General features: G+C 46.9%; 10 protein-coding genes, 1 long non-coding RNA gene and 2 pseudogenes across 20 annotated transcripts; 7 read left to right on the top strand and 6 right to left on the bottom strand.

Annotated features, from left to right (window-relative positions):
• The first annotated feature begins 3,606 nt into the window (after window positions 1-3,606).
• LOC136494049 (EH domain-containing protein 1-like) lies at window positions 3,607-14,136 on the top strand. 6 transcript variants are annotated; one of them, XM_066490185.1, is made up of 11 exons: window positions 3,607-3,892; window positions 3,995-4,074; window positions 4,537-4,605; window positions 4,713-4,770; window positions 4,856-4,905; window positions 4,966-5,041; window positions 5,135-5,196; window positions 5,281-5,394; window positions 5,968-6,069; window positions 6,156-6,205; window positions 13,851-14,136. In XM_066490185.1, exons 1-9 carry the CDS (start codon window positions 3,610-3,612, stop codon window positions 6,040-6,042), a joined length of 867 nt encoding a protein of 288 aa, XP_066346282.1. In that variant the 5' UTR covers window positions 3,607-3,609; the 3' UTR covers window positions 6,043-6,069; window positions 6,156-6,205; window positions 13,851-14,136. The 6 variants fall into 6 exon arrangements, with proteins under 6 accessions (XP_066346282.1, XP_066346285.1, XP_066346286.1 ...); XM_066490188.1 differs by having other exon boundaries at window positions 5,008-5,041; XM_066490189.1 differs by having other exon boundaries at window positions 4,856-4,888; window positions 5,003-5,041.
• A 1,850-nt stretch (window positions 14,137-15,986) lies between these two features.
• On the top strand, window positions 15,987-18,200 carry LOC136492493 (zinc finger BED domain-containing protein RICESLEEPER 2-like). The gene is made up of 3 exons (XM_066488493.1): window positions 15,987-16,733; window positions 17,022-17,434; window positions 17,516-18,200. Exons 1-3 carry the CDS (start codon window positions 15,987-15,989, stop codon window positions 18,198-18,200), a joined length of 1,845 nt encoding a protein of 614 aa, XP_066344590.1.
• A 1,213-nt stretch (window positions 18,201-19,413) lies between these two features.
• Window positions 19,414-21,886, top strand: LOC136492728 (uncharacterized). Of its 3 annotated transcripts, XM_066488729.1 has the most exons (3): window positions 19,414-20,630; window positions 21,472-21,590; window positions 21,693-21,886. In XM_066488729.1, the coding sequence occupies exon 1, from the start codon at window positions 19,818-19,820 to the stop codon at window positions 20,526-20,528; it is 711 nt and encodes a 236-aa protein (XP_066344826.1). In that variant the 5' UTR covers window positions 19,414-19,817; the 3' UTR covers window positions 20,529-20,630; window positions 21,472-21,590; window positions 21,693-21,886. The 3 variants fall into 3 exon arrangements, with proteins under 3 accessions (XP_066344826.1, XP_066344827.1, XP_066344825.1); XM_066488730.1 differs by lacking the exon at window positions 21,472-21,590 and having other exon boundaries at window positions 21,693-21,884; XM_066488728.1 differs by lacking the exon at window positions 21,693-21,886 and having other exon boundaries at window positions 21,472-21,675.
• A 5,260-nt stretch (window positions 21,887-27,146) lies between these two features.
• Window positions 27,147-32,258, top strand: LOC136492724 (palmitoyl-acyl carrier protein thioesterase, chloroplastic-like). The gene is made up of 5 exons (XM_066488722.1): window positions 27,147-28,125; window positions 28,263-28,376; window positions 28,451-28,619; window positions 30,747-30,815; window positions 31,622-32,258. The coding sequence occupies exons 1-5, from the start codon at window positions 27,551-27,553 to the stop codon at window positions 31,940-31,942; spliced, it is 1,248 nt and encodes a 415-aa protein (XP_066344819.1). The 5' UTR covers window positions 27,147-27,550; the 3' UTR covers window positions 31,943-32,258.
• LOC136492732 (uncharacterized) lies at window positions 30,018-32,924 on the bottom strand. 2 transcript variants are annotated; one of them, XR_010768172.1, is made up of 4 exons: window positions 32,796-32,924; window positions 32,025-32,078; window positions 31,776-31,864; window positions 30,018-31,669 (listed from the first exon to the last, which is right to left on the bottom strand). It is a non-coding gene; the product is annotated as an uncharacterized lncRNA (long non-coding RNA). The 2 variants fall into 2 exon arrangements; XR_010768173.1 differs by lacking the exon at window positions 32,796-32,924 and adding an exon at window positions 32,167-32,272.
• On the top strand, window positions 32,811-34,797 carry LOC136492731 (zinc-finger homeodomain protein 9-like; annotated as a pseudogene).
• An 831-nt stretch (window positions 34,798-35,628) lies between these two features.
• On the bottom strand, window positions 35,629-38,195 carry LOC136492726 (probable carboxylesterase Os04g0669500). Its single transcript, XM_066488725.1, has 6 exons — window positions 37,850-38,195; window positions 37,679-37,731; window positions 37,472-37,595; window positions 37,255-37,376; window positions 36,051-36,158; window positions 35,629-35,939 (listed from the first exon to the last, which is right to left on the bottom strand). Exons 1-6 carry the CDS (start codon window positions 38,133-38,135, stop codon window positions 35,838-35,840), a joined length of 795 nt encoding a protein of 264 aa, XP_066344822.1. The 5' UTR covers window positions 38,136-38,195; the 3' UTR covers window positions 35,629-35,837.
• A 290-nt stretch (window positions 38,196-38,485) lies between these two features.
• Window positions 38,486-40,741, bottom strand: LOC136492727 (probable carboxylesterase Os04g0669600). 2 transcript variants are annotated; one of them, XM_066488726.1, is made up of 7 exons: window positions 40,426-40,741; window positions 40,238-40,285; window positions 40,111-40,163; window positions 39,454-39,577; window positions 39,248-39,369; window positions 39,062-39,169; window positions 38,486-38,900 (listed from the first exon to the last, which is right to left on the bottom strand). In XM_066488726.1, exons 1-7 carry the CDS (start codon window positions 40,601-40,603, stop codon window positions 38,754-38,756), a joined length of 780 nt encoding a protein of 259 aa, XP_066344823.1. In that variant the 5' UTR covers window positions 40,604-40,741; the 3' UTR covers window positions 38,486-38,753. The 2 variants fall into 2 exon arrangements, with proteins under 2 accessions (XP_066344823.1, XP_066344824.1); XM_066488727.1 differs by lacking the exon at window positions 40,238-40,285.
• A 321-nt stretch (window positions 40,742-41,062) lies between these two features.
• On the bottom strand, window positions 41,063-42,649 carry LOC136492725 (probable inactive carboxylesterase Os04g0669700). The gene is made up of 6 exons (XM_066488724.1): window positions 42,335-42,649; window positions 42,181-42,233; window positions 41,969-42,092; window positions 41,719-41,852; window positions 41,502-41,609; window positions 41,063-41,425 (listed from the first exon to the last, which is right to left on the bottom strand). The coding sequence occupies exons 1-6, from the start codon at window positions 42,507-42,509 to the stop codon at window positions 41,207-41,209; spliced, it is 813 nt and encodes a 270-aa protein (XP_066344821.1). The 5' UTR covers window positions 42,510-42,649; the 3' UTR covers window positions 41,063-41,206.
• A 1,326-nt stretch (window positions 42,650-43,975) lies between these two features.
• On the top strand, window positions 43,976-46,212 carry LOC136492730 (uncharacterized). Its single transcript, XM_066488732.1, has 2 exons — window positions 43,976-45,288; window positions 45,410-46,212. Exons 1-2 carry the CDS (start codon window positions 44,751-44,753, stop codon window positions 45,427-45,429), a joined length of 558 nt encoding a protein of 185 aa, XP_066344829.1. The 5' UTR covers window positions 43,976-44,750; the 3' UTR covers window positions 45,430-46,212.
• A 3,677-nt stretch (window positions 46,213-49,889) lies between these two features.
• Window positions 49,890-51,817, bottom strand: LOC136492729 (methylthioribose kinase 1-like; annotated as a pseudogene).
• A 1,408-nt stretch (window positions 51,818-53,225) lies between these two features.
• On the bottom strand, window positions 53,226-56,425 carry LOC136494051 (methylthioribose kinase 1-like). Its single transcript, XM_066490191.1, has 6 exons — window positions 56,121-56,425; window positions 55,719-56,028; window positions 55,412-55,586; window positions 55,118-55,319; window positions 54,219-54,433; window positions 53,226-53,720 (listed from the first exon to the last, which is right to left on the bottom strand). The coding sequence occupies exons 1-6, from the start codon at window positions 56,316-56,318 to the stop codon at window positions 53,546-53,548; spliced, it is 1,275 nt and encodes a 424-aa protein (XP_066346288.1). The 5' UTR covers window positions 56,319-56,425; the 3' UTR covers window positions 53,226-53,545.
• A 4,434-nt stretch (window positions 56,426-60,859) lies between these two features.
• Window positions 60,860-63,920, top strand: LOC136494052 (reticulon-like protein B11). Its single transcript, XM_066490192.1, has 6 exons — window positions 60,860-61,034; window positions 61,144-61,324; window positions 62,219-62,360; window positions 62,467-62,536; window positions 62,638-62,815; window positions 63,679-63,920. The coding sequence occupies exons 1-5, from the start codon at window positions 60,986-60,988 to the stop codon at window positions 62,790-62,792; spliced, it is 597 nt and encodes a 198-aa protein (XP_066346289.1). The 5' UTR covers window positions 60,860-60,985; the 3' UTR covers window positions 62,793-62,815; window positions 63,679-63,920.
• The last annotated feature ends 1,886 nt before the right edge of the window (window positions 63,921-65,806 follow it).

A 65,806-nucleotide genomic window follows, 5' to 3' on the forward strand; every position in this document is an offset into this window, starting at 1 on the left:
GGCATTCCCCATCTGAAAATTCAAGTAAACTGCTCATAGATCCACTCCAAACACAACTAGAAAAAACTACCGACAAAAGCAGATTACATCAGAGTGAGATGAAGATTGTTCCTACTTGTTCTCTTCGTTGCCTCCATCCTAAGATTTTCCCGACTTGTAGCTTTCAATTGGCTTCTCCATTACTTGACTCCACTCAATATGTACCAATGGCTTGGTAGCCACAGCATTGTCTTTAGCATCTTCCTAACCTCATCTATTCTCTGTTTCATAAAAAAGAAATCTCCTCCTGCAACACAACTAGCCAATTCCGAGTCATAGAAGCCACTTTGCACGTACTTATATATCCACATCTCCATTAGTCTATCATCAATTGTTCTTCCAAACGTACACTTTAGTTGGCCACATAAAGCCTCCGAAGAAAGTTAGAAGTCCCACTTGTTCTAGCTAAGATGTTTGGCCTATTTGTATTATGCTTGAGATCAATTAAATCCTTCCACATCGTGTCTCTGTCATTTGTATATACTATCCTGTAATCCAAGACGTATAAGCTTTGCAGATTTAGATTGAGAAATGAAACTGGCTCTCTTAGTGAAGGATTTCATTGTACTGTTTCCAAGACAAGTTGCAGCAGTTAATATATACATGATATTGGGATCTAATGTGCCATTTGGACTACGTAGCCATTTAAATTTGATAGCCGATAAGAGCAAGGCTAATAATATAGCCGGCTCGCTGGCTGTAAGGTTCTTTGTAACCTTCTCTCAGCCCACTCATATAGTAGTTAGCTCTTTACAGTTAATACATGGCCCACTTGTCTCTCTCACAGACTTTCTTGGTTCTTGTGCCCAAGCCGGCTGTAAGCTTACAGCCCGCTTCTCCTCTCTCTCCTCCTCTTTCTCCTCCACCTCAGCATTTAGTCGCCTTACAGCCTGCTATTATACTTGCTCTAAGTAGGAACTACGTGAAAACACGCAGCGACGAAGCGAACTAACTTCTTGGGATTTGCATGTCAGACAATTGATATTTTCATCTAGATGTGCTAGTGGGTTCAATATTCTATTTGCGGCCAACACCACAATACACAATACAAGAATTTGCCTAAAATAACATTGTAACTTTTTCAGATACATGATTCTTCCTTTTTCAGAGCTTAAAACTTCAATATTTGAGATCCGTAGCCATCAGTTGACTGCTGCTTGTAGATCCCGTCGATGATCAGCTTGTTCTTTTCTGTAGTTGTTTCAGGCAAGGTCTTTGCCTTGTTTGCATGCTCCTCATGCTCTTCCTGTGAGCTTTGTTGGAATCAAAAATACCATATCTATCACAAGGCTATAGTAGTAGATAATTGAATCGGACAGCAAATAGGAACTATATGAAAACATGAAGTGAACTTGGAATCAAAATGGAGACAGTTTAACTGCAGCCGAGTATTGGCATATCACATTTGCACCTATACACTCTTGGGTCAGACTATATCGAATATACTTTCAGTCAAAATAGACACAGCTTGACTGCAGCCGAGTTCAATCTTTCAGTTCAGTGACATATACCATCAAATGAATGCAAATGCAGCTTGACATACTTTCAGTTTCAGTGCACTGGTAAGGTCATATGAATGCAAATGCAGATAACATTCAGGCAAATGCAGATAGATTTTCATTTCAGAAAAAAAAAATTCAGATAGCATCTCTTTCGGTTCACTTCTTAGGCCCCCTTTGGAACGCGGGATTCTTTTCCCGTTCCTGCGTTTTTTCTGCGAAAAATAAACTGAATCCTATGAAATTCCTATGGAATTCCTGTGAAATTCCTGCGTTCCAAAAGGGCCCTTAAACATTAAGGAATAAGGGCACCTAAATCATGACAATGGTGATTTTCTCCAACTCTGCATCCTGGCTTGACATCGACACTCCCCTAACAATTTACTGGCTTTATAGGCCAGCAGGCCAGCAGCAGCAACCATCACTGAAACGAACGATGCTCCCAACCAGCTAGCGCTCATACACATCATCTGTACTACCATCTAATAGGAGAGGAGACGACAACAGAACTTGATGCGAAGATGAGCTTACCACATATTCGCTGATTGTTCTTGTAGGGAGTGGACTGCACCACCACTGCCGCCAGATCTGGACCAAAATCCTTCAATTGGGAAGGGGAATCCTGGCTGAGGCAGCGCAGCAGCCGGTGGCCGTGGAACACGACGCCCACAAGCAGCAGCCGGCATGGAAGGAGGCGTGAGTATAGGATTGGGGAGGGAAAGATTTGGCGTGAACCAGGGAGGCGGGGGGCGGCGCCGGGAAGGAGAATCTCGCGCTTCGCAGGAAATCCGCCCGAGCGCGTTGGAATGAAACTCTCCGTGCTCAGTGGGCGTTTCATCGGATTTCATTGCCTGGGTAACGGTGCCGACTGGGTTCCATCCGCATGAAACTCTATTCTGGTCTGTCTTCATCGATACCTTGCCAACTCATTAGTTTTGCTGAGGTGTTATATCATTAAATAGAAATGAAACTTCTATAAAACTGTCATTGAGACCGGCCTCAGGACATTCTTAATGACAACTTTCAAATAACCAGCTAGATTAGACTTAGAAATAATAAAAAAAGAACATCGTAGAGGAGAGCTATTTAAGCCGTGAAAGAGTTGTTCGTAAGAGATCGTAGTTGACTAGCTGTTTAAAAATCGCTAGCTATTTGATCTTTCATAATAGAATTCTCTTACACTAGCTAGGTATTTAGGAACCCTCGCGATGACGGCGCAATGCAGTCTGCGCTCCGCAGCCGCCTGCCGTGGCCCCGACTCCGAGTCCAGTTGCCTGCAACTGGCGCCTGGCGGCGGGCACCGTGGCCACACACCTCACCCGATAGGCCGGCCGATACGATGCCTGCCTGCCTGCCCGCTGACCCATCGCCATCCGAGACGCGGACGATGGCGGCCCCGCAGATCGGCGCGAGTTCAGGGCCGCCCGCCGGCTCCCACCCACGCGCGGGGCGCGGGGCCAGAGGGACGGCGCCGCGTGGTCTTGGTCACGCACGCACTCGCAAGTCCCGCCGCCCCAGACGCGCAGGGCACCGCCTTTTGATGCGACCCGACGCGACGCGAGATCCTGCGGCTCGTGGTGGGTGAGGCCGAGGCGAGCCCCGCGGGCTCCGCCTCCCCAAACGCGCCCGCGGGACCGGGCCCTTGTTTAGATGCCACCAAAATTGTTTTTTCACTCTCTCTATCACATCAATTTTTAGCCGCTTGTATAGAGTATTAAATGTAGGTAAAAAAAATAACTAATTACACAGTTTAGTTGGAAATCACGAGATGAATCTTTTGAGCCTAGTTGGTCCACGATTGGACAATATTTATCAAATAAGACAAAAGTGGTACTATTCATCGGATTGAAATTTTTTCATCGTCTAAATGAGGCCCGGGTCTCGCGCGCGCGCCATCCGCGTGGGGCGTGGCGGCGCGAGCGGCTGCGCGGGAACCGGGTACAGGGACTGTTTTGGGCCGATCCTGCCCGCCCGGGCCGGATTTCCTTGGGCCAATCTTTCAAAAGTCGGGCGAGCTATGGAGGCCCAGGACGAGAGCGTGGCTGCCGGGTCAAGGCGCCACGCGGGGTCGATGGGAGGCGCCGCGTTTGCCGCGGGCTGGAGGCGCCGATCCCCGTACGTTAACCCGCGGGAAGACGCTGCCCGCGCGCGCTTCTGCGGTGGTGGCATTCCTCGAGGCGCGAGTTGCCTGCCCCTCCCCGTCGTCCTCCCTCTCCTCGTCTCCTCCCCGGACTCCGGCAGGGAGGGAGGTGAACGGGCCGGGAGAGAGATGGGGCCGGACTCGTCGCCCAAGAAGTGGAGGCTCAAGGAGCAGAGCACCACCTACCTTCAGTGGTTCGCCCTCGCCGACGAAGGTTTGCTTCCACGGCGACTCATCCTTTTCCATCTCGCGGATGAATGGATGTTACTGAATTTTATTTTGATTGCGCCGGTGCTGCTACGCGAACGGATCAAAGACGGAGATGGCCGCCTGACGGGGAACGATGAGCTTAGGTTCTTCGCCATGTCCAATCTCTCCAAGCCCGAGCTGAAGCAGGTGAGTCAACGTGTTCGTTCTAACCAGAAACGATCTGCGATAATGCATGCATGCATTGGCAAACGTCATTTCTCGCATTATATGCAGGAACAAGTGATAATGCATGCATGTAAATATTTGTGTAATTTATGTGTTTGGGCAATTTTGCTTATAACCCCGCTATTGTTTTATTTCAAGCAATCAAGTATTATCTTTGCATGCGGGTGCAGATCCATACTCGTTTGGATGAATATGAGATCCAAATATAGGTTGAGGACCAGAACGACACACCCCTGCAGGTTTAAGGACCGGCCATGAACTTTACTCTTTAGCAAGATTACAGCTAGTTTTCATACGTAGTGCTAGCACATGTTTTCTCCATTTTTTTTCTCTTGGATTGGATTCTCAGTCTCCAAAAGATCAAAATGCTTCTTTTTCAAACCGATGTCAGATGTCACCAAAATGTTTCTTTTGCATCTTCAGGTTTGGGCGATCGCTGATTCCAAACGGCAGGGATATCTTGGATTCTACGAGTTTATGACTGCCATGCAGGTTTGTAAACTATACACTGATACAGGTTCTTCTTCAGTCTGATCTCTGCGTATATGGGCTTGTTTTTTTTTTCCTTTTTGTACATTAAACCGGATACCAATGTGCAGCTGGTTTCTCTCGCACAAGCAGGGAATGAAATCAGTCATGACACCCTTTCAAGTGCAGGTAAAGCACATTCAAAGGAGATTTAATTGGTAAAGATATTTGTTTGACGAAAAAAAAAACCGCTGAATGTTTTCATCTACTTCAGATCTCGAGAGGTTGCAGCCCCCCACAATGGAAGGTCTGGCTAAAAAACTAGTATGTCACGGTATCTTTTCCTTAGCTTGAATCAAAATGCAGAATAGCATACAACCTTAGTTATCTCTCCTCTGTTTTTCCTTTATGATTCTCGAAGAAAAGAACTCTGGGAGTAAGGGCGAGTCTGCTATTGTTGGTACGTGCTGTTACCTTCAAACCTAATGGAAGAGCTAACGCTTTTGTCTGTTGAGTTTCTGAAACCTGACTGATATGCTTGCGCATTATGCAGCATGTCATCCATCAGAATCACCGATACCTGCCAGCTGGTTCAACTCCAAGTCAGCAAAGAAGGTGCACCAATAACTAGATGCGTGCTAACGTATTACTCGAAGTTAATTTTACAATGTTCTTAATGAGTACATCTTATTTTTACAGATTCCTTTGAAATCAGTCACTTCGATCATCGATGGGCTAAAGAAATCATACATTGAGAAGTTGAGGCCTTTGGAAAAAACCTACCAGTTCCATGACTTTGTGTCTCCCTTGCTGGTAATCATCACCCCTCTATTTTCTCTACAGTTGTACAGCAAAGGTACATCTGTTGTCAAGTATTGTGTCTCCCTTGCTCTTTAGATCTTATAAACCCAGAGACATAGTCCATGGTAAAATTTTAATAAGATCCTAATAATTCAAAAAACACATGAACTCTCTTGGTATGTGTAATGCCAAAGGATAGAATCTTTCTGCACAGCAATGTATCTCTATCATGTTATTGATTTTTTTAACAGCTTTTTTTTTTTTTTTTGAATTCCTCTGATACTCTGCCTTCACTGAACACACATTGGGCCTTATTGGGCCGGCTAGGCTTGGTCAAGCTCCCTGCTGTGGATTGAGCTTAGTCAGGCTGCTGTCCCTTTAGGCCCATAGTATTTTTTTTAACAGCTTGTTAAAAGCATTTGTAAATTATTCATTGCTCATTTCTACAACTTTAGTAAAAGTGTCATATTGTAAAAATAATATGTGATATTTGTTCTGTTCTACAATTTATAGAGGTTTCTGCATCATACTTCTTTAATAAGATATCATATTTGTAGACTAGCAGTGACCTTTTTCCTCGAACAGATAGCAGTGATTTTGATGCAAAGCCAATGGTCATGCTGTTGGGTCAATACTCCACCGGGAAAACAACATTCATAAAGCATTTACTAAAGACAAGTTATCCAGGTGAGCAAGATGGATTACCCATTGTTCTTGTATCACATCATTTCTTTGAATAAATTTTATCAATATATGCAATAATACTTGTGCAGGTTCTCATATTGGACCAGAACCTACAACAGACAGATTTGTTGTCATCACTGTAAGTTCTCTTGGACTCCTATCATCCTTTGAATCATTCAGTAATCAGTATGTATCTTCTCCATGCATCCTGTCATTCTTATGATACCTGCTTCCACCACCGCAGTCTGGACCGGATGAAAGATGCATTCCTGGAAACACCATTGCCGTTCAAGCTGACATGCCATACAGTGGCCTGTCATCTTTCGGAACAGCATTTTTATCGAGGGAAATTTTGCTGTAGGACACCGCAAAAATACATAATATGCTGATGGGCACCGCCAGAACGAGAATTTGTCCAAAGACACCGTAAATTCGTGGTTCTTTGCCCCGACACACCGCACCGATTATTTTAATCATTTCTCAGATTTGCGGAGAGAGAAGAAGGGTGAAATGACTCTTTTGCCCTTGTCTTCAACCTCCGGCTGGTCATTGATTTTTGCTGTAACACATCGCTACCGTCTTTTTTTCTCCGGCGAGGTCTCGTCCTGCTCCCCAGCACCGGTGAGCCCGCCGCCACCTCGTGCAGCGCCGTTGACTCGCCGCCACCTAGGCATCTCGTCTCCGAGAGCGGCATCCGCAGACTCCATGGACGGCGTCGCCTTCCTCTCTGCTCCGGCCATCTCCAGCCTTTCCTCATCCGCCATCAAGCCGTGCCACACCACGTCGCCGCCAACACGGCATGCTTGGTCAAGTTGACCCGACGCTGGCCTCCCGCCCTCGCGCGCAGCACGTGCCGCCGCCAGCCCGACCCCGCCACCGTCCTGCCAGCGAGCCCACACGGGCCAGCAAGCAGTGCGCGGCCAGCGCCGCCGCTCCAACCTACCATGCTGCCGGCTGGCTGCTGCTCCCCTCCAGCCGAGGCCCTCCCGCCGTCACGCGCAGCACGCGCTGTCGCCGCCCCGACCCCACCGTCGTCCTGCCAGCGAGCCCGCGCCGGACCCCCCACGCCGTGCTCGGCCTAGCGCCGCCGCTCAGCCTTGCCGTGCTGCCGGCCGGCTGGCCAGCGAGCCCGGCCGGAGCCCCTCCCTCCCACGCGCGTGAGCAGCAGCTCTTCCATGGCTTCCATGGCCATGGAGTGAGAAGGAAGATGGACCTGTTGAAGTCTCGGCCCACCACGAGATGCCTAGGTGGCGACGAGTCAACGACGCTGCACGAGATGGCGGCGGGCTCGCTGGTGCTGGGGAGCAGGACGAGACCTCGCCGGAGAAGAAAAGGCGGCGGCGATGTGTTATAGCAAAAATCAGGGACCCACCGGAGGTGGAAGACGAGGGCAAAAAAGTCATTTCACCCACCTTCACTCTCCGCGGATCTGAGAAATGATTAAAATAATCGGTGCGGTGTGTCTGGGCAAAGAACCACGAATTTGCGGTGTCTCTGGACAAATTCTTGTTCTGGCGGTGTCCATCAGCATATTATGCATTTTAGCGGTGTCCTGCAGCAAAATTTCCCTTTTATCAATATTTGAATGTTCTCAGATGCCACATCCAGTATGATCCTTATCTTGCACTGAATATCTACATCCACCTTGTTGTGCTCTTGTTGTGGGAGAAATTAACATTACCGGTTTCTTTGTGAAGTTATTAGAGCATGTAACCTTCGTGGATACTCCTGGAGTTTTATCAGGGGAGAAGCAGCGGACGCAGCGCAGCTACGATTTCACTGGAGTTACATCTATTGGCCCCGGTATCTTCCACACGAGTGATCCGATCGCTCACCGGCGTTGCCGATCACACACTTTGGCTAGAGGTAGAAGAAAGGAGGAAGAACAGAGCCGAGCACCCACAGCACAAGCATCAGCGTTGGCTAGAGCTCTACAGAGGAGATGACAAAACTAAACTCGTTCACTTTACTGAGTTGCAGTGCGAAGCTATATATACAACTCTACACATCTAATCCTAATGCACAGACATGCCATGATGCCATGCTGATATAGTGACTAGATGTGACAGCAGACCCGATCATCTTCTTCAGCTCCATGAACCGAAGACGGCCGAGCGGATTGTTGAGGACGTCCGCGAGCTGCCGACCAGTTTCGACGAACTCGATGACGATCTACCCACCATCGACACAGTCCCTGAGGAAGTGGAACTTGACATCGATGTGCTTGCTTCGGTCGTGGAGAACAGGATTCTTCACGAGGGCGATGGCGGGCTGGTTGTCCACCAACAGTGCTGGTGGTGAGCTTCCACACTAGTCAGCTCGCCCAGCAGTCAGCGCAGCTGCACAGCTTGGCACGCCGCTGTGGCCGTCGCCACGTCCTCTGCCTTGCACGTGAACAGCGCACCACCTTCTATTTCAGCGACAGCCATAAGATTGGAGCCGACCCGAGAAAGACGAGCACGCCAGAGGTGCTCTGCCGTCCGTCGATGTCCCCCGCCATGTCTGCATTGCTGAACACAGTGAGCTGCAGCCCACTTCCGCCGGTCTTGGAAAGACGATCACCTGATCCACTGTCCCCTTGACGTAGCGCAACCGTCGCTTTACCGTAGCCCAGTGATCATCTCGGGGATCCTCCATCAAGTGGCTGAGGTAGCCCACGACGAACGCAATATCCCGCCTCGTGTCGACTAGGTAGCGCAGACCGCCGCCGATGCTCCGGTAGAGTGTTGCATCTACCTTCGCCGCGGTACTGGCCTTTGTCAGCTTTAGCCGCTTCTCCATCGGAGTCACGCACGGCTTGCACTCAGCCATGCCGCTCCGCTCCAATAGCTTTGAGGCGTACGCGCTCTGACCGAACTTGAGCACCTCCTTCCCCTGTCTCACCTTGATGTCGAGGTAGTAGGAGAGTACGCCGAGATCGCTCATTCGAAAACGAGCCGCCATCTCGCACTTGAAGCTGTTGATGTCCTCCACACGGGCGCCGGTGATGATCAAGTCATCCACATACACGTGTGTAGAGCGCCTCCTTCCCCGTAGCCGCGTATAGAGCACGTGCTCGGTTGTGCACCGCGTGAACCTAAGCTCGCTCAGCGTGGCGTCAAGCTTGGCGTTCCACGCTCGCGGGACCTGCCGCAACCCGTAGAGCGCCTTGCGCAGTCGGAGCACCCTGTGCTCCGCTCCCTTGACGACGAAACACAGAGATTGCCTGATGAAGACCGTCTTTGCTAGCTCACCGTTGAGGAAGGCTGATTTTACGTTTAGATGATGGACGCGCCAGTCCTTCGCTGCTGCCAAAGCTAGCAGTAGTCGGATAGACTCCATGCGCGCTACCGACGCAAAGACTTCCTCAAAGTCGATGCCCTCACGCTGGACAATGCCTCGGGCGACGAGGCGTGCCTTGTGCTTGATAATGGCGCCACGCTCGTCCCGCTTAACCTTATACACCCACTTCAGGCCGATCGGACGGCATCCTGGAGGTGGATCGACGAGCTCCCAAGTCTCTTTTTTCTCTATCGCCTTCATCTCCTCCAGCATCGCTCATCGCCAATTTGCATCGCGCTCGGCCAGCGCAAACGTGGGTGGTTCCTCTGCATTGACAAGAAGCAGCTCTGCGTCATTGAGCAGCCGACCCGCCAGGCCTGAGGATCCTGTGCCGCCGACGATGTCGTCCAGCCTACGGAACCGCACCTCCTCACCATCATAGAAGGCATCCACGAACTCAGTGATGTCGCTTGGAGGTGAGGCAAACTTGATCGACGTTGATGGAGTCATCTGTTCCACCGGAGTGATCGGCACAACACCTAGAGTGCACAGTACCCTAGCTATAGTGCTCGCACTACTCCTGGATCGCTCGTCACCACTCCTAGAGTGGTCGACACCCCTCTCGGAGTGCTCGGCACCAGTCTTGAAGTGGTCGGCACCACTGTAAGACCTCTCGGCTCCGCTACGGGAGCGTTCGGCACCCGTCCTGGAGTGGTCGACACCACTGCAGGACCGCTCGACACCTCTCCCGGAGTGCTCGGCTCTAATGCTGGAGTGGTCGGCACCTCCTCTCCAGCGTCTCCACCACCGTGGATGACCAAGTGCTCGACGACGAAGGTGCTGGTGAAGCCGCCAGCTTCTCCCGTGCCTGGACTGTCCCAGTCCTAGGCTGCCTTCTCATCAAACATGATGTCACGCGAGACAACCACCTTGCCTCCGTGTGGGTCATAGAACCGTTATGCCTTGGTACCTTCCTCGTAGCCTAGGAGCACCATCGATGTGCTCCTGTCCTCCAGCTTGGTGAGGACCGGCTTCGTCTTCCTGACATGGCCGATGCAGCCGAATGTACGGAGGAAGGACACACTAGGCTTGCGGCCATACCAAGCTTCGAACAATGTCTTGCCCTTTAGGGCCTTGATGGGCATGCCGTTGAGGATGAACACCATCGTGGTCACTGCCTCACCCAGAACCTTGACGGCATGCTCTTGGCCTTCATCATGGATCGAGCCATGCCGACCACCGTCTGGTTCAGCCGCTCCACCATGCCATTTTGTTGTGGCAAGTACGGCGCGGTGTGGTGTCGTACCACACCCTGATCCGCGCAGTACGCAGCGAACTCCACCGAAGTGAATTCGCCGCGACGATCAGTCCGCAGCACGCGTAGCTTCTAGCCGCTCTCTGCCTCCGCGCGCTCCTTGAACTTCTTGATCGCCTCCGCCGCCTTCTCGTTGCTCGTCAGGAGTTGCAGCCACATATAGCGTCTGTAATCATCCACGAGCAGGAGGAAGTTTTGCTAACCACCGTTTGTGGCTGGCGTCATTGGCCCATAGAGATCGCTGTGGACGAGCTCGAGAACGTTCGCCGCGCGATACTTGGCCGCCTTTGGGACCGGTAGCCTCCTCTGCTTCCCGGCTAGGCAGCTATCACATAGCTCGTCTGCATGCTTGATGTGGAGTGGCCCTCGGACCATCTTCTCCAGCCGACCGAGCGCATCGAAGTTGAGATGGCCGAACCAGGCATGCCACATCCACGGCTCCTCGATGTGCCGTGATGCTAGGCACACCGGCTGCTCCACCTTTAAGTTGAGCAAGTACAGCCATTTCCGGGATCTCCTCACCTTGGCAAGAAGCTGCTGCTCCCGGTCCCTAATCCTGAGGACGCCGTCCTTGATCAGTAGCTCGCTACCGCGCTCATCCAGCTGGCCAATGCTGATGATACTTGAACGCAGCTGCGGGATGTAATATACATCCATTAGCACGTGGTGCTTGCCGTTCTGGCACCTGAAGATGATGGTGCCGCGCCCTCGGATCGTCACCCTTGAGCCGTTATCGAACTTCACCATGCCAGTCACATTGCCGTTGAGCTCGGAGAAGGCTTCCTTAGAGCCCGTCATGTGGTTGCTGGCGCCGGAGTCCGGGTACCACTGCTGCTCCTGTTCACCGCCCATACTTTCGAAGTGGACTTGGGCGTGCGATTCATCGAGGTTGACAGCCTTCAGAGCCTTGCCGTGCCCTTTCACCGCCATCACCTCTCCCTTCTCCTTGGCCTCAACGTCATGCAGTGCACAGAACGTCTCCATCAAGAGAGTGGCCTCATCATCCTCATCAGCCTGTGCTAAATGAGCCTCAGCCTTCTTCTCCTGCTTGCGATTTGGGCACTCCTTTACCCAATGGCCTGTCTTTCCGCAACGCCGGCAGGTGTTGGGGTCGACCTTCTTCTTCTTCTTCTCCGAAGAAGCCTTGCCGTAGCGCTTGCCATTACCACCGTGGTTGGAGGAGGTTTCCCCGGACTTCTTCATCCGGGCAGCCCACTCCTCCTCTGTTAGCAGCAGCTTGCCGCTGTCCGTCGTTGTTGTGACCTACTCCATGCGCTCGTCCACCGCTCGCAGATGTCATGTCACATCCTCAATTGTGAGGGTGGACAAGTCTAGCATCGTCTCTATAGAGAGAGCGATCTGGATGTACTTCACCGGCATGGAGTGGAGGTACTTGGAGACCGCCTCTTCTTCATCGATGGTGATGCCGTGGCTCCTCAACTTGCTGATGAGCGACTGCAGGTGGAGGGAGAAGTCCTCCACCGATTCACCATCCTTGAACTTGAGGGTGGCGTACTCCTGCTTCAACAGCTGGGCCATCACATTCTTTGTGCGTTCGGAGCCGATGCGCATCGCTGCAATGGCCTCCCACGCCTACTTAGCAGAGTTCTTCGCCCCCAACGGCTCTCTATACTCTGCTGGCATAGCAACGAGGATAGCCTCCAACGCTGATATGTCATCTTCTTCGTTGTCGGTGCCCTTGTCAATAGCATTCCAGAGCCGTCGGACTCTGAGCTTGACCTTTATGGTCACTGCCCACTCGCCATAGTTGGTGCGAGTCAGCGTCGGTCAACTAGTGCCGCTGACCTCCCGTACCATGCACACAATGACCTCCTGTTGTGGCTGGGCAGCCCCAGCAGCACCGCTGCTGTCGTCCATCTCCAAACCGTCCGTCATCGCCAGCGGTTAGTCCGGCGACGGCACTTGTACGGCTCTGATACCACTTGTTGGCCCCTAGATCTTCCACACGGGTGAGCCGACCGCTCATCGGCGTTGTCGACCACACACTATGGCTAGAGGTAGAAGAAGGGAGGAAGAACTGAGATGAGCACTCACAGCACAAGCACCAGCGTTGGTCAGAGCGCAGCTATGGTTTTATGACAAGAAAATGTCCCTATCCATAGTCAAATTTAATTTAACTATTTCTTACTGCAATAACAAAGCTGCAAACCTTTTGCTCAAGGTCAGATGATTAGAGGAATTCAGTATTGAGTGGGTTTGACCCTTTTAATTGATTTTATTAGATGTGGGGTCGTTTTGCTTTTAATTATTAAGCCCAAATTTATTTAATACTTCTTTGTGGATTCTTTATATACAATTAAATTTTATGGAATCTTTTGGATTTCTTGAGATTTATTTATGGAGCTAGCCTTGTCAGATGGATTATACGATACTTGGGATAGATGAAGTTAACTGCCATTCAGCCAGGACATACGAAATATGTTCTGTCTGTCAATGTTCCAAAGGAGAACCTTGCCTCTGATTTAGTTAGGCCACCATGCATTTTAGGAAGGTACTGTGGTCTGTTGGTAAGATTGTTTTTTTTCATCAGAAATACATCAGTTTGTGTTATTTGCCTCTGATGATCTGATCCAATATTCTAGAATCTATCAATCTGTGAGACGAAGGGTGGGCCTGGTGCAAGCAGTAGAGTCTTACCGCCTGCGACCGAAAGGTCCTGGGTTCGAGTCGCGGTCTCCTCGCATTGCACAGGCGAGGATAAGGCTTGTCACTAACACCCTTCCTCAGACCCCACACAGAGTAGGAGCTCTCTGTACTGGGTATCAATCTGTGAGACAAAGTGTTCTAGAGATGAACTGACCTATTAATTTTAGGCAATCTGTGGGACAAATGGGCAAGAGGTGCCTTTGGGCGATGATGCATAACGTACCCGTGAAATAGAATTTCATCAATCTTTTTTGCCTTTTGCCTCAATGTGTCCGAATATTTTCCAGTTGTACATGTATGCTACTTATGATGAGAACACACATAGCTCACTGGTTTCTCTTGCTAGAATGCAAGAAAGTACTGGCATCACATCCTCACTTTCGAAAACTTACAGTGTAACTGGCAATCTGTTGGGCTTAAGTTTATCTCTTAGAAGGGAGATGCCTATAAATATTTAAATATATGCCTCTGATCTGATGTAATAACTAAGACATGGCCTAATCATTGATGCTCATGTAATAACTCTATTGTTCTTTTATAGGTTGGGAGTTTTCTTGCAACAACTGAATATGACTAGGAGCTTTGATAAGATTATGTGTGTGGGGTTAGGTATCAGAGATGTATCGATGTGTGATTTTCACTTGTATGAATGGAAGATCAGTGAAGCGCATTTGATACATGTATGGACCGGCAACAGTTCAGTGTCTTCTAGAAATTTTAATTGGGATATACAAATCTGTGGCCCACTTAGATTGCGTTGAGCTGCTGTTGATCTTCTGAATGTATAAGATTGCAGTGTGACACATGTGTTTGCACTGATTTGTAGTCATTAGTGTTCCTAGCCGTTTTTCAATTTTGCTTGATTACTAAAATATACATCTTCTTTTGGTAGTTTATGAAACATTTTTTTGTCTACAACAAGGTATGATCTTTTTTTTGGGTCTTTGAAGAAATTTGTCAATTTTCACTATAAAGGAATTTTCGATCATATGTTTATTTGCATCGTGGATGTTGAGTGGTAAGTGGTAACTTGCTAAGTTGTAAATGCTAAATCTTATGTAGCAAACTGTGTCTTTTGGTTGTTTTAATTTGCATGTTTGAATGTTACCGTGGCGTTAGCATGGGCACTATATTAGTACAAGTAGGTTCCCACTGAATTCCATCACAACTACCACGTTTGGCGATTGCATGCTAGTATGCTACCCTGGGTTTCTAGGAATCCCTACATTATCTTGCACTAACTCGTCTTCCTTTTAACCATTTTTACGGAGCGCGCCTAATCATCTCCCCATGGTTCGTGGACACAGCTTGACCATACCTCTCTCGCTACCGGTACCATTGCTTGAGCGCACCTCCCAGCAAAGCCGGCCTATGTCTCCCTTACCACCTACCCTCATTGTGCCCTCATTGTGCTGCTAGTCCTCCCCGCGGGCCTCCTTCGTGGCCTCCTCGTGCGCCTGTCCACCTCAAGTTGTGGCCCGTCCATCCCTGTACCGGCAAGGCATGCATCCTCGCGTTGCCTGTATAACTCGAGCCGACGGTTGCCACTTGTCTTCACACTCGTGCGATTGTTGACCGGTGAAGAAGATGGACTCTAGAGGGGGATCGAAAAGGTGACGAAGTTGTTTCCTCATTTTTGTGGAACGGGAGTGGTCCCCTATATTAGGGCAGTAAGGGGAATATTTCCCTCATGAACCGCTATCGCCCTGTGCTCATTTGTCCGTCTTATTCCTCCTCATCGTCCCACAAACCAAACACTTGCTAAGGGTCTGAGCTCACACTAATTTATATATAAATTCGTATGCTAGTATACTTGGCCATGCAGCACGAGGCACGACGGCACGACACGAAGCACGGAAAAAAAAGCCCGATACGAACCCGGCACGACCCGATGAAACTCGGGCCTGGGCTGGCCCGGCCCGCTACTCAGGCCATGCTTGGGCTGACCCCCAAGCCCGTGGGCTAGCACGGCCCGGCACGAGAAATGGAGGGAGGCCCGACAATGGCCCGAGGCAGGCAGCCCATCATCAGCCCACGACCCACGCTCGGTCGGTCAGCCCCTCCCTTCATATATAAGGGACACGCCGACGGGTGACGGCCGCCCCCTCTCCTCACAACCCTAATCGGCTAATCCATTCGACATTTCGACTCCACCCGCTGACCCATCGCGCAGCGCCCACACCGCTCTCGTCTTCGCCTCGCCTTCATCGTGCCATCGTCTCCTCGGTGTCCAACCTCATTGACTCCGGTGACCTTGATCTACCTTCTGCCGCCGGCCAACCTTTCCCTTCTCCTCCCTGATCTTCTTCCTCTCCCCTCTCCCTTCCCCTCTTGGTGATATGTGAGTTCGTGTTCCTATCAGTGTCATCCCTCCTCCGCCGCTCACCGTCCTTGCTAACGGTCTGTCGTCTTCTCTACGAGGGTCATCGTCTTCTCCAGCACCGAGCTCCAGTTGCGCAGGTAAACCCTAACCCCAACCCTAACCCTAACCCTAACCCTAGCATCTTCTTTCTTGATCTGATTCTGTCATCTAATGTGTTTCTTGATCTGCATGTCGGTAGTCGATGCTTCCTCTTCTAGCTGCGACGTAGAGCGAGCTCGATGGCCACCCACACCGTCGAGGAACAGGGCCGGAGCGGTCACTACCATGGCGGATGACGATGTCGTCCTACCGGGCATGGCCCTTGAGGGCAAGGACGACGATGACCTTCGAGAGGACGCAGCTGCCTTGTTCGGTGTCGATCTCGGAGCCAGCCAGGCTCCGATCGATCTGGACGGTGGCGGTGGTGAAGGGGCGACGACGGCTGGGACTCGCTCCAACACCAACAGCTCGGTTCCATCTGTTTCTGGTAATGCAACCAGAGTTGGTAAGCGCAAATCTCCTGTCTGGGCTGACTTTGATGAGATTTATGAGGATGTGAACGGCAGTAGAATTTGCACCAAAGCTGTTTGCAAAATGTGTAAGGCTACTTTGTCTGCTAGATCTATTTCTGAAACTGGGCACTTGAAGAGGCACCAGAAATCATGGATGGAAAAAACTAATCGACGTGCTGCTGTTCAGTCTAGGCTTGCGCTTAATCCTGATGGTTTGCACAACTGGGACTATAAACCTGATGTAGCTAGACAGGAGTTGTGTCGCTTGATTGCTAGGCTTGATCTTCCCTTAGGTATTGGTGACACTGATGCATGGGAGGAGTACATTCAACGTGCTCATAACCCTATTTTTACTAGGGTCTCCCGGCAAGCCACCACTAGAGACCTAAGTAAGTTATTCACTGAACGTCATAATATGCTTAAGAATCATATTTTGCGTGGTGCTTCATCTGTTGGTTTGACATCTGACATTTGGTCTGGTAATGCTAAGGAGGACTACATCAGTGTAGCTGCTCATTTTGTGAGTGCTGACTGGGAGCTACACAAAAAGGTAATTGGGTTGAGATTTATTGAGGTGAAGCGTACTGGTTAGAACATTGCTGAAAAAATTGGTTCTATGATTGAGGAATTTGGTTTGATTGACAAGATCTTTTCTGTTACTCTAGATAATGCTTCTTCTAATGCAAAAGGAGTGGAAACTTTGACACCTTTGTTTGTAGGATACTTAGGTTCTGATCTAGCCCCTACACCTTCTGATCCTAATAAAAGAACTTATCACCTTGTTCATCAATGTTGTGCTTGTCATATCATAAATTTGATTGTTAAATCTGGTTTAAAGAGGTTCAAACCTTACATAGAAGATTTTAGAACTGCTATTAACTTCTTGAATTCTTCTAATCATAGAATTGCCATGTTTAAGAACTACTGCAATGCTCAAGGTTTAAGACCTAGGAAGTTTGGTTTGGATATGGATGTTAGATGGAATGCTACATACCTTATGCTTAAACACCTGCTGCCATATAAGGAAGTTTTTTCTGTGTTCATTAATGCTAATTTTGGGGCTGAATTGTTAACTCCAAGGCATTGGCATATAGCTGCAAAGGTATTGGAATTCCTGGAAGTATTTTATGAATCAACGGTTGTTCTTTCTGGTGTGTACTATCCAACTAGCCCTCTTGTTTTGCATCATCTGCTTGAGATTTCTGCTCATTTGCATGAAAGTGAAAAGGATCAAAATCTGATAGCTGTTGTGTATCCGATGAAACTAAAATTTCTTAAATACTGAGAAAATATACCTCTGCTGTATTCATTTGCTTTCATTCTTGATCCAAGAGCTAAGATGAGAGGTCTGTTTAATGTCCTGATAATTCTAAAAGAAAACATTGGTGTTGATTACAGTTCATATTATGCTTCTGTTAAAACTGAACTTTATAAGTTGTTTGCCAAGTATGACAGCAAGTTTGGTGCAGCTAAGAATAGAAGGGCTGCACATCCTACAGGCCAAACGGGTAAGAGAAAACAGGCTTGGGGAAGAATATTTGGAGGCCCTGGAGCCTCTGGTGTTATTGGTCCATCCCCTACCCCAACTTCATCTGCTGTATCTGTTGGTTGTGAGCTCACAGCTTACCTGGACAGTGACAATGTCACTGCATATGAAAATGACTTTGATTTGCTTCTCTGGTGGCGTGACCACAAACTAACATTTCCTATTTTATCTATAATGGCAAAAGATATAATGTCTGTTCCAGTGTCTACTGTGTCTTCAGAATCATGCTTCAGCTTGACAGGAAGGATACTTGAAGAGCGGCGCCGATGCTTGTTGTCAGAACATGTGGAGATGCTTGCTTGCATCAAGGATTGGGAGTTGGGAGAACGAAGACTGCAGCATTCAACAGACAACCAAGAGTTGGCAAGCTACTTCGAGTATTTATATCTTGATGAAGAAATTCAGATTACATCTGGGGCTCCTTCGGCTGGTACATCAGTGGCTTCTGCATCTACTTCTGCTGGTACTTAGTGTTCTCTGTTCTGAGAGAGTTGAGAGATGAGAGATGAGAGATGAGCGATGAGAGTGAGTTGAGAACTTGAGATTGAGATGAGAGATGAGAGTTGAGATGAAACTGAGAGTGACATTTGTATCTGAACTTTGAACTTATCATTATAAGAGCTGTGCTGCACTCTTTTTTCTTTCTAGGGTTTCTCACAAGGGTGAGTTTTACCTAGAAAGGTTTTTAATGAGGCGGCATTACATACAGCTCAATTATCTTTTTAGGTCTTGTTTGTGCATTGTTATTTTGTGATTATGAGTTGTGAATCTGTTAAGATACTTCATGCTTGTGACTTGTGACTTGTGACTGGTCAATGATCTAGTTGTTAATTGTTATCTTTGAATCCGGTCTAGTTGTGAACTTGTGATTTGTGAGTTGTGATTGTGAATCTGTGATTTCTTATCCTTTATGTGTTTCTGTGAAATTTGATTCCAAATTTGAAAACTGAAGTTATGGCTGAATTTGCTGGTGTGTTTACCGAATTGCGGGCTGTGGGCTAGCACGGCCCGATATTTTCGTCGGGCTGGCACGGCCCGAAAATCAGCCCGCAGGCCCGTGCTTGGGCCGAATGCCAGGCACGAGGCCCGTGCTGGCACGACCCGCAGGCACGACGTGCCGTACCGGCCCGAGAAGTTGCGAGCCGTGCCTGGCCCGTGCCCGGGCCGGGGCGTGCCGGGCCGGCCCGATGGCCATATATATATATGCTAGCAATTTCATATGAAATCAATTTAGTTTTATAAAAAAAAACCACAGTAACATAAAAAATATCGTGTTCCAAACTGAGCCTCACGCTCATGCCGCCGGATGGTCTTCCTATTCAACTCCTAAAAAGGCCCGTGGTGTACTTTGAAAAGATGCAAAAGGAGGACCTAGGTGGTGCGGTGACCGTAGGTCTGAACATGTGTAGCCCACGGTGGTCGTGCCCACGGTGGTCGTGCACACGGTACAACAGGCACAGCCGTTGAGCCGTAGTATGCCGAATGCCGCCGCTGTCTGTCGCGTCCGGACCTCAGACCAGGACCGTGACCGTCTACGTTTACGTGGTCATACCAAAGACTCCCGTCGCCGACGCCGTCGCCACCACACAAATCCAAGGACAGGCGCCCAGGCCAAAGCCAAGCCCGGGCCTCTCTCCGTCCCGTCAGATTCCCCTCGTCTCGTCCTCCGCCCCAGTCCCCACCCCCATCCGCCCATTCCTCTCCCAGGCAGCAAGCAGCTCGCAGTTCCCACCCACCAAACCAACCTCCACAACCCTCCCCCGTCCTCTTCTTGGCTTCTCCTCGTTCCTTGCTCGTCCCCAAAAGGGCAAGAGCCGACGCGAGCAAAAACCATCGGGCTCGGGAGGGAAGGGAAGCAGTAGCAGCACGAGCTGCGCGGCAGCCATCCCGCAGCTACTCCAAACAGCTACGTCCTAGCCGACGAGAGCCTCCGCCACCTACCCACCAACTCCCTCCCGTCGCCTCCCCTTGGCTTTTCGTCGAGCAGTTGGTGGGAACCTAACCCCAGTCTGCGGGCGGCTAAGGCGGGCGGGGAAGCCAGCGACAGCGAGCGAGCGAGCGGGAGAGTGAGCCACTGAGCCAGGGTCGATGAAGAAGCTGTACCAGGGCGGCAAGGGTCGGCGGGTGCACCCGGCGCCGGCGGACGCCGCGGTAGCTGCGGCGGCCGTGGCGCTGCCGGCCGCCGTGCTGGCCCTGGCGTCCGCGCTGACGGCCGAGGAGCAGGAGGTGCTGGCCTACCTCCTGTCCTGCGGCGGCGCGGCGGCGGGCGGCCGCCCGCGCCGCCGCCGCGGGCCCCACCCGCCGGAGATGGGCTGCGCCTGCTTCGGCTGCTACAAGAGCTTCTGGGCGCGCTGGGACGCGTCGCCCAACCGCCACCTCATCCACCGCATCATCGACGCCGTCGAGGAGGGCGGAGGCGGGCTAGGTGGTGGGCCCCCGAGCCGCCCTCCCAGGCGCCGGCGCCGCGGTTGCCGCCGCGGCGGCGACGGCGACGCTGCCGACGACGACCCCGCGGAGACGGGCCCTGCCGTGGACCACCTCCCGGGCTGCGACGGTGGCGCGGGGATGGGCGTGGGCATGGACCACCACGGCGAGTACGAGTGCGACGGCGACGAGGAGGAGGATGAAGAGGGGGGCAGCAGCATGGACGGCGACGGCTACGGGGACGGGGACGACGCCTCGGTGGCCAGCGAGGGCGACTGCAGCATCGCCGACGGTCTCGGTGGCGGCGCCGAGAAGAGCACGGTGGGGAGGCTGGTGAGCTTCATCGGGGAGAAGGTGTGGGGCGCCTGGAACTGATCGGGCTGGCCCACCTCCGCCGCCGCTGCTCGCCGGTTCTTGTAGATTAGGTGAAGGGAGGAAGGAGGAGACCACCAACAAGGAGGTGGAGGTCTCGTCAAGGTCAGTACCAGTAGTAGCTGTTTTGATCAGGGGGCGCCTCTGCTCCACGCCCTTTTCATCTTCTTGCTTTTGTTTAATGATTAATTTCTTGCACTCTGATGAGCATGTGAGGATTGGAGGGCGGGGGGCTAAAGATTGGCATTATCCCATCCAATTTCTGAATTTCACTTCTCTTCTCCCCCCCTCCATCCTCCTCTGTACCATATTTTTGCTCCTTTGGTTCGGTTCGTTCAGTTCAACAATGAACTTGCAAGAGAACTCCGTTTCCCTTTTCTGCATGGTGTCGACTGTTGCTGTTGTGTACTGTAGTACTCGTGATTCATGTGCGCTGAATACCGTCAGTATTTGATTCTTCCTGCCATGAGGATTGAGGAGGATGTTTGTTTAGCGAAACTCTTTTTTTTTTTTTTTTGCATAAAGCTTGGCAATGGATGTTCTGCAATTGGTTGGGGGTGGCATCAAGTTATGCCTGCCTCGTTGTCCACTTCTCCCCAGCCTCTGCTGCCTGTGCCAAGGAAAGGGTAGCACAGCATCGCTGCAAAGGCACTGTTTTTTTTTTCTTTTTTTCTTTTCTTTCATTCATTCCACACAAACTCGTTGTTAAGCAAGCGTGTTGCCTGCATGCATTAGTGGGGTTCCATCTCATCCCCCTGAATAATGCAGATCATGCTGCTTTTATTTCGTCACCTCGAACATATTGTGTTGTGCTGTGTCGTGCATCTCTGCTCTCCTCCAGTCCTCCCCCACCAACGGACTTCCAGTTATACATAGTATATAAATATAATCAAATAAAATCGTGATGCTGCTCATATTTATTCAATTCAATTCAATTGTTAAATAGTAACCCATGGCTATGGAGGAGGTGAAGCTGATGCAAGAGCCATTTCCATCAACACTTGTTTTTCTTCGTGTCGAAAGGCTGAAACGGAACAAGCTGGTTTCTTGGCACCAAAAGGAGTGGTGTTTTTCTTTGTTTCCTCTCTCTCTCTCTCTCTCTCTCTCTCTCTCTTTTGCCATCCCCCCGTGGTAGTTTTCAGCAAGTCGCTTTGGCTTTTGAAACAGCGGTGCCGCCTTTCGTTGGAGGAGCGCCTTGCCTTTTGGACCAATGATGAATGAACCGGCTGCTGCTCTGCTCCATTGGAAGGCGCGAAAGGAAGCGTTGGAGCTTCCCTGCCCACGGCCATTGGCATTCGCTACTCGTAGGGACGAAAACGGATCGGTATCCATATTACATGTGTTTTTATATTTATGTTTGATTCGGACAGTGTCAACTATGTCGAATAGAATACGATTGGATATCGACATCATAAATATGTGATTTGAGTATTCGGATACGGATATGATATCGGATGTTGAATATCCAGACTCGAATACGGACAGATCTAACTCCTCTAACCAGATTCGGTTTTGAATACGGGCTCGCTACCATGCCTGCAAAAGCCAAAGCGAGCCCCCGTGAGCCGTCGTATATTTGGCTTTCAGGCACCACGGCCCCCAAGGACGTGTACTCCACGAAGTTGCTTCCTTTTCGCAAATAGCCAAAACACGTTGCATTGCAAAGTTGGTGCAACCTTTTTTTTTTGTTTAGGAATCTAATACTAGGTTCGTGCAACATTCATGGAGGGATTTCCCTCTCTAGGCCTTTAGCTAAGTCTGTCTCCAACAGGAGATAATTACGGAACCTAAATCTAAAATGGGTCTTCAACATAATACATGTAGTCTTTAATAGAGTATCTATAGAAGATCTATTTTAGGTGTTAGGAGAGGCGTAACTTAAATCTGAGTATCCTCTTTTATGAAGATCTATTTGCTGAAAGAGTTATATTTTGGATCTGGTTGTTGAAGAAGATCAAAAATATGTATTGAACCATTTATTTGTAGCACTACCAAGTTGTATTTTAGTTCGCGGTTAGCGGAGACGGTCTAATACGGAAGAGGAGACGAGCAGTAGTAATTGCGTAGCACACTACTAGCACTGTAGTATGAGCAGTCCATTGGCCCAGGAAAGCTGGTGTCACTGTAGCGCCTGTCCGGCTCGGCTCCAGGTCACTGCGGACCTGCGCTCGTTGTTGCGCTTGGAAAGGCGAAGCGAAGCTTGATCGATCGACGGCAGTGACACCGGAGGCACTGGCGTGGCAGCAGCTCGAGGACAAAGAAGCAGGTCGAGTGATGACACGCACAGCACGGAATTGATGGCCACATCCAATGCTCAGCGCAGTCAGTACTACGGCAGCACGGCTGTTGCTCCCCATGCTCTCTCTACTCCACTCCGGGGGCCAGGGCCCAGGGCAGCGGGGCGAGGAGGAGGACGGGGGACGGCGAGGACCTGACGAGGCAATAAAGAAGGCGACGCATGCACACCCACGCAGTATCGATTTGGCGGCAGACACTGACTGGTGGAATAATATTTTACTTCCCAACGAATCAGTCTTACAAATCTACCACAGCGATAAGCCCCGTCAAACCGAGCCTCAGTTCTCAATAGAAGCTAGGCCACGTTTAGTTGGCCGAATGCGGTGCCGTCGGATTCACTGTGTAGTACTGTAGAGCACGGTCTAATCTTCGTCTCGCAAAATATAATCTAACTGTATAATTAGTTTTTGTTACAAATTTAATGTGACGAAGAATCTTCTTTTTATATAGTACCAAAGTTGAGAGTCAGGAGCAACTAAACATAGCCCTAATCGCCATCTAGTTTTCTAGCAGGAGTCGGCTGTGGCCTTACTGCTGATGATTGCCGGGGCCATGTACCCGCGCAGAGCCATATCATCAATCAAATACCTTTGCTGCCCTTTTCACGTCACTATTGTATGGAGTATCCTACGGAGTACAGTAGCACCAGTGGTCACTAGCCAGCAGTCACTGCTAGCACTTGTTCAGTAGTATAGCTACCTAGAAGTAGTCGCATGCTGCGCGAGGCAGCGAAAGGTAAGAAAAGAAAAATCGTGAATGGTAAAAGAAAAAAAAGAAAAGAAAAACAGGGTGGAGAGACGGCAACAAAAGGCGTAGACGTGGTGAAGAAGAATACTACGAGTGAGCGAGGAGGGTGCAGACTGCAGAGGCGAGGCGTTGCGGGCGGCGAGCACGAGGACTTTGGCGTCTGTTCGCGTTGGAATCCTCGAAAGGCTGCGGCTGGGCTGCTACGGCCCTCTGCGTGATCCCTTCGTTTTCCGTAAGGCCTGGTTTAGTTTAAAAAATTTTCATCATAAATTGTCACATCAAATTTTGCGGTACATGCATGAAGTATTAAATATAGATGAAAAAAACTAATTGTACAGTTTGGTTGGAAATCGCGAGACGAATGTTTTAAGAATAATTAGTCCATGATTAGCCATAAGTGCTACAGTAACTAACATGTGCTAATGATGGATTAATTAGGCTTAATAAATTCGTCTCGCAGTTTCCAGGCGAGCTATATAATTAGTTTTTTTATTAGTATCCGAAAATCCCTTACGACATCTCCAAAACATCCGATGTGACATCAAAAAATTTTAATTTCTTGAACTAAACACACCCTAAATGCGCGTCTAGATCGTGTCCAGGCACGCGTCTAAACACGCCCCCTGATTATTCAGCCCCTTCAATCATAAAGATTCTCAAATCCTCTCTTCCACTTCCATTTACTACAGATTAGATAGAGGGTTTTTATTTCATGTTGATGGTTTCTTACTTTGCCATCTACCATCCTCCCGTTCCATCCGCTCCTCCGAGCCAGTGTGCTCGTCAACCTCTCATCCAATTCGCGAACGGACACTCTTTGATTCAAACTCCCACTGCCCTCAGCCACTTACGACCCTTTTCTAGCTCGTCACTGTCGTCCTCCCGCGCTTGAATGTGCATGCCTCCCTCGTCGGCTGAGGCGGCCTCCATCGCAGCCGACTGTAAAGCCATTCACCATCATCGCATGACTGACCGTGGTCGGATCCAACTTTCCTCCCCAAGTCACCCCTCTCCTGCCCTCCCCCCATCTGTTGTTCATCGTCACCCTATGTCTGGCCATGAACAGATCTGACCTCCCTGCAGATCGCCCTCCCTCTCTCTTCCCTTGACCGAGCTCCTCTTCCCATCGGCTCAACTTCCCGACCGTTGGTCGAGTCCCCTCTCACACTCAAAGGTCCACATGTCATTATACACGCACAAGAAAGTAGAGGTTCTTATTTTGTTGGTACCGTTGAAGATAACAACAGAAAGCAAGTAGGGGCTGTAGTAATGCTAAAGATGCTCTTACTGCCTCCACGCGAAGAAGAAAAAATAATTCTTGTTTTATTAAAGAGTTTATAGAAAAGAGTTTGACATTTATGACACTAAATAGATATATTATGAAAATATATTCATAAATGAATCTATGAATCTAATGATATTTATTGATATTCATTTTTTGTTTGAAGTTAATCAAACTCAAGGAAGTTTAATTAGCATTGTGCTAGAATTGCTTTTTTCCGAATAGATTGAGTACTCCAACAACTAAAAATAATGTGCGGTCCTCGAACTTACCATGGACGTCATTTGTGAACCATGACTTAAGAAAATACCTTTTTTCTCTTAGACCCTCCAAAAAATAACTCCTATCACTGTGTCACACACTCTCTCTCTCACCCTCTCTCTTTCTCTCTCCCTCTCCCTCTACCCTACCCCTCTCCCCCTCCCCCTCCCCCAATTTGATTGCGGCCAAGCTCCACTCAACCATGGCTAAGCGCTCCTCCACCGTGGTAACGTATCGAACTGACAGAGCTCCATGAGTGGCTTTCTCCACTACCCTCTCTCCACTTCCCATGTTGGCAGGAGGTGTGTGTTCACCCACCAAATCTAGAGGCTAGGATGGGTGGCGATGCATGTTTGAGCTGGCGCATGGTTGATGGTGCTCCATGGCCAACAAGGCAAGGGGTGCGCTTCGAGGGGCTAAGGTGGGGGTTGGACATGATTATGGCTTTGGGTGGAACCTAACCGAGTGCGTGGGAAGGACGGTGGGGGTAGGGACGGATCTAGGAAAATATCTAGGGGGCTTTTTCAACCTTCAGACAGCTTTAGCCTCTCCTCAGGCTGCATCCATGGCAAAAATTTCTAGAAGGGGCTATTTTAGGGGGAGGCTCCATGGGTCTGGCGGCCGTAGGGGGCTAGAGCTCCGCCCGCCCCACCGCTGGATCCGTCCCTGGGTGGGGGTGTTGGTGAGCTGTAGCGATTTGATTTGTCACGGCTGGCCTAGTGGCGAGCTACCACTACCACATACTAGAGCAAGAGCGTGGAGGGTGAAGGAGATCACGACGATGAGAAAAATAAGGAGGTGCGTTAGCACCATGAACAATGCAAGAAAAGAGATGGGAAAGAAAGCAGAGAGGTGGTCTAACATTTAACCACACATGAATGGTCAATGAGACCTGTTTGGACTCGTTACCCAAAGAGTTTGTCTACCCAGCAACCATGTGTTTTATACAGTTTCAACACATAAATTTTTTTACACTATAGAATTAAGATCCAACAACCTCCAGCCTTCTTTTATCTCCAGACAATCACAAATCATAAAATTACAGATCCACAGATCCACATATCACAAGAAACAATTTTTTTTTATGCAAGGACAAGAGAACAAATCCATGTGTTTTCGCTGTGGCCGGCGTGGTATTTTTGCGGTGGCCGGCGTGGTTGCTACATGACGGACTGCTACTTCTCCACCAGGCCCACCTGTCCGACGTGGTATTTTCGCTGCTACGTGACGGACTGCTACACGACGGACCACGGCTGCCCACAGTTGAAAAGAGAGGGAGAGAGAGAAAATCAATGTGTTTTTTCGTGCTAAAATACATGTGTGTTGTATAGCATTCCTGTACCCAAACACGAGTTTAGGGACCTGATAATAAATTTTTGTGAGTTATAAGATCTAAATGACACCTCGTACTCAATTTAGGTACGTGGAAATAATATATTATTGTATAAATTGAGGAAGTCTGATGACGTTCTTAAGGATCATCACCTGTGAATTTTCTCGTAAGCCCAGGCGCATTCAGGTATCCTGGGCTGCTGGAGACCACAAGTACTGGCTACGGCAAGAACAACGTGGTTTGCAGCATGGGTCTGTCTACTACAGGATCATGTATTTTATGTAGCTTCAATATATGAATTTTTTTACGCTGTAAGATTAAGATCCAACAGCCTCTATCCTTCTTCTACCTCTAGCCTCTAGCCTCTAGCCTCCACAGATCACAGATCATAATTTTTTTTTTCTATAGAAGAACAAATCACAGATCCGCCGCCGCCACCGCCACTGCCATGGCCGGCGCGGGCGCCGGGGCAAGCTCGCCGGTCTCCGGCGCCGGCACCGGTGGTCACCGGTGAGAAAGATAGACGGAAAGAGATAAAAAAAATTTATGTGTTTTTTATGCTAAAATACGCGTGTATTATATAACATTTCTGTTGGAGCATAGGCATCAGCCGCAACACACGAAACATAGCTCAGACGACTCCAAAAACCAAGTGCCCCTGCGCCCACCATTCTTGTCCACATTTGCGCCTGAGAGCGCCTCCAATTTGTCCACCGGACTAGTTTATGCCACTCCCGCGCGTCAAAAGCAGCCTCGGCATATCCTTGCTGCCTTGTTTATTTCGGTGGCGTGCTGCAAAGTACAAGAACGTTGCTCTCGGCCTCCTTGTCGTGTGGAGCGACGTCCAAACAATGCCGCTATTGGCACGTCCGCCGCTGCAAGCTTTTATACGAGCCGCCGTGTCGCCTCAACGATCGCAGTGTTATGTTCCAGCTCCCCGGCGTTCCAACCATTGCATTGCATGCATTGGCGACGCAGGTGACAATAATCGATCTCGGATTCGCCGTCACTAATCTCCGATTGTCCTCGTAGACTCCGATCCACGGCGAGGAACGAAGTGCGGCGTCGGCCGGCCGTCAAGGAGTGTGCAACTGCAAGTTATCGATGCGTGGCTGCATGGCGTGGACCGTCTCCTGTTCGCGCGTCTTCGTCATCAGGTGCTCGGCCTCCTCCTCCTCGGGAGGCGGCGGCGGCGGGCACGGGCAGCAGCACCGGAGCAGCGGCAATGCCGTGAGGGTGAACGGCGCGGCGCACCGCGCGCCGCTGCAGGTGGGCGCGGCGCTGGAGACGTCCATCAACAGGTCGCTGGCGGAGCTGAGCGCACCGGTGCTACCGCTGCTGCCCGCCACCGGGGGCGACGGCGACGTCGGCGGCGAGGAGCGCAGCCGGCAGAACATCCCGACGGAGAAGCAGACGGTGGACCCGTTCCGGCAGGCGCTCATCGTGGAGGGCGGCGTGCGGTACCAGCAGACGCTGGTGCTCCGGTCGTACGAAGTCGGCCCCGACAAGACGGCCACCCTGGAGACCGTGCTCAACCTTCTCCAGGAGACCGCGCTGAACCATGTCTGGATGTCGGGGCTGCTCGGCGACGGCTTCGGCGCCACGCACGGGATGATCAGGAACAACCTCATCTGGGTCGTCTCCAGGATGCACGTCCAAGTCGATCAGTACCCGATCTGGTAAATTCACGGACCCATTGCATCTCGTCGTCCGATCCTGTTCGCCGGAGACGAGCGAGAGACCGGCCGGCCGTCCGCGCACCCACGTCTGCTCATGACACAGGCTTTAATTTTGTCCACCTGCCCCGTTGTTCCAGGGGAGAGGTGCTGGACATCGACACCTGGGTGGGCTCGTCGGGGAAGAACGGCATGCGGCGGGACTGGCTCATCCGTGGCCGCAACTCCGGCGACGTCTTCGTCCGAGCAACAAGGCAAGCCCGGGTCATAGAGGCATCGCCGGCCAGTGCTGAGGCAAAGGTTTTCTGATCTCCGATGATCCTTGCAGTACGTGGGTGATGATGAACAAGGTGACGAGGAGGCTGTCCAAGATGCCGGAGGAGGTCCGGGGCGAGATCGCGCCGTGGTTCATCGACCGCCATGCCATCCAGGATGAAGCCACGGAGAAGATAGTCAAGCTCGACAGCACCGCCATGTACGTCGACTCCGACCTTAAGGTTAGCTCACCTTGCTTACTTCGCTAGGTATGGAACTTGTCTTGCTCTTAACGAAGTTTTTAGTGATTTACTCCCTCCGTCCCAATTTATCTATCGTTTTCGGTGTCCATGCCACGACTTAGACTCAATTTGTACAAAATATGTGCAACATTTGTGTCTCCAAATAAATTTGTTAAAAAACTAGATTCAAAGATCTTTCCAATAATGCTAATTATGTATCATAAATAATAATATTTTTTAATATATATTTTGTTAAAGTTGTTTCTCGGGAAACAAGAACGACAGATATTCTGGGACGGAGGGAGTAGCTATCTTACTATCTTAGTTTCCTAGGCCAAAGTTGGACCAACGAGTCATAATTTAATACAAGTGGCTTTGTTTTATTCATATATAATTGTCTCGCACGTAGAACCAATAGAATTCATATCAACCGTGCTTCTCTTCTAATCATTCTTTTACTTCCCACAATCCTTATGCCCCTCCGTGTCCCATATGTTATTTGGACTTACACATGTGCTCACACGAGCTAGAACAACGCACGTCCAACGACGGTACAGAGTCCGACATCAAGACGTGTACAGTGACGGTACGGAGTCAGATTCTATTAGAACAGATGATGCGGTCATTGAATAAAAATCTTCTGAGACATAAATCGTCCATGTAACCACACAACAAATTGTATGTTTTGTTGCAATGCATGGGCTCATTTGCTAGGCACGGTATGGAGTTCGGTTCCAAGACGCATCCAACAATCATCATTAAATAAAGGGTTAAGTCCAATTTACACCCTCCAACTTGCAGCAAAGTTCGGATTTCAATCTCGAACTTCAAAACCGGACAACTTTGGTCCTCCAACTCTCAAAAAGCGGTTTTGCGGGTGAAGAGTAACTTTTGATATTTTCGGGAGCACCGAAATTTTATATTATTTTTTCGAGCATCTTAACGTCCTCAAATGAAAAAACTCAAAACTACAAAGTTGTAGATCTCATCGAGGTCTACAATTTACATATAAAAATTATCTTCATCCGACATCGTATTGAAGGGTTTTCTATTTTTTGAAATTTGAGTCTCATCACGCGATAAAATATGGTGCTGAAATTTATATTATTTTTTCGAGCATCTTACTGTCCTCAAATGAAAAAACTCAAAACCACAAAGTTGTAGATCTCATCGAGGTCTACAATTTATATATAAAAATTATCTTCATCCGACATCATATCGAAGGGTTTTCTATTTTTTGAAATTTGAGTCTCATCACGCGACAAAATTGTTTCACGCGTGATGAGACTCAAATTTCAAAAAATAGAAAACCCTTCAATACGATGTCGGATGAAGACAATTTTTATATGTAAATTGTATACCTCGATGAGATCTACAACTTTGTAGTTTTGAGTTTTTTCATTTGAGGACAGTAAGATGCTCGAAAAAATAATATAAAATTTCAGCACCATATTTTATCGCGTGATGAGACTCAAATTTTAAAAAATAGAAAAACCTTCAATACGATGTCGGATGAAGATAATTTTTATATGTAAATTGTAGACCTCAATGAGATCTACAACTTTGTAGTTTTGAGTTTTTCATTTGAGGACGTTAAGATGCTTGAAAAAATAATATAAAATTTCGGCGCTCCTGAAAATATCAAAAGTTACTGTTCACCCGCAAAACCGCGCAGAAGGTTGAAAGTTGAACTTTTTCGAGAGTTGGAGGGCCAAAGTTGTCCGGTTTTGAAGTTCGAGGTTGAAATCCGAACTTTGCTGCAAGTTGGAGGGTGTAAATTGAACTTAACCCTTAAATAAATATATGAGCCACAAATCATCTAGGTGACTGCAGAATAAGTTGTACGTTCCTTTACAACACACGGGCACATTTGCTAGTAGAGCAGAACAATCACAACTTATAGTGGCAGTGGCTGCTTAGTTAACATTTACAAGTTCGTTCTAAATAAATGTATTGTCAAAACATATTTTATGGAGAATTTAACTACATTACTCTGATGTTTTAAATGTTGATACATCTTTCTATAAAGTTGGTTAAAATTAGAGAAGTTTGAGTTAGAATAAAACTAAAGTGATCTATAAATTGATATGGAGGCTGTACTTATGTTATTGAACATTATTTTTGTAGCCCAAGCGAAGTGATCTGGATATGAACCACCACGTCAACAATGTCAAATACGTGAGGTGGATGCTTGAGGTAAAGAAAATCGATTAATTTTCTACTGTGCCAGAACATTGCCTTCACGTATTACTTCTGGTATAACAGCTGTGCTGGTGAGAAAAAGAGATATCTTATAGTTACCTCAGTAGAAACGGCCGTTCTCCTTTTATGTAGGCTATAAGAGCAACTCTATTAGGGATTTAGATTTCTTATATTGCAGCTCCTATAAATTGTTTTAGAAGAGTACCTAAAATAAATTTAAAATATAAGAGAGCATTGTTGTAGCAAACTACCTAAAACTTGTCTCCTTTATTTTGGAGGAAGGAGATTGTTTTTAAGGATATCTCTTAAAAATTATAGGTACATGAGATGAGATAGGCTGCTAGCTACATCACTTTCATCTCCTAAAATGCTACTTTTTAGGTATAGAAGTTTAGATAATATATCTTGTGGAGATGCTCTAAGTAATTTGTTAAGAAGCGGGCATCACATGTAGTTGCATGTTACGTATGTCTGTTATTTCCGTCGTTCCAAAACATAAGGTGTTTTTGTTTTGTTCTAAGCTATTTTTCTCTAATCTATAGAAAAAAAATATTAGCATCTATACCAAATAATACACCACCAAGACATGTATCATTATGGTGGTTTTTGATAAAACTAATTTGATGTCATAGGCGTTAATATATTTTCTATAAATATGGTCGAAGTTTGAGAAGATTGACAGAGAGAGGGTGTGTGTGTGTGTTTGTGTGTGTGTGTGTGAGAGAGAGAGAGAGTATGGCTGAACCACAAGCACAAGCACTAGGATCTCTCTAATTACATACCTCTTTTGTGCTACGCAGACTCTTCCTGATCACTTCCTGCAGCAGAACCAGCTTAGCAGCATCACCCTGGAGTACAGGAAGGAATGTGGGAGCTCAGATGTTGTGCAATCCATTTGTCAACCTGATGAAGACTCAATTCCACCACAAGAAAATGTCAGTATGGTCATTGGACCTTCACTTTCGCCGGAAATCATCAGTGGCCACCACAGCTTGGCAGGTGCACTCCAACAGAGTCCAATGAAGTACACGCATCTTCTGCAACTGAAAGCAGGTGACAAGTACGAGGAGATCGTGCGAGGGAGAACTACGTGGAAGAAAAAAACATATACAGCTCCCTGATGTGTGTCTCTTTGGAAACGTGCTTTCTATACTGTGAAAAACAAAAGGTTGGATTCCACTACTATTTCATAGTTAGTCATACCTTCTTGGTCGCAATTACTCTGCAATCAGCTGCAGAGAAGCCTCAGGAGTCTTCCTGGTGATATCAACCATACAAAAATGATGTTTTAAAATCATCCTCCATGTGATTTTCCTTGTACTGTATAAAGCAAATAGCAATCTACCAATTGTGTATGAGGGCCAATTGCTGCCTTCACTTTTATCTCTAACTGCACGTTCGCCCCATTAAAGCCTCATTCGGCGGAGCTCAGACTCATCCGCGAACTGTAATAGGAAGCCGTTTTTGTTTAGGGGCTGATAAAGCATTCTTTTGCTTCACCATTGTATACGGTAACAAGGAGTTAGGGGCTAGATGACGCCATGCCGAAGAAAACTAAGGCAAACATGACAAAACGTATGCACTAATGTTCTGTGATGTTTGCCTTAGTTTTTTTTATTGTTAATATGAACATTTTCTTTGCCCCTGTGTGTTAAAATTGGATACTTTAAAAGCATACGTATACATTTGCCTTAAAATGTAACCCCTTCGTCCTAAAATAAAATGTATCATACAGATTTTAAGACAGATTAAGTGAGAGCATAAAAGGCACATGTATCTTGACTTTATTTCCTAATAAAGATGTGTCCGCACGAGCAAAGGTGGATTGCTTGATACTAAATGACGGGTAACAATAATGTTCCTATTTAATACAAGGGAAAATTGGTTCTATAGCATTGAAAGATGGCAAGAATCGGAAAATACCATAAAAAAAGTTCTGTTACGTAAAATACCATTGAAAGATAAAAATGTTACCTGAAAATAGCATTTCGTCACGTTGTCACGTTTGGAAGTAACGGCGTCCACTTCCCAGTGGGGGTTGCCCGCGCCGCATGGAAGCCATGGACGTCAAGTACAAGCCCGTCATGTTCCCCAACGTCGCCGCCCTCAAGAAGCAGGTGAAGCCGGCGGCCGTGGCGCCGGCCGGGGCCGGGGGGGGGGGGGGGGGGGGGGGGGGGGGGGGGAGGGGGGGGGGGAGGAGCCGCTGTACCGGGAGTGCCTCAAGAACCACGCCGCGAGCCTGGGCGGGCACGCTGTGGACGGGTGCGGCGAGTTCATGCCCTCGCCGGGGGCCAACCCGGACGACCCGACGTCGCTCAAGTGCACCGCGTGCGGGTGCCACCGCAATTTCCACCGTCGGACGGTGGAGGGTTCCCCGCCGCCGCCGCCGAGCGTGCTGCACGGCCAGCCGCACCGCGGCAGGGAGGAGACGCCCGAGGACCGCCACCACCACCCGGGGGTCGTCGACGCCGACGACTCCGATTCCGACTCGGAGGGCTCGGAGTACGACGAGGAGCGGTCGGTGTCCCCGCCCCCGCCGTCGCACCACCACGTGCCGGCAGCGGTGGCGCAGTAGCCCCCCGCCGTCGTACTTCGCGATGGCGCCGCACATGCTGCTCTCGCTTGGCTCCGGCGGTGCGCCCGGGGCTGCGGTGGCGGCCGCGGTGCAGAGGCTACAGGCCCCAGCCGCCCAACAGCTGATGCCGTCGAGCACGCCGCCCGCCGGGGGCGCGATGCCGATGCCCAGGAAGCGGTTCCGCACCAAGTTCACCGCCGAGCAGAAGCAGCGGATGCAGGAGCTGTTGGAGCGGCTCGGGTGGCGGCTGCAGAAGCGCGACGAGGCCATCGTCGACGAGTGGTGCCACGACATCGGCGTCGGCAAGGGCGTCTTCAAGGTCTGGATGCACAACAACAAGCACAACTTCTTGGGCGGCCACAACGCCCGCCGCAGCGCCTCCGCCTCCGCAGGCGCCGCGCCGCTACAAACCCCAGGCGGCGCTGCTGCACCGTCGTCATTCAACCCGTCCAGGATCACCCCTCCCCCTCCCGTCCTCACCTCGTCCCCGACCAGCGCCACCGGCTTCAACATCAACGGCGCCGCCTCCTCGGCACCCACCGTCACCGCCGACCACACGAACAGTGCTAAAGGAGCTTCATCGCCGCAGTCCGCTTAAACTAGACAAGAGAGAAGAGAGGGAATGGAGAAGGGAAGTGGACGCCGTTACCTCCAAACGTGACAACATGACGAAATGCTATTCTCAGGTAACGTTTTCATCTTTCAATGGTATTTTACGTAACAGAACTCTTTTGATGGTATTTTTCGATTCTTGCCATCTTTCAATGCTATAGAACCAATCCCTTAATACAAAGTTGTCCTTCTGTCTCCCAATCCCTTGTACTCCATTCATTCTAAATTACAAGTCATTCAAACTTTATTGTAGAGTCAAAGCATCTCAAGTTTGTCCAAAATCATAGAGAGAATTACAGAGATTTGTGACATCGAATAGGTATACTATAAAAATAGAATTAATAGAGAATCTAATGATAGTATCATAATATATAAATTTGGTCAACCCTGTTCGCTTCGCTGAAAAGCCACCATGGCTGAATGACCGATAAGTTCAAGCAAACAGTGACTCTACAGTTGGAATAATTTATAATTTGGGATGGAGGGACCAGTATTTAGATATAGTTTTTGAATGCTTATATAGGAGGAAGCACGTTCGTAAAACTGCTAATTACTATGCTTACGTAGGAGCATATTTTGTAACCAAAGGTAATAGTACAGTTATGTTTTGGGGATCGGTGATATCAAAAGCATTTACTCCTACTTACTTGTGACCTGAGGAAATGCTAATCTCCATCTATTTGAACAGTCACAAATCTTTTCCATTAGAAAGAGTCAGTTTCCGAGTTCCAAACAGAGGCTTCTATGAAATTTCAGTAAAGGATCCTACGCGCCAGATAGTCCCGGACACATATTCATGCTCCTGAACTTTTGAGACTGTTTTGGAGCTTTGCATTCCTACGCGTTGAGGGGGAAAAGACCAAAGGACGATGCATCCACACACAGCTCAGCACCACAGACCAACGGAGGTCGCTTTTCCTGAGAAATCCGGAAGGCAACAAGCACAAGATCTCAGCTGCTGACACCTCCATGTCTGGATCAGATGTCAGCACTCAGCACCCAGCGGAGTCCAAGTGTGCTACAATCATAGACCACTGCTCGTCGAGCGCCTTGAAATGGTCAGTGGTCAGCATGAGGAAATGGTCACCTGCTGGACTTTTGTGGTTAGTAGCCGGTAAAACTGGTGTTCCTTTCCTTCTCGATCTTTCAAATGGACATGCTAATCCAAAGGCAAAGACAGTTTAGTTGACCAGGCGATTCAGGCTTATCGACTACTCTCTCTCTCAAAAAAAAATGAACGTCTCACTTTTCGATGTACTACGTATCAACTTTGTATCTCCAATATGTTTAATATGAAAACTCACGTATACGTTCTACCTGACAGGGTCCAATGACACTGAGAGAAACTAATAATAAGATGGACCAGTTCTATTACACAATGCCAAAAGATCCAGATAATATAACCAAATGAGATTAGTATACCAGTTCATGCAGGCAAGCTAGAGCTGCAGCCCTTGTTTGTGAGATACCAGGGGCAGGGATATCACAAGTGCCATTCATGGCCAGCAAAAGATCCCGGTACCTAGCTAGTTCCATGTGCCCTTTCTCAAAGCGTGGAGCACCCGATAACGATAATCGATCGGAAATGAATGGAAGTGGGCCAAAAATGGGAGACACTGATTGATGGTATGAATAGATACAGTAAATTAGAAACATGGAGTATTTATTTTACTATTTTACTCAAGTACGTACACCACAACGTGCAAACACAACAAATTTCAGCACCAGTAGCTGAGTACTCCCAAGTCCCATCAGTCCATCTATCCGTTGCCAAATTGATCTGTCTCATATAATAAAGACTAAATACAACTTAAGCATGATGGCATCGGTTAACCGTCCTTCTCTTGAGGGGCATTTAGACGACTCTTCATCCATGATTCAAGATAAAGTAGCTCTTCTTTGGAAAGGGAATGACCCAGATCTGGATATGCCTGTAAAAATGCACACGATAACTTCAGATCTTGGGTACTGAAAATTCAGAGCTCAAATAGACTTTGAAGGTCCTTTGGAGTGAGAGAAAAGGGGGCATTATAGAAATCTACCTTGAATTCACAGTTAGCACCCGCACTTTGCAAAAATGGTGGACCAGCTTGACCAGCCTCAAACAATACTACTTTGTCAGCCATTCCATGTGACCAAAGAAATGGGGTCTGAAATTTTGAAGGAATGAGAAGAATAGTCAAATAAACTAATGATCATATTAAAAATTCAAATTTGTTTTTAAACTTAGATTCCTACAGCAAACAGCTCATCTAAATTTCTAAAGTTGACTGAATGCAGGGTAAGTGCATCTGTCAATGGCTAAAATCTATTTGCTAGTTTTTGCAAGTCAAACAAGTCTCTGCAATCTTCCTGATTTCATCCAAAAATTTCATTATAAAAAAGTCAATGGTATCTAATATTATCCCAATGGGTATTGGTCTTTCTTGATGCAATAGTTGATACAATACAACATATCATTTACGTGTTTATGATAGTTGTGAAGAAACATCTCAAGAGTAAAATTCCTGATGAGATCCTTAGATGTGTAATATAGTTTCCATCGTGTAATGTCTGATCCTTCTTTCAGGGGAACAGAAGGGGAAGGCCCTACTGAATATTTATAAGGATTGCAGGCGCCATAAGAATAGCAAAGACCAAATAAGCATAGATGTCTTCAGAACCACCTTTAGCAAGTGATCAATTAATTAGCTATTCTGGAACTAAATAAGCATATATTCCTCTGAAATCCTCTTGTTCAGAAAGATCTTGTTCTCCTCATCCAATGTTCGATTTATTATATTTGCCATTATAATAACCTTTTCCCCTATCTTAATCCCTAGCATATATTCCTTTCCTTCAACTTGAGCCAACTTGCATCAAACTTGATATGTAAGGTTTGTCCATATTACATATATTGAACTAAAACTATACAACACTGACGAGTAACCAGTGCTACAATTACATGCAATGTGCTTCTGCAATTGAACTAAAATTGGAAAGAATCTTTAAATACAACATTATTCCACGCACAAGCAGGGGGGGCACACCGGTATAGGTAGAGATTTCAGGCTTCCAGCCGTGTTCCATAAGTGCATATTTAGTTCAAAAAAAAAAAAGTAACGGTAAGGTACCAACAATCAAGCATCACCAGTTTTGTCATTCAGCAAATTTACCAACCTATATTTGTATATCTAAGCTTCTTGCACCCTATGATTGCACGTTAAACTAAAAAAACAAGATCAAAGAGATGAAAGTACTGATTACCTTCCTCGCTTCAGGTGAAATCTTCTCAGTGACTGATGAACTGAAAGGCACCCACCCACTGAACACTGCTCCTCCACCTAACTTCTTCGGATAAAGCAAAACGCTAGCTAATGTCAGAGCACCTGCAGAGCAACATTCTACCACTTAATTTACAACACTTCCAAAGATTTATCCTCTAAATAAAACTACCAATTTGATGTATCAATGCTCATCTTACCTCCTTGACTAAATCCACAAACAAATATGTTCTCAGGGTGGATGCCATCGGCTACTTCCCTGTCTATCATGGCGTGCACCTTTTCCACAGCCTTGAGAACCCCAGCCTCATCCTGCGGAGAGCCCTACTCGTTCGAAATTGCAGCTAGATCAAAATTCCATTACCACAGTGGGCTATCTGATTACTGATGGTAGGGAGTGAACTCACAGCGTTCATGGGAAGCCCATGGATATCGAACCACGACGGCATGACAAAACCATCTGCCAGGAAAAATAATTCTCCCGGTATCAGATGACGTTGACTTGAAGCAATTTGACATACAGGAGTAAAAGAAGGGGAAAAAGAAGAGGAGGGGGTGGAGAAATCGGTAAAGCTTACTGTTGCAGGAGACGGGGGCGCGGGGCGCGGAGGGGAACGACCACTTGGCGAGGCGGAACTCCGGGGCAGAGAAGAGGTTGCGGATGGGCTCGTTGGCCGGGCCGGAGTCGCCAAGGCCGTGCAGCCACAGCACGAAGCTCCGGTTGCGTCCCGCCATGTGGGAGGAGGGGACGAGCTTGGCGGGAAGCCCGGGAGGCGGCGCGCGGCGGCGGAGGGAGGCGACGAGGAGCGAGGCTGCGGCGATGGCCGCGGCGAGGGTGAAGAGGAAGCGAACCAGGCTACTCATGGGTCATGGGCTGAGCCGGCCCGAAATGCGTCGCTGAGAACTTGAAGCAATAGTAGTCTGTAGTTGGGATTTTTTTTTTTGAAAAAAAGGTAGTTGCAGTAGAAGTTAGTTGTACCAAATTTGGAGTGCTCCTTAAACTTGTCATAGTTTCATGGGATGGCGTATGGTTTGTTCCTCAAGCATATTCCCCTAAATTTGTAGCACCTTGTAATACGGCATGTATTTTAAAAAAGACTAAAAAAAGGTCTTCAATTTGTGATTTCCGAAAAATAAGTGTTAATTTAAGAATCGTTTTATTTTCAGAAGGAACAACGTACAAGCAATCAAATTCAAAGACACAAATCACGATGGAAGTCAACTACTGCTATTATCATAAACCTATCTCGGATCACGTTACAACTGTGGATTGCATTCAATTCCTTCCTTTGGCATCCTCCTATAAAAGACGTTCACGTGGTGCTACAAACTCAAATTTGATCTGATGCCGTTTTTCTTTCAAAAATATGCAGGAGATTAAGAGCGAGATTTGAGTTCATCAGAACGAGAACTGATGTGCCACATAATAAAAAATAGCAGCCATGAATTGTACTAGAAACTATGCAATCACAAACAACACAGCTATTGGGGATCCTTGTGGTTAGACGACGATGATGGCCTTGCGGTTTCAGTTGCTCCAGAGACAGTCATCCCTAGACGATTCAGGATCCATTGCTGAAAGTACTGGAGCTCTTCATCAACCATTGAATGTCCAAGGGTAGGATAAGCCTGATTAGATGATTGGGAAAACAGACAAATAGCTACAGTCAGGTATGTTTGAAAACGAGCACAAATGTTTGCACTTTGCAGAACCACTTGTACTCTTGTAGGGAGGAGAAATGTTTAAAGCGAGCATTGACTACAGCTTTATATATACTGTCCTCCATTACCTTGAATTCACAGGACATGCCAAGCTCCTCTAAAAATGCACACCCAGCATGTCCTGCTTCAAATAGGACCAACCCATCTGCCATTCCATGAAACCATAATACCGGCGTCTGAAATAAGAGTTCATATTTAGGTTTAAGAGTCAAGAAGATGCAGTTCTGAACATAAGCATGGCTGCGGGTTATTACCTTTCTAGCTTCAGATGACACCTTTTCAGCGAATGATTTATTCAGTGGAACTGAACCACTGAAGACAGCACAACCACCTAAAGCTTTTGGGTAGAGTAGAACACTCGCTATGGCTAGAGCGCCTGTGAAAATGAAAGAAATAATAATATGTATTGATTCTATCTTATGACCTTGAATACTAATGCAGATTAAGCTCAGTGACTTACCTCCTTGGCTCATCCCACAAACGAAAATGTCTGACGGACTCGTTCCCGCAGCTACTTCTTTGTCTAGCAATTCATGCACATACTCAACAGCTTTAAGGACTTCTTTCTCATCTCTAACAGTTTTCTACAAGAAAAAAGATCGGAATAGTGGAATAAATCATTCAAAGCTCATGTGTTAGTAGTGTCAAAAGAAACAATTAGCTGTACAGAATGTAGATGGAAATTGTTCTTCTTTTTCCTCTATATGAAAGTGTAGTCTATATAACGACAGTTTAACGGCAATCCACCGCATTCAGTATATCCAGGACACTGGAACTATCGGGTGACCCCGCTGATCAGCCATTCAGAGTCATGAAAGTTCTCAGAGTAAGCCATAGGATTGAGTTTAGAAAAGCTTGATTTACAACACGCGACAATGCCACAATGGTACAAGACTTACACATGAAAATAAGAACTTCTATGAAAAAGGGAATGTCAGTTTGTGCTTATGTTACTCTGTTGTTTCTGCTGTTTAATCAAAGAAGAGCAATACAGTTTTCATTAGTGTAGTACAGGGTATTGTGAACTGACAAAAAATACATTCGAGTGAAAGCATGATTAACAACAGTACATAAAAATAAATGCTTGTAGAATGAGTAGCATTGGTGAATACAATACCGCGGTAATAGGAACCTCCGAGATGCCGAACCAAGCCGTGATCACCGCATCACCTGCAACACCATCGCGAATTGAGCAACGGAGTGAGAGAAAGGAGAGCGCGCGGATTTCCTTTTCCTCCACTTACGAGCCTTGCATAGCAGCCATAGCGCGAAGCAACAGAGCAGATTGCATCCTTGAAGCGCGGCGTCACGAGAGAGAAAGAACATGTGGTGCGGCGAGGCCCATTGATCATCAATTCATCACGAGGAAAAGAAGTAAACATCGTAGGGCTGGCTGGATCGATGGATGGTAGGCAGGTGCTGCGGCGCTCACCGTAGCAGGGGATGGAAGCCGTGGGCGCGGTGGGGAAGGACAGCCGGACGGAGGAGGCGATGCCCGGGGCGGAGAAGTAGGGCGCGACCTGCGCGCGGCTCTCGTCGCCCGACCCGCCTGAGCCATGCAGCCACAGCACGAAGCCGCCGGCCGAGGGGCGCTCCGCTGCCGCCGCCATCGAGGCGTTTACTTTACTGGCTCGTTGGTGCCAGCGAGTCAGTCGGGGATTCGGGGGAAGGGAGTTGGGAGTGCCGCCGGGAATCAGCCCGCTTTGTTGGAGAACAGATCAGGATCGTTCGGCGATCAGCGGATCGTCTCTTCCCCTTGGTGGCGTGTGGCGTGGAAAGTGCCGCCTGCGCGATGACGATGGCGCCATTACGGCCGCGCGCGTCGCGTGTGCGCTTGGTGATTGATGGTGATGGGCTTGATCGTGATGGCCCGCTCGCGCTGAGATCAGATGGCGGCCCGCCCGCGCGTCTATCCGACGAGTGCAGGTGCAGCACGTCCCCGTCTGGCTGAGCTCGGCAACCCGGATGCTCCGGTCCGGACAAAACAACGGACAATCCATCGATCTCAGAAGAGCAAACAGTCATTAGCTCAAGCCTGAAGGGAAGGGCCTGCAGGCAGCAGGCTGCAGCACATCATATGACACAACTGAAACAGCAGAACTTTGTTTTCTCACAATGGGGAACACTTTTTGATTACCAAAAGGCAAGTAAAGAAATCACAACAAGGTTTATCACAGCAGTAGGAACAAGAACAAACAAAGCAGCAGCGGCAGCTATTTGGAGAAGAGGTTGAAAACCCCGCAGAACAACTTGCTCTTGCTCCCCGTCCCCGTCCCCGTCGCCGTCGCCGTCCCCTGACGGCCACCCTTCTTCTCCCCCGGGCCTTGTCGTCCGTGCTCATGCTTGCCCTCGCCCAGAGCGATCTCCGACGCCCACCGCTCGCAGTGCTCCAGCTCGTACGGTTCCAGTGTGTGCCCGAGCCTGTCGTATTCCTGCGTCCGAATTCGCAACAAGGTCAAACAGATTCTGCTTAATTGGAGAAGACATGAGCCAGAACCTAGCCTGTACCTTGAACTCGCAGCTCATGCCGAGTCCTCGCAGGAACTTCACCCCATCTCGCCCTTCCTGGACCGGGATCAGCGAGTCGGCTCCCCCGTGTATCCACAAAACAGGCGTCTGCACTTCATACACGATGTCACCGGATCATACGCAAATACTCCGTACTAGATGAGGGGCACATTTGCAGCAGTGATCAATTGATCATACAACACAGTGGTAGAAGTACCTTCTTTGCTTCGTCTGTCACCCTGGCAGCAAAGGAGGAGGAGGAAGATGAGTCGAAGGGGAGGAAGCCACTGAAGACTGCGCCGCCGCCCAGAGCCTTTGGGTAGAGCAGCACGCTTGCTATGCTCAGGGCACCTGAATTTGCATTACAGCATGATGAATCCGTGTAGCTTAGCACGGTCTGCTTCAGTGTTCAATCACATGGAAAAATACTACGTAGAATGAAAGGAAATACAGGCATTTTCTACAACCTCCTTGGCTGAGCCCAAACACGAACACGTCTCCCGGGTCTTTCCCGGCCGCGATTTCCCTGTCGATCATAGTGTGCACGATCTGGACAGCTCTCAGCACATCCTCCTCATCCCTGACAGATTTCTTCACGCATGCGTGCGTGCGCATTGCAGTATTAGATCACCATGAGCATTGGATCGAGTAAAAACTAACAAGATCGATTTTGGCTTACTGAAGTAATGGGCGTGTCGTGGATGTCGAACCACGAAGGCATGCGCATGCCACCTGCCAATTTAGCACACGGAATCGCGGTCAGCAGCAAGCAACGAGGAGCAAACAGTGGCCCGAACCGAAGCCGGAGGCGTCGTGATGGCGAGGGCACCGACGGTTGCATGTGACGGGGGCGGTGGGCGCGGTGGGGAAGGCCCAGCGGGCATCGCTGAAGGCGGCCGCGGAGAAGTGGTTGGCGATGACCTCGTTGGCGCGGCCGCAGTCGCCCAGCCCGTGCAGCCACACCACGAAGCCACCGGACCCCGCGGCGGGCGGGCGCTCCTCCTCCATCTGTCTGACTGTCTGAGTCTGAGCTCGGGGACGGAGACGACGACCAGGGGAACCCTTGAGCTTGAGGGCAGCGATCGAGAGGAGAAGATGGTGAATCTAGTCTCGGTTCGTCCTCCTCCCCGTAAAGCAACATCATAGCCACCATGCTCAAATGAACTTTCCACGGCGCGTGTTGACTTGCCACGGCGAGTTGACTTTGACCAAACCAACTGCATACCAATACCATCTTGGTTACCTGATTTTGGAGATGTGTATATCCTCCTACTAGACGACATGTACGACAACAGGTTTTATTTACCAAGATCAAGATTAATTACGAAACCCCGGCCGGAGCTTCAACAACTACGGCATTCGATGGTTTGCGACCTATCACCCCTCTCTCTCTCTGAAATCCGAATACTCTATTCCTATGCAATACATCCCGATCTGAAGAATATACCTAAGAACTCTAACCTAACACAAGGCAGTACAGTAAAGCTTGCAAAGAAACATCAGAACAAAATTTATTGGTAATACACGCGTACATTTCCTTATTCAGCTCTTCCCTTTGCCGGAATGAGATCTTACTACTCTAGCAGTGTACACAGTCCAAACTAGGATACTACGAATGGGTACTTTTTCATCATATAATCCCAATAGAGAAAGCATAAACAGCCGGTCTGCTTCAAAACAGACGCTTTATTCTTCAATATACTCAGGTATTCGTAGGTTAATTGACGGAAGTATGTCTCCTTAAGGGCCAAACAGACTGCTGTCTTCTCAGTCCTGATCAAACGATTGAATATGCTCAATGACTTGCACGATGCTCTCAAATTGGCGTCTTCCCTTGAGGATCGCCTTTGCACAATGGAGGGCAGCACGCTCGCACTCTGCTCTCCTGCTGGCATCCTTAATTGACTCGAGATCCTCGACGTGAGCGATTCCGACTACGTACAGAAGAACGCAAATTTGGAAGCAATATTCAGGTGGGGATGCAAAACAAAAGAAACTACATGCATACTGTTTGGAACTGGTGTTAAAATGTGGCTTATAGTTCTTGTGAGAAGGCATTGTCATTTGGAAAAGTGACGAGCAAACACTTTGGAAATTATATACGAACTTTTTACTGCACAGCATGCCTAAAGAGCCCAAACATAACAATTTTTTACTTGGGATAATTGGTTGTGTAGCATCAAAAGGTTGCGTCCTCCGTAAAATACCATTGAAAGGTTTCAGCCCCATAAAATACCACTGAAAGTTGGCACCGTGAACTAAAACTAGCACTCCGTCAGTTTTTACATACAGAAGCGCTAGTTCGACCTAAACTCCAAAAGGCAAATGACCTATCTGCCCTTTCCTTCTCTCATACTGGATAGGGACGCACGCACGGGAGGGAGAGCCTCGCTCACGCAGCCGATTTGTGCCTCGGAGCGCCGCCTCCGTCGGACTCTTCACAGGCTCCGAGCGCCGCCTCCGCCGGCCGCCGCCTCCACCGGCCGCCGCCGTCCGTTCCCCGCGCGGAGCCCTTACCGCCTATGCCGTCCACCACGGGGCGCTCCCCGTGCGGATCCCGCGCCGTCTGCGCCATCCGCCGTAGGCTGCTCCTCTCGTGGAGGCCGCGCCTCCTCCTCCGCCAGCCGCCGGGGGCTGCACCCCGCGCGTAGGCCGCGCCGTCTCCATCGACTGTCGCGAGCTGCTTGACACGCACCGCGTCTCCTCGTCGACTACGTGCTGCGCCGGCTGTGACTCCTCCTCCACTGCGCATGTGGTGGAAGAATGCATCGATCTGAGATCCCTGATGGGTAAGAATGAAACCCTAGCTATCTACTTCTTCATGGTTCATAGTACAATTGAAATTAGTTGCAAAATGCAATTGTTTCTGTGTTATGCGGTTCATGTATGTGTGCGATTTTACCTAGTATGAGGATGGTCACTGATGAGAAAGGGCATTTGGAAGCAGTGCTATTTTTTTTGCACTGCTACTATTTCAGGATCGATTCGAACAATGCATGTAGAGTAGTGATTGATGTTTCGTCCTACTCAACTGTTGAGGATGATCGATCTGTGTATAAAAAGGGTAGACGCTTGGATTGGTGGGTAGATGCAGAAGAGTACTCCATCATTGACATGGAGAAAGATGTGTTCAAGCACTTTAGTTGGGCTAGTTATCAGGAGGCAAACTTCTGGTTTGTGGGTTAGAATAATCTAATAATTCGCCTTGGTACAAACCAAGAGCTTCTAACTTTGCTGCGACCCTAAAAAATGGTAGAGTTTATCATGACCGTAGATAGATGTGAGCATGTTGATATGGCTTCGATTGAGAATGAAAGACAAGTGACAGATGAAGAGAATAACCTACAGCTTCAGGCCACAGAAATGTTTCAGGGTATGCATGTGAGTGCAGAACTAAATGGTCTAGAATGGGCCATGGAACCTCAACTTGGTGCTACAGCTGCTGGTCCTTCTAGAGTAGAGGAGGAGGAGGAAGGTGACCAATATATGGAGTCGGGTGTTGACCATGAGGGAGATGATCCAGTTGGAGCTGATGAAGAATGGAGGTATTTCAGGAAGGTACCTGAAGTAGGAAGTAATGAGAAAGTGCAGCAAGAAAAGAAGAAAATGGAGAGCAGAAAGAATGTAACTGAAGCTATAGATCCTAAGGCTGTGCCAAGTGATGAAGCCACCATGTTACGAGATGTTCCATATGTTGCACTCACTACATATGACAGAGACAACCCGGACATAAAGGAAGGTTCAACATTTAGTGACAAAGAAACTTCTTGGTTGCCCCACTTTCATGGTATACTAATTGTTTTTCCATGTTCTGTCCATAATTTTAAATAGTACACCATGTATTATTTTTCACGTTCTCGCTATATTTGAAGACTAAATTCAGTTCTCATGTCTTCTGTTATTTTCAGGTTGTGTCAATTGGTTCTAGCCATACTTGTGCTAGCACCAGCCAAGTGAGGGGAAAGGAGGCCAGCAAAGCTTGGGTTGCTGACAGGGCAAAGGAGGTACTTAAGGCCACCCTAGAGTTGGGAGCAAAGAAGTTGCAAGGTCAGCTTGAAAGACAGTTTCCAATCAAAATGTCATATAATAAGGTGTGGGAAGAAAGACAACTTGCACTAAAAGGACTACATGGCACTTGGGAGAAAAGTTTCAAAATGTTGTGGAGTTTCAAAGCTGAGTTAGAAGCTACATGTTGCAGGTGGTACTTCTAGTCCTCTCAGTCTAGGGCCTACAACAAGGACTAGGGCAGCAGCAGAAATTTCACCAGGTGGTATTGCGAGGCGACTTATCATAAGCTAGGCATTGCATTTGTAAGAGTAAAGGCCATGTGTGGTGCCACTGTTATTTTCTAGTTACTGTTCATGTTGTTACACCTTTGTGTGCTAGCATATTTGTTTTAAGTGTTGGGTGCATGTGTTAAACTATGGATGTGTTTCCATGACAGTAAAGTGCTGCAATGGCAGTTCTAATGTGCTGGAATGGTTGTGCTTGTGTATGTGTTAAATGGTTAAAATGGTGCTGGATGAACCTATTAATATGTGCTTATTTATCTGTTTTGGTGGCTAGATGGACCTATTAATATGGGTCTTATAAGACCAGAGTGATGTCTTCTGACGTTCTGGGGTCATGCGTTCACGTTCTGCTGGTTTGAGGGGTATTTTGGTCTCATTTAACGGCTCAGCTGCTAAAAAGTGACGGAGTGGTAGTTTCAGTTCACGGTGCCAACTTTCAGTGGTATTTTACGGAGCTGAAATCTTTCAATGGTATTTTACAGAGATCGCAACCTTTCGATGCTCCCAAACCAATTTGCCCTTTTTACTTCTCAGCCGCTTTTCACCAAAGCTGACTTCAGAAACTTTGGTATATGACACAGTTGCACCAAAAGAGAGAAAGATGCTACATCAAAACTAAAATCCAAAATCTTTTTATTATTTGACATGAGTATGTTTTGTCATTTCAGTAAAAAAAGGCAGTTATTATATCTCATAGCAGTCCACCAGTTAGTAAGAGAAAGTGATTTTATTTAGAAATATTCTCTTTAAGAAAAAACATTATTCACAAATCTAATCTGCAGTTACCTGATCATTTTGGCTGAACCAAACCCAAGGCTATCATGGAATAGGTTTGTCATGCACTTCTTCTGAGCAACGTTCAAAAGCTTTGAGTTGTTGTATATATCAGGCAGGTACGCCTCCCCATTCCCTTCTTTGTGTTTATTCCATAGTTCAACGAACTTTTTCTGGAACAAATTCCACGACTCTTCAATTGTCTTCAAGATCCATTTCTTGTAAGGCCGCGTTTAGATGCAAAATTTTTTGGATTTTGCCTACTGTAGTACTTTCGTTTGTATTTGACAATTAGTATCTAATTATGGACTAATTAGGTTCGAAAGTTTTGTCTCGCGATTTCTCACCCAACTGTGCAATTAGTTTTTTTTTTCGTCTACATTTAGTACTTCATGCATGTGCCGCAAGATTCGATGTGATGAGTACTGCGCAAAAAATTTTGGGAACTAAACAGGCCCTAAGCCTGCAAAAGATAGACAGCACTTAGGGCCAGTTTAGATGCCAAAATTTTTGGCAAAACGCTACTGTAGCGTTTTCGTTGTTATTTGGCAATTAGTGTCCAATCATAGTCTAATTAGGCTTAAAAGATTCGTCTCGTGGATTTCGTCTAAACTGTGTAATTAGTTTTATTTTTTATTTATATTTAATGTTTCATGCATGCGTCCAAAGATTCGATGCGACGAAAAATCTTGAAAAATTTGATATTTTGGGGGTGCAACTAAACAGGGCCTTAGTTCATGCCCAGAACATCATAAAACATAAGTTTTGAATGCTGCATGTTGAACATGGGTCATGCTCTATGACAAACTGACAATTCTGCCACAGCCATTAAGTAATGCTACTACTGAAGATGCCATGAATCATTAAGTTAATCAATGCAAGGCACATTTTGGGCTGGTATACTTTTGTCTGCCAAAGTGCCAAGTAGTATTCTCTTTTTGCTAAACATGACAACTTTGATTATCCCCAGGTATCAGAAAAATCACTATTTCTCATGTAAGACATTAGCATCATACTCCAAACATCTATCCATCATAAAAGTAGACCAAAAGTAGACTCTGAAGACATTTGGCTGACATTACCTTAGACTATCTTCAACAACAATACCCAAAATACAAGACCCATTTGACCTTTGGGTAGCGCTACAGGCAAATGGTTCAATACCCAAAATTCAATACCCATTTGACACGATGCGACCGCGCCGGCCACCAGAGGCTCGTGCTGGCCCGTCAGTCGGGCCGACCTTCAACTACGGTACAACCGCCTACACCAAGCAACAACACGGGACGGCGGGGCGCGCTGGAGCGAGCTGCAGCGACGCGTGGCAGTCCACGGCGGTGGCGCACCCGCTCCGCTGAGCTAGGGCCGCTCCAGACCTAATTGGCTAGCGAGTGAGGACCAGGATGAGGTGACGGTTGGGGTGGAGGATGACGGAGGAGGGGTGGCCACGTGCGGCCAAGCCGTGCGGCGGCGCACCGCAATGGCAGGGTCACGTCAGCGGCGACGGAGAGGCGGTAGTGGTTCCTCTGGCGTGCGCAAGGTGGAGAGGGAGACAAGGCGAAGCTAGTAGTGCGGGTGAATTAGTTCGGGGTGGCTGCAGGAGGGCTGCCATCGGCACTTGCCGATCACGGTCTTATCGACCCGGCGACGGGGAAAGCTCCAAATTGGAGCTTGGCAGTGCGTGCTTCATGGCTGGGTGAGATTGGGCAGCTGGAGAACTCACTAGCGGCGCCGTAGACGGGCGGAATTGATTGGAGATGACCTCTCGCTGTCTAACGAGCTGTCGCTGCTCCGACGGCGGCAGCAGAGGGAAAGAGGTACGGGTCCGAGCTTTGGCCGTCCTCACCTTGGCAGCTAGCGGTCGGCCGAACTCGCGACCGTGCCTCCGCACTCGCTACGTGACACATGACCAGACCACATGCGCGCGCGAGGAGGCAAGTGGGGGCGCGGCCTGCGTGGCCGCATCGCCATTAAGGCGAGGCGACGGCGCGAACGCACCCGGGACAGCCCACGTGCCCACGGTGGCAGAGCGAGCGGCAGTAGCGTAGCATGGCGTCGCGGTGGCGTCGGTAGCGGCAACGTGAGGCAGGATAGCAGTGCGTGTACACGACGACGAGGTGATGGCGCCGACAGTGGCTTCATCGTGGCGCGGGGCGGGGCAGGCGGCAGCAGCAGCTCCGTGCGGCGGGGCCAGTGGTGGCCGGGCCACAGCCAGGCCAGAGGCAGCCACGGCCAGCCACGCGCGACCAGCGCGGTGACGCCGAGCGCCCGAGCTTGGTGACCGCGTTCACCCGGCGAGCCAGCCCACGAACATGTCGTGCACGTATTTTAAAGTGCTTTAGGAACCAAACCACCTTCACCATGCTCAAGAGGGCTCATCAGGCTACCAACTCGAGCTAAAACACAACACCACTTCCTAACTCGATTTTACAAAATAAATTCCCAAACATGGCATTGTCTTGTTGTCTATAAACTTGAAAATACTCTGAGCTGAACTTTGATCCCAAGTTTCATTTTTAGTATATTAGAAATGTTAGCTAGCAAGGTTATTTTTCTACAGCAAGTGTTTCATTGTCATCTACAAAGTTCATATTCAAAACTTTATTTAAATGCTACATATATGTTTATAGTGTTTTTTGTTCAATAAAAATTAGTTTAAAACCCTACTTGATACATATGAGTTATGTAATAGCTTCTCATTTAACATTTTTATTGATCATCTTAAGTTACAAAAATATTATCTACACATTTTATCACATGCATTATTACATAAACATAATACTCATGACATGATTTAATAATTTATTTAGGACGTAACACCGAGGTGTTACAAAACCTTCCCATATGGGCTTGCGACGTCGGCGCCTTTGACGTCGTGTCCATCTTGAAGGCGTCGCGAGGCATTCCAGCTCCGCTCGCTGCTCCGTTCCTGCTGTATGGTCGTGGTCGAGCTTCAGGTGGTTTCACCGGTGGTGTTCGGCATCGACGCTTTCTTTCTTTGCCTGAGTTAGTTTTTTTTTCTTTTGCTAGTTGTTAGTTGTGTAGTTGCTAGTTGGCTTCGGGTTTTTTTCGACCAAGTTAAGGTGCTAGTTGGGTCGTCTTGATTAAGTTGGCTCGGTGGAGCTCATCGGAGCATCCAAGAGTGTGTTGTTGTTAGTAGTCTAGTTGGAGTACCAAAGTTGTTTGAGATGAGTGGTGCACTCTCCTTAGTTGTGTGGTTTTTGGGTCCGGTTTTCACTAAAAAAAACTGGGCCACTATTTTATTTTTTTTTCATAGTCTAATAAAAATAGCGGCAAAGCTTTTGTCCTCCTTTCTTAAAAAAAACATTACCTTAGTAACTCAGAAACAAGCTAAAGTACAAAAAGCAGCCCAACTACGTTTGATACACCAAGAAACCATAAGAAGAGAAGAATTTGGTATGGATAGAAGCGAACTAGCCAAGTACAAGGTATGAGTAGACCATGTACTACTACTATTGAAGTTATAAAGACTGAAAAACTAACAAGCTAGCAGATTCATTCATACATACTTTACGATCGTTCGCTTGATCAGCATGCCCATTCTGTGCATAGTATGCCAAAATCAGGTTTCCAAGGAAGGCTCCAATGTCATAACCCATTGGCCCATAGAACCCAAACTCTGAATCAATGATTTGAGTTGAACCTGTGGTCACCATATAGAAGCAGTGTGGAGATCTCCATGGATCAGAGCCTGAGCTCTCTCGATAAACCTGCAGTTGGAAATCGAATAAGTCGCATTTCCCATGATAGGTGGCAATTATTTCTACTCAGTTAGGTAATTATTACATCGATTTCAATTCAGCCGCTTCCAACCTGAGCTCATCATCCTCTCGAACTGCCTCAGCATCTTTGTCAAGATAAGGCGAGGTGCACCGATTAAATTTGGAGACGCGGTATGGATCCGAGAACACAACTTGCTCCGTGAGCCTACACATCTCCACGCCAAAAGTTCAGCGGCTGATTTGTCCGCCGCATGTTAGGCAGATTACGGCATCAAAAATCAGCTGAGTGTTTGTGGCAAGAGGTGTGGCATGCCGCAAGTCCGGCCATGCACCAAACGCCCGCGAAACTTCGGCATGAAAACTGTGGCGCATTGTGGCAAACTGCGGACGCGGTCCAAACGCGCCCTTAGCAACTGCAACCACAGCACAACCCATTGCATATCCGTCAAGTTAGTGCACGTGGAAACATGGAAACCAATTCAGAAAACGTACTTTGATCTTTTAAAATAAATTAATTTGATATATCCATAGTGCATACTAATATATACTCACATGCAAAAGTTGAGATGCAAACTCAAACTAGAAAAATTCATACGAAAATAATAAATTTCAAAGACAAATTCTAGTGCACATGCATTTAAAATTTGTTATTTTCGTACGAATTTTTTAAAAGCGAGTTTGCACCTCAGCTTTTGCACGTGAGTACATATTTCTATGCACTATGGATGTGCTAAATTTCAGATTTTTTTTGAACAACCGAAATAAGGTTTTTGAATTGGATTTCATATTTTTCACCTAATAGGTGGTTTGCACTAAATATTTTCTCCATTTAGAGGCAAGGCCACGCGCCAACAAGTAGGAGCCAACTCAACGCGCGATTCAACAGCAATGAAGAGGGGCAAGGGGCTCACCTCCTTTCTTATGATCCGTGCTGTTGTTATAGAGGAGGGAGGTGAAGAAGAGCGTCTTGGCCATGTAATCGGACATGTGGTCAGCGAGCAGCGGGTACTCGACGCCGGCGATGAGGCCCTTGCGGAGGACGATGTGCAGGGGCTCGATGTAGCGCATCCCCAGCAGCGACATGGCCCGGTCGAAGTGGTACACCTCGGGGGTGTGCTCCGGGCACAGGCGGCCGTGCTCACGCAGCGTGGAGGCCTCGAAGTAAGCGCGCTCCCGCGTCATCGGCCACGAGTCCCCCACGTAGCGCACGTACGGGAGCGCCTGCGTGTTCCAGGTTCGCCCGCGCCGTCAGGTGAGGGGTGATAAGGACGAGGAGCGGGTGTGCTGGGAGTGAGGGGCGGACACTCGGACCTGTTTGACGACGATCGCGCCAGCTTCGGACTGCACGATGTAGACGAAGTTGAGGTTGCCGTCGCCGACCTCCTTGATCTCGATGGAGTCCAGGCTGCCGCCGCCGAGGCGGGAGGCGAGCGCCGGCGTGGCCTTGATGTAGGCGACCAAGGACGCCTCGTCCAGCGGGCGGAAGCCCTGCCGCCTCCGCGGTCATGGCTGAGTCTGACTGCCACTCGGGCGGTGAGGGCGCCGGCGAGAGGAGTGGACAGAGAGGGGCCGTGGGGAATCTGCCAAGTGCGAACTGCGGTGAGCTGTGTGGTGGTGGGGTTTTATGAGGAGAGGAGAGCATTCGGATAGTCGAACTGAATGTGACATCATAGACTTTTGGGAGTGAGACAGAAACAAACCAAATGCAAATGGGCAACTTTTATTTGTCGTGAAGTGAATTTCTACTTAATCTATATCTATATATCTATATCTATATACCTATAGCTATATAATATTAAAGGTTCGTTTAGAAGTTGGAACATAGGATTGAAAAACCTAGAAATCAGAAAAACACAAGAATGGGACAGTGCTGCATGTGTAAAATATATAATAAAAATGCAGAAATTCTATAGGAAAAGTCGTTTGGATGAGCCTTAGGAAAAACACAAGGACGAGCTACGCTTCTCAGGGCCGAAGCTCCTCGCTCCTCTTGTGCGATACATGTTGCAGGTGTATTTATGTGATGTTGCAACATATGATAGCTGATGTTTTGCTATTCGATTTTCCAGTGATTCACTCGTGTTGTAGTAGATCTAACTAGATATTCACTCGTGTTGATGTTGCATCGCATCGCATAATAAGCGGATTTTGATATGTTCTCATCGAGATGGAGATGGGTATCTTTTTAGATGTTGCAACAACTATAACTAGATGCGCCAATAATGCGTTCATTTTTTTGCAATGACTTTTTTCTCTGGATGTCGTTGTTTTGTGTTGATCAAGATGGAGATGGAGATCAAAAAGTGTTTTTCATTGTTTCAGTAGCATGTTTTCGATGGTGCACCAAACGATTTAGTTTGTTTCAATCACCTCCATCTCTACTTTGTTGACACAGGGTTTCTTCTTCTCTTAGTGTTTCATAAGATGATTTCAGTTGTTGCAACAAGTGTGTTTTCATGTTGTAACTGTTGGCGTATTTCCGTTGGACTTTTGGACTCTTGACTGCAAGAACTGGATACCATTGCATTCGACTTGGTTAGCTCAATGCAGTATTCAGAAATATCTACATGGACTCTTATCTAATAAGAAAGGAAAGAAAAAAAATCTACATGGACTATAATCAGAAAAAAGCAACATGTGTTATTGGTATCTTACTATCTTAGTATGAAGGACATGTTTGGAGGGACTCCTTCCGGCTGGCTCTGATACTGCTGTAGTGAAGCCGGTCGGAGCCCCAAACCTACTGTTCTTCCCGTGCTACAGTGAGGTATAATACCAAACAGTGCGCTACAGTTCACTGGTGTCCAAAGAAGAGCATTAACACGATTGAATTGACATTTTCAGACGTGAATTTAGAGATGTACATCTTCCTAGACGGCATGGACGGCAACAGATCTTATTTACAAAGATCAAGATTATGAAGACAATAACAAGGCAGTACTTGCCAAGAACCATCAGAACAAAATTTATTGGTAAAATACAAGCATCTAAATGTACTGAGACCTCGTACATTTCATTATTCAGAACCAAGGGGCCAGTGGCGGAATAAGATCTTATACTAGTAGTGTACAGTCCAAACTATGAGACCACAAATGGCCACCTTTTCATCATATAATCCCAATACAGAAAACACAAACAACCGGTGCTTGAAAACAGACGATTCATCGATCTCGGGTATGCATGGATTAATTGACGAAAGTATGTCTCCTTAAGCGCAAAAATAGACTGTGTCTTCTCAGTCCTGGTCAAACGATTGAATATGCTCAATGACTTGCTCGATGGTCTCAAATTGGCGTCTTCCCTTGAGGATCGCCTTTGCACAATTGAGGGCAGCGCGCTCGCAGTCTGCTCTCTTGCTGGCATCCTTAATTGACTCGAGATCCTCGACGTGAGCGATTCCAACTATTCGCCTACATAAGGAAGAACCAAATTTTGGAAACAATATTCAGTTGGGAATGCAAAACAAAAAAAAAATACATGTATGCGTAGTGTTTGAAGTTGGTGTTAAAATGTGACTTATAGTCCTTGTGAGAAGGCATTTTCATTTGGAAAAGTAACGAGCAAACATTTTGAAAATTCTATATACTTTTTTCACTGCACAGGATGCCTAAACAGCCTCAAACATAACCGTTTTTTTTTACTTCACTCGCTTTCATTAAAGCTGACTTCAGAAAGTTGGTTTTATGACGCACAGTTGCACCAAACAAAAAAAATATACTACATCAAAACTAAAATCCAAAATCTTTTTATTATTTGGCTTGAGTATGGTTTTGTCGTTTCAGTCAAAAAGCCAGTTATTATATCTCACATAGGATTTCACAAGTTAGTCTGTTAGTAAGAGAAAGTGACTTCATTTAGAAATATTCTCTTTAAGAAAAAAATTATTCACAAATCTAATCTGCAGTTACCTGATCATTTTGGCTGAACCAAACCCAAGGCTATCATGGAATAGGTTTGTCATGTACTTCTTCTGAGCAACGCTCAAAAGCTTTGAGTTGTTGTATATATCAGGCAGGTACGCCTCCCCATTCCCTTCTTTGTGTTTATTCCATAGTTCAATGAACTTTTTCTGGAACAAATTCCACGACTCTTCAATTGTCTTCAAGATCCATTTCTTGTAAGCCTGCAAAAGATACGCAGCACTCAGTTCATGCCCAGAACATCATAAAACATAAGTTTTGAATGCTGCATGTTGAACATGCATCATGCTCTATGACAAACTGACAATTCTGCCACAGCCATTAAGTAATGCTACTACTGAAGATGCCATGAATCATTAAGTTAATCAATGCAAGGCACATTTTGGGCTGGTATACTTTTGTCTGCCAAGTACACTTTGGGCTGGTACAGTGGTACATGACAACTTTGATTATCCCCAGGTATCAGAAAAATCACTATTTCTCATGTAAGACATTAGCATCATACTCCAAACATCTATCCATCATAAAAGTAGACCCAAAGTATACTCTAAAGACATTTGGCTGGCATTACCTTAATAACTCAGAAACAAGCTAAACTACACAAATCAACCCAACTACGTTTGACACCGTTCGCTTCGCTGAAAAAATAAGCTGAAACACTGTTCCGACTGATTTGTTGTGAGAGGAAAACACTGTTCCGGCTGAAAAAACAAGCTGAATAATACGGATTATAAGAGAAGCGAACAGGGCCTACGTACATGTATAAAAAAGGAGAATTTGGTATGGGCAAAAGCCAAGTACATGTATAAGTAGACCATGTATTAATACCACTATTGGACTTATAAAGGGTGCAAAATTAACAAGCTAAAAGATTCATTCATACATACTTTACGATCGTTTGCTTGATCAGCATGTCCGTTCTGTGCATAGTATGCCAAAATCAGGTTTCCAAGGAAGGCTCCAATGTCAAAACCCATTGGTCCATAAAACCCAAATTCTGGATCAATGACTTGAGTTGAACCTGTGGTCACCATGATAGAACCAGTGTGGAGATCTCCATGAATCAGAGCCTGAGCTCTCTCGATAAACCTGCAGTCGGAATCAAATAAGTCGCATTTCCCATGTACAGAAACAAACCGTAGGTAGCAATTATTTCTATTCATATTCAGTGAGGTAATTACATCGATTTCAATTCAGCTACTTCCAACTTGAGCTCATCGTCCTGTCGAACTGCCTCAGAATCTTCGTCAAGATAAGGCGAGGTCCACCGATTATATTGAGAGACACGGTATGGGTCCGAGAACACAACTTGTTCCGTGAGCCTACACATCTCCACATTCTCAGAGTACTTAGCAACTGCAATCACAGCACAACCCATTGCAAGTACCGTCAGGTTATTAGTACACATCTCCCCTTTACAGGCATGGCCACGTGCCAATCATCGGGAGCCAAGTCAACGCGCGATTGAACAGCAGTGAAGCAGCTCACCTCCGTTCTTATGGTGCGTGGTGTTGTTATAGAGGAGGGAGGTGAAGAAGAGCGTCTTGGCCATGTAATCGGACACATGGTCGGCGAGCAGCGGGTACTCGACGCCGGCGATGAGGCCCTTGCGGAGGATGATGTGCGGGGGCTCGATGTAGCGCATCCCCATCAGTGACATGGCCCGGTCGAAGTGGTACACCTCGGGGGTGTGCTCCGGGCACAGGCGGCCGTGCTCCCGCAGCGTGGAGGCCTCGAAGTAGGCGCGCTCCCGCGTCATCGGCCACGAGTCCCCCACGCAGCGCACGTACGGGAGCGCCTGCGTGTTCCGTTACCGCCCGCGCGCGGCGCCGTCAGGGTGAGGATTAATAAGGACGAGGAGGGAGTGTGCTGTGGGGGTGAGGGTCGGACCTGCTTGACGACGATGGCGCCGGCTTCGGACTGCACGATGTAGACGAAGTTGAGGTTGCCGTCGCCGACCTCCTTGATCTCGATGGAGTCCAGGCTGCCGCCGCCGAGGCGGGAGGCGAGCGCCGGCGTGGCCTTGATGTAGGCGACCAGGGACGCCTGGTCCAGCGGGTGGAAGCCCTGATCCGCCTCCGCGGCCATGGCTGAGGCTGACTGCTACTCGAGCGACGCGGGCGCCGGCGAGAGAGGAGTGGACACAGAGGGGCCGTGGGGAATCTGCGGTGTGGTGGTGTGGGGTTTTATGTGAGAAGTTTTGTTCCGTTCTCTGAACCTGGACTTGCTTTGGATAAGCACTGGACAGGCCGGATTCTTGCCTTCTGCATTCGAACAGTCGAACTGAATATGATGTGACATCGCTGTCTCGCAGACTTGTGTTTTGTGTGTGTGTTTAATTGCACAGTTTAGGATTAATATGTCTGACGAATCTTTTAAACTTAATTAGTCCATAATTTGACAATAAAGTACTACGGTAACACATATGCTAATAACGGATTAATTAGGCTTAATAAATTCGTCTCGTGGTTTAGTGATGGATTTTGTAATTTATTTTTTTATTAGTATCCGAACACCCCATGCGACACCTCCATATAATATCCGATGTGACACCCAAAAACTTTACAGACCGGATCTAAACAAGGTCCTAGAAACAAACCAAAATGCAAATGTGCCATGTCTTATTTTTCTTATACAATGTGAAAATTCAAATATGCTCCGGTGCGAATTTATATTATGATCGATAACTAACTCAACAGCCAAAAAAGAAACAGAAATCATTGGATGGCGTTGGATGTCAAATGGCCGGTGCAACGAAATCAGATTATTTAGCTCTTAAAAAAACTCAAGGAAGTTTTTCAGTTAGATTCTTATCCTAAATCCTGGGAAGATTTCTGTAGCACTAAGTTAAGGGCCCGTTCGGTTCAGGCAAAACCACGGCAGGAATCATTCCATCTACTGAAAGCTTATACAAATTAAATAGCGATTCCGGCCAGGAATTCTTCCTGCAAGTCGTTCCTGATAAAACGAACGGGGCCTAAGGGGCAAGGGGCCTTTTCCCACTAGATTGATCATTTTCATATTTTCAGGATTTGCTTGGGCTCTGTGGACGTCTAGAAACAGGATGGCTATTAACAAGATGTTTCCTCAGGCTCCAACTGATATTTACCCTGTTCGTTTATGCTGAAATTTAGCTTATATTGATACTAATGCTGAAATGTTGTGAAAAGAAAATATTGTTCTATGACTGAAAAGTAGCTCAAGCGAACAGAGTGATTATATACATTGCGTTGTCATTACTGCAGAATTAGAGCGCCAATCTTAAGGAGAAGGACCAGGAGCAAATCTTCAAGATGAAGGCCTCCATCACAAGTTGGCTCAAAGCATTCAAGCCTAAGGCCCTGTTTGGTTCCTCGTGACTAGGGACTAGAGACTAGATTGTAGCCTCTTTTAGTCCCTAAATTGCCAAACAAGAGGACTAAAAGAGAGACTAGTAGTCCCTAGTCCACTAGTTTCTTGAGAGGTGCTAATTGGGACTAGTGGCCTAAATTTCCAGCCCATGCCCCTCAAACTAACTGGTACAACCCCTAGCTGATTTGTGTATTGAATAGGGGTATCATGGTCTTTGTGCAGTAGATTAGTCCCTTGAACCAAACAACACGAGAGACTATAGTTTAGTCCCTGTGTAGTCCCTAGTCTCTAGTCCCAAGGAACCAAACAGGCCCTAACTCAGTGTGTCAGTCTGATGTAGTGGAAATTTAGAGCTGTAATAGGCGTTGGATGTTGCAGCCTTGTTAGCTTCTATGTTTTGAACTGGTATCCCCAGTCTGTGTATGGTTACTTTGCTTTCTAAAAAGCAGAGGTTTATTCTCAGTTTTTTTTAAAAAAAAAACTTCGTTTGGAGAGCTCGATCAAAGAATAAATGCAAATTCTTTGTTTGGACATTGATCCAACAAAATTCTAACAAGAAACAACTTAACTTTTACCCGACTCGTCATATCAAAATTCATGTGCTTTCTGTAATAGACATTTGGAGACAGGCGTCCACCTTTACTTGCACTATCCTTTCGTCCAGATGGTTTGTACGCGAGTAATCCACTTTGAACAATGCAACATAACTAAGTAACTTTGAGTCCACTGTTGATTGGTGAGAGGAGGCACGACATATTTCAAAGTCTCAACATTGTACATTCAATGGGTTGTCGTTTAAATCATGTGGAGCATTTGAAAATAACACCGTTCAGCCTGTTCGCTTGGTCGTAAACGATCGTAAATTTTCAGTCAGAACAGTATTTTTCTCTAACACCAAACCAGCCAGCAGTAATAATCCACGATCGTATCAGCACCAGACGAAGAGGCTGGTTGTCGCTTTTTCCAAAACTCTAGCTGTTAGCCTATCAAGTAGACACTAGAGCCAAAGACGATATTGAACATAGAATGTGGATTTTCCTAACATGCTGTTAATCTTGTAACTGTTTTGGTCATGTGTGTTTTCTAAGGGGATTTTACTCGCTTTTACAACCCCTTTTGTGTCTTGATTAGGCGTGACGTGGACAATGCCGTCTCAACCTAAACTTTTTTTCCTCCTTAAATGAATGGTAGCCTTATACTGAAAAAAAAAACATCTCCATGGGACATCTTATTCCCATCCCACCTTTTAGGGGGCCTTTGAAACGCAAGAAGCTGAATGAATTATACATAGATTTCAAATAATAGGTTCATTTTCATAATAAAAGCACAGAAACAGGAACTAGGGAATTTAAATCTACAAGACAAATACTGATTTACAAGAAAGTATTAAATTTACAATATACCAGAGGAATTAAACAATGGGAGACTTTGGACGAGTTGTTATCGAGGAATGAAATTATCTCACCTAGAGGATCCAAATAGTATCTTGGTTCGGCGTAGAAATTGATTGGTTATGAGTTAGAGCGAGAAAAATACTCCCCTGTCCCAAAATATTTGTCGTTTTCGCTTTCTAAAAAACAACTTTGATTAAATATATATTAAAAATATTAATATTTATGGTATATAATTGGTATCATTGGAAAGATCTTTGAATCTAGTTTTTTAATAAATTTATTTGGAGATACAAATATCGCACATATTTTCTACAAATTGAGTCAAATTTGTGGCACTGAAACAAAAAACGATAGATAATTTGGGACATAGGGAGTAAATGAAAAGGAGAGACGGACAAAAATAGCTCTCGAGGGGGTTAACCAGTAGTTGTGAGATATTTATGCCATCGGCAGGTTGAAGTGTTTGTTTTACCAAAAACATCCATGTTTTTTCTACTATTGCATGTCTAATTGTTAGGGTAGGGGTGTTTTTGTAGCTCTGCTCCACCACAGAGCAGTTTCTCCGTAGAGTTTGTGGAACAGGTGATAGTGTTTGGCACACAGCCTAGCTCCAGCTTTAGAAATGAGTTGTTTCCATGCAAATAGTTCATTGTGTCCTGAATTAAAATTGTACTTGATATTTTCTGAAAAAATAGAAAATAAATGATAGAAAATTAACCGAGGCGAAGAGTACATATATGTGTTTGTGGTTCTTGACTCTCCGTATGGGCAGCCCAGGTTCACATGCATCATTCTATTGCGTGAGTTCGTGCCTTGGCCACCTGTGCAACTTCGTGAGTTCGTGCTTGGCGAGCGCGGACGCCGGGCAGCTCTCGGACAGCTCGTCATCCTCTGACATTATCTCTTAACTCCACGTGAAAGTATGAAACTCTAATAACAAGGGCGGACACAGCGGTGGCGCGGGAGCTCAAGCCCCCCTACCCATCTTGGAGCAGTGGAACTTCTATGAATTTTTAGGCAAAGTTCTATAGTGTAAGGAGACTGAAACTTAAGATCGAACAACAGTGTTGTTCAGCCCCTCGGAAATATTTTCTGGGTCCACCGTTGCTAATAACTGATGTAATCATTGAGGTACTTAAAAAAAAAGTAGAGTTAGCCTCCAACTCCACATTTTTTTTAGAACTGAGTTTCTGAAGCCAGAGGTGTTTGGCAACGCGGAGCTGGAGCGGAGCAATACTAAACACCCCCTTAATTTACTTACTCCATCAATTGGTGCAAGGGATTTTGCTTAATTTACTACTATTTATAACTAGTGATAGCTTTTATTGCTAGCTACTAATAGTTAATTGACCAATTCGTTAAGACCGTTTCGAGTAAGTATTAGATGTCTGGATAAGAGATTTTAGAGCAAGACTCTTAAAATCTTTCCTAACTTACAGGAATAAAAATTATGGTGAAAAATACCCTAAGACAACCTCTTTAATTTATTCTGTAAATGTAGACATCCTCTACTAGTGAGAATAGCTCACTAGAGTGCGCACAAGATATAGAAAAGTTGTTGGATGGTATTAGATATAGAAATCGATTTTTACTGAGATGACTCTTGAAATGATAATTTACATTTAGAGAGTAAAATTTTGAAAATGTTCTTAGGACACAGAATTGATCGTCCTGTATGGAATTTTGTACAGTGCGGGGCACATGAGGAGAGAACAATAAGAGAATAAAGAAAATTATTTTAATTTTTTTTGCATGTAAAAGGATAACGCAAAATGTTATGTTGGAAAAAGGTTATCTTACCGTGCTATGGCCCACATGTCAACGACTATTATCCGTCGATCCCGAGGCAACACGGCAAAAGCAGCGGAGTGGCACAGGCACAGATCTCATCTGGTGTGTCGTCGTCTCCGCTCGCGCTGTGCTCCCACCACTCCCCGCTTCAAAACAGCCAAACCGGAAAAAAGATTCTCCGTTCAATCCTCGCCCCAACCCTAGCCCCGGCGATCTCGCATGGCCACCGGCCCGCGATCTCTCCACGCCCTCCTCGGCGGCGGCGCAGGTACGCGCGCCCCTCCTCTCTCTGGGTATTGTTAAAATTGCTGTCCCCCCGCGGAATCCCGCCGATCCCTGACTGCTCCTAACATTCCTCGCGCGGGGACCCGCTCCAGTCGCCGACTTGCTGTTGTGGCGGCGGAGGAACGCCTCGGCGGCGGCCGTGGTGGGTGCCACCGCGGTCTGGTTCGTCTTCGAGCGCGCGGGCTACAGCTTCCCCTCCGTCCTGTCCAACGCCCTGCTCCTCCTCGTCGCCATCCTCTTCTTCTGGGCCAAGTCGGCGTCGCTGCTCAACAGGTGCGGTTAGCCTGAGATCTGATATGGAATCGTTCGCTCCTCTGCTTTGTGGTGTTTTGTTGGCGTGGTGCTTGACCTCTAAATTGGGAATAGTTTGTGATGGATTGTTACAAAATCGGATAATTCCCTGTCAGTTTGGATGTAGCTTATTCCTTTCTTCGAGTACCTCACTACGAAAATAGTGTATGGTTTAGTGATTCTAAGGATCTTACGAGTTGATTTCAGTATATGTGGCATCATTAATGCTTATTAATAATCTGGACTTAATCCTTAAGAGGAGCTGTCGTTAAGGCTCCATCTATCTTCTAAGTAGGCAGGGGGTCCTCTTGTTTACCCTTTTCTTAAAGCATGTCCATTTCACCTTCACCACATTAGTAATCATGTACTATCAGTACATGATCCCTTCTCTGCAAAGGGAAGACTTGGCTTTACTTTACCAGTAAGTTAACATAACAGCTGGATACTCTAATCCGCTAGCATGTGGCATTTTCCTCCATAGCCTGTAGTAATGTTTGTACTGTCCCTTATGCAAGGCAGGACTAGGTGTTTCTATCATTACTCTGTACTGAGTGCTCTATGCCTCTACTTTTGTCTTTTGATGTTGGCCATCGTTCATATTCTGCTTCGGCAACTTGTAGCACTAAGTCATTGTGTATGATATGTTAACTTGATAGAAGTTAATTGCATTTGAATTTTAAGCAGTGTAATCAGGTTTCCTCATTCCCCGGAATTGGTTTGGTCTTCATTTTGCAATGCCTCTAATTGATATTTAGATTTTTGTGATTTTGCATGATATTTTGTGATCAGCGATGTACACTGTACTTCCATTGTAACTAGGCTACATGTTGTCCATTCAGAGTGGTAGTCTGAACGAGTTTTTTGGTTCCTCTACAGGCCTCTTCCACCTCTTCCTAATCTTGAGGTTTCAGATGCAATTGTTGAAAAAGCTGCAGATCATGCTCTTGTATGGATCAATAGGCTGCTGGCTGTTGGCCATGACATCGCCATCAAGAGAGATAGGAAAGTTTTTATAAAGGTCTGCCTCTTTCTCTGAGAATCTCAGTTTCTCACACACTCTCTACTGTATATCTGTTCCTAATTATGTATGCTCTTCCTTTTCCCTGTTCTCCTTGGTGCAAAAGGTGATATTGATTTTGTGGGTGGTCTCATTCGTTGGAATGCTCTTCAACTTTCTTACGCTCATTTACATTGGTGAGTTCTGTTAATTATTTCTTCATGGATGTTTGGATCTACTGTTCTTTTTTGACAGCTCAATGTTCATACTAAACTAGCCATTTCTTTTTGTTCTCTAGGGGTAATGCTTTCTCTGTTGGTTCCACCACTCTATGAGAAGTACCAGGATCAGGTTGATGAAAAGCTTGGTGTAGCACACAGTGTACTATCGAGGCACATAGATACCATCGTTACCAGGGCTGGACAATCAGCCAAGCAGAAGAAGACTGAGTAAAAGAAATGTTTTGCTATATTGTGGTGAGTTTTAATATGACTCGACATGAAATTTATTACTTGTCGATAGTATGAATTATGAAACAAATTAAATCGAACAGCTTCCATGTTATGCCTCACAGTACATTAGTATTACACACGTCATTATGAGATAGACTAGTTTTTTTCATGATATATATTTATTTAACTGTCGAAGTAGGCGATCATGAGAAATTTAGAGTTTCATGCTCGTGTGATGATTCAAGAAGCCAAGAAAAATGCAGTAATAGCTTACCTTGCATTCTGAAAAGAGCATACATCAGAAGGGGGAGGATATAAAAACTAGAGGCGCAACCTACTACAAACCCTTCTTAAAACAAAGTATTTTAATAGTAACAACATTCCCATCAGTTAGATTATTTAAATATTTACAGAACCCTGTATTTTGGCTGTGAACATGTTATGAATGGTATGAATATCACTTTCAACTGATCAATAGTTTGTGAGTGACCAAAAATTTGAATAATTTGGCTTATGTTCTAACAGCAACTTGCACTACCTAGTTGCCTTTTCCTTATTTCCTGTAACTGACTGTACCTGTTGTAGGAGCAAAATCAAACGAATTTCAACATGCTTCACTCACAGTGCAAGTCAGGGCCTAGCTCCTGCAAACTTTTTTTTTTTATAAAGACAAACTACTGATATTTGAACCTAGGTTCAGCAGCAACTGTTTTTTTGCCGTATGTAGTTTCATTCTTATATACAACTTGTGTCTAGTAACTTGTATTCTGTGGTGGTTGGTTTGACTTTTGAGGTTTTCCGTGGCAAAAGTGTATTTCCTGGAGTTTTAGTTGAAACTGTTCCTGTTAATTGCTGCTTTTCTTATTAATGATTTTTTTCCTTGTCAGGAACATCTCTGGTTGTCAAGTGGAGTTGACAGTGGGCCTTTCATCTTTGACTCTCCATACTTGTGATCCTCCACTAATATTAATTCTCGATATGCTGATCTGAGGTTTAGATGTGCGCTGTTCATTTTGGGAAATGAGATGGCTTGTGTATTTTTCTTTTTGAACATGAGGTTTACTATGGGCGCATATCTTACTCGAAATGATATTGAGAAATTGCAAGTTGCAACTCGTGCATACAAGTATGTGGGCTGCTTGCGCTGTTAGTCATATGATTTTTCTGTCACTGATTTTAAATTTAGGCTGCTCTGAGGAACTTTGAGCAGCTCATTCGATGCCCATCTGCCGGTAGCTCATTTTCTGAAATACCTAATAAGTTGTATTTTACATAGACAGATGCGTCATGTGAGATTTTTTTTATTATTTTTAACCTTTTTTAACACTTTATAAATAACACGGTTGATTTTTTTTTCTTCAAATCTAACATGTTTGGCCACGCCTAATGTTCTGGCATGGCCAAACAACGCAGATGCGCCATTCAGGCTGGTGTGGCTGGCCTGCCACCGCGCAGGCCAGCCGCCCACTGACCGGCTAATTTGAGCCTTTGCTATGCCATCGACCACGGCGTGGCTCGGCTCCCTCCCTCTCTTCCTCATTTCTTTCTTTCGCCCCTGCTTGTCTGGGCGTTGGCAGCGGCCGCCCCGGCTCCAACCGGCCTCCTCATGTTGAGATCAGCCTTCGGAGCTAGTTGGTGGTCGCCTCTAAGCCTCCCCTGGCCCTGGCCTAGGGCAAGGTAAATCCCCTCTTATTTCGTATTTTGCTGGTGGACTTGAGGAGTTCGCTTGGTAGCTAGGGTTTCAAGCAAAACCTTTGTTTGGGAAGAAATGGCAAGTGATTTAGGTGGATCGATACGTTAGGAAGGTTGAGTTTAGTGGCTGCCCTCGTTTTTTACGTGTAAATTTAGTTACATTTCCTCTATGTTTAGGTTAGTAAGTTAGTTTGAAATTTTGGTTTGCGTATGTAAGTGTATTTGTCAGTTAGTATTTGTTGGTTAAATTGTTTCCGTTAGTTTGGTATAAATTTTAGTTAGCGTGTTCAAGATAGTTAGTATGAGTTAAGTGTGTATGTTATTATTAATTGTTTAGATTAGAGATGAATGCAATTGGTATTGTATTCTTAGTACCCTCCGTTTTGAGAGGAGAGTAAAGTCATCTTCAGATGGATAAAAAGAAGGGCTAATCTTTACCTCCTTGATCCAAACAGGCCCTAAGTGCAACATACTAGTAGCCTAGGCAGTCACCTCTAGTCTCATCTAAAGTTTTACAAGATATACGTGCGCAAGGACATGAATCGATAAAACAACCATTTTTTATGTGAGAACTCAGAGCTGCAGCCGTAGTCCACACTCCACAGTGCATACATGTGTGCATGATATATGGTGATCCGTGCCAACCTCTGATGTGCAGTTGTGCATGATGCCTTGCAATAGGCGCACACCGCCCACAGTGCCCCTTCCTCCTAGCCGCACCTACCGCTAGCCTCCTAGCGCACTCGACTCCTCCACCGCCACCCGTCGTCCCTCTCTCAAGCAGCGATAGCCCTGGATCTAGGGCACGCCGCCTATTCACCACTTACTCCCTTAGGCGAGGCGGTGCCCCTCCGCCTAGCGCATAAGCACGCCCAGGCAAGCGCCTTGTGGAACATTAGGGTGAGCTCGGCCACGAGAGGAGAAGAGGCTGCCGCCGCCCTTTGCGGATGGATTGAGAGTAGGAAGAACTAAGGAGAGAGAAGAAAAAAATAGAAAGGTTATAGGCTGACAGATGGATCCACATATCAAGTGTGCCATCCCATGTTTTTATTAACAAACTTGAAGAGCATCATGCGTATCCAAAAGAGTAATATTCACATAAAAAACGTACGAGATGAAGGAAAAGTAGAACTCGTCACTAGGGTAGGAGGCCAGGAAGCATAAAAGATTTAAAGATAGTATCATACACGACTAATAGAGATAAATATACATTAAATGGTAGTGCTAAAGATAGCGATGCATATTTGTGAAACTTTCTAGATAAACAATGAGCATACATGAGATATATTTGTCATGTTTCATAGTGAAAAGTAGATACTCTTG

This window comes from Miscanthus floridulus, chromosome 11 (genome assembly GCF_019320115.1).
Source record: "Miscanthus floridulus cultivar M001 chromosome 11, ASM1932011v1, whole genome shotgun sequence".
NCBI lineage: Eukaryota > Viridiplantae > Streptophyta > Magnoliopsida > Poales > Poaceae > Miscanthus > Miscanthus floridulus.

What these genes read in the sequence shown, in the direction of transcription:
- LOC136494049 (XM_066490185.1), top strand. Translation starts at nt 3,610, where the DNA reads ATGGGAGGCGCCGCGTTTGCCGCGGGCTGGAGGCGCCGATCCCCGTAC. An exon ending in AAGGTCTGGCTAAAAAACTA is followed by an intron (nt 4,906 to 4,965) that starts GTATGTCACGGT and finishes ATACAACCTTAG; the next exon opens with TTATCTCTCCTCTGTTTTTC. An exon ending in ACTCCAAGTCAGCAAAGAAG is followed by an intron (nt 5,197 to 5,280) that starts GTGCACCAATAA and finishes TTATTTTTACAG; the next exon opens with ATTCCTTTGAAATCAGTCAC.
- LOC136492493 (XM_066488493.1), top strand. Translation starts at nt 15,987, where the DNA reads ATGGCCCTTGAGGGCAAGGACGACGATGACCTTCGAGAGGACGCAGCT. An exon ending in ACTGGGAGCTACACAAAAAG is followed by an intron (nt 16,734 to 17,021) that starts GTAATTGGGTTG and finishes TCTGGTTTAAAG; the next exon opens with AGGTTCAAACCTTACATAGA. An exon ending in CAAAATCTGATAGCTGTTGT is followed by an intron (nt 17,435 to 17,515) that starts GTATCCGATGAA and finishes TCTTGATCCAAG; the next exon opens with AGCTAAGATGAGAGGTCTGT.
- LOC136492728 (XM_066488729.1), top strand. Translation starts at nt 19,818, where the DNA reads ATGAAGAAGCTGTACCAGGGCGGCAAGGGTCGGCGGGTGCACCCGGCG.
- LOC136492724 (XM_066488722.1), top strand. Translation starts at nt 27,551, where the DNA reads ATGCGTGGCTGCATGGCGTGGACCGTCTCCTGTTCGCGCGTCTTCGTC. An exon ending in GTCGATCAGTACCCGATCTG is followed by an intron (nt 28,126 to 28,262) that starts GTAAATTCACGG and finishes CCGTTGTTCCAG; the next exon opens with GGGAGAGGTGCTGGACATCG. An exon ending in ACGTGAGGTGGATGCTTGAG is followed by an intron (nt 30,816 to 31,621) that starts GTAAAGAAAATC and finishes TGTGCTACGCAG; the next exon opens with ACTCTTCCTGATCACTTCCT.
- LOC136492726 (XM_066488725.1), bottom strand. Translation starts at nt 38,135, where the DNA reads ATGAGTAGCCTGGTTCGCTTCCTCTTCACCCTCGCCGCGGCCATCGCC. An exon ending in TTGTGGATTTAGTCAAGGAG is followed by an intron (nt 37,377 to 37,471) that starts GTAAGATGAGCA and finishes GTTGCTCTGCAG; the next exon opens with GTGCTCTGACATTAGCTAGC. An exon ending in GTGCTAACTGTGAATTCAAG is followed by an intron (nt 35,940 to 36,050) that starts GTAGATTTCTAT and finishes GCATTTTTACAG; the next exon opens with GCATATCCAGATCTGGGTCA.
- LOC136492727 (XM_066488726.1), bottom strand. Translation starts at nt 40,603, where the DNA reads ATGGCGGCGGCAGCGGAGCGCCCCTCGGCCGGCGGCTTCGTGCTGTGG. An exon ending in CGGAGGTTCCTATTACCGCG is followed by an intron (nt 39,578 to 40,110) that starts GTATTGTATTCA and finishes TTTTTCTTGTAG; the next exon opens with AAAACTGTTAGAGATGAGAA. An exon ending in TTGTGGGATGAGCCAAGGAG is followed by an intron (nt 39,370 to 39,453) that starts GTAAGTCACTGA and finishes TCATTTTCACAG; the next exon opens with GCGCTCTAGCCATAGCGAGT.
- LOC136492725 (XM_066488724.1), bottom strand. Translation starts at nt 42,509, where the DNA reads ATGGAGGAGGAGCGCCCGCCCGCCGCGGGGTCCGGTGGCTTCGTGGTG. An exon ending in CGCCCCCGTCACATGCAACC is followed by an intron (nt 42,234 to 42,334) that starts GTCGGTGCCCTC and finishes CTAAATTGGCAG; the next exon opens with GTGGCATGCGCATGCCTTCG. An exon ending in GTTTGGGCTCAGCCAAGGAG is followed by an intron (nt 41,853 to 41,968) that starts GTTGTAGAAAAT and finishes ATGCAAATTCAG; the next exon opens with GTGCCCTGAGCATAGCAAGC.
- LOC136492730 (XM_066488732.1), top strand. Translation starts at nt 44,751, where the DNA reads ATGGTAGAGTTTATCATGACCGTAGATAGATGTGAGCATGTTGATATG. An exon ending in TTGGTTGCCCCACTTTCATG is followed by an intron (nt 45,289 to 45,409) that starts GTATACTAATTG and finishes TGTTATTTTCAG; the next exon opens with GTTGTGTCAATTGGTTCTAG.
- LOC136494051 (XM_066490191.1), bottom strand. Translation starts at nt 56,318, where the DNA reads ATGGCCGCGGAGGCGGATCAGGGCTTCCACCCGCTGGACCAGGCGTCC. An exon ending in GTAGCTGAATTGAAATCGAT is followed by an intron (nt 55,320 to 55,411) that starts GTAATTACCTCA and finishes TTCCGACTGCAG; the next exon opens with GTTTATCGAGAGAGCTCAGG. An exon ending in ATCAAGCAAACGATCGTAAA is followed by an intron (nt 54,434 to 55,117) that starts GTATGTATGAAT and finishes TATCTTTTGCAG; the next exon opens with GCTTACAAGAAATGGATCTT.
- LOC136494052 (XM_066490192.1), top strand. Translation starts at nt 60,986, where the DNA reads ATGGCCACCGGCCCGCGATCTCTCCACGCCCTCCTCGGCGGCGGCGCA. An exon ending in CCTCCTCGGCGGCGGCGCAG is followed by an intron (nt 61,035 to 61,143) that starts GTACGCGCGCCC and finishes GACCCGCTCCAG; the next exon opens with TCGCCGACTTGCTGTTGTGG. An exon ending in TCTTACGCTCATTTACATTG is followed by an intron (nt 62,537 to 62,637) that starts GTGAGTTCTGTT and finishes TTTGTTCTCTAG; the next exon opens with GGGTAATGCTTTCTCTGTTG.